General features: G+C 41.4%; 2 protein-coding genes across 3 annotated transcripts; one reads left to right on the top strand and one right to left on the bottom strand.

Annotated features, from left to right (window-relative positions):
• Positions 1–16,741: 16,741 nt before the first annotated feature.
• PROSER1 (proline and serine rich 1) lies at positions 16,742–43,619 on the bottom strand. 2 transcript variants are annotated; one of them, XM_068984599.1, is made up of 13 exons: positions 43,518–43,619; positions 40,407–40,472; positions 38,080–38,148; positions 35,423–35,517; positions 34,339–34,432; positions 32,872–32,982; positions 31,270–31,353; positions 29,737–29,815; positions 29,020–29,115; positions 24,097–24,141; positions 18,909–20,574; positions 18,088–18,238; positions 16,742–17,496 (listed from the first exon to the last, which is right to left on the bottom strand). In XM_068984599.1, the coding sequence occupies exons 1-13, from the start codon at positions 43,560–43,562 to the stop codon at positions 17,374–17,376; spliced, it is 2,724 nt and encodes a 907-aa protein (XP_068840700.1). In that variant the 5' UTR covers positions 43,563–43,619; the 3' UTR covers positions 16,742–17,373. The 2 variants fall into 2 exon arrangements, with proteins under 2 accessions (XP_068840700.1, XP_068840701.1); XM_068984600.1 differs by lacking the exon at positions 40,407–40,472 and having other exon boundaries at positions 43,518–43,562.
• Positions 43,620–44,925: 1,306 nt separating this feature from the next.
• NHLRC3 (NHL repeat containing 3) lies at positions 44,926–55,718 on the top strand. Its single transcript, XM_068984441.1, has 8 exons — positions 44,926–45,009; positions 45,410–45,568; positions 45,855–46,002; positions 48,428–48,628; positions 49,330–49,421; positions 50,552–50,664; positions 51,629–51,856; positions 52,294–55,718. The coding sequence occupies exons 1-8, from the start codon at positions 44,926–44,928 to the stop codon at positions 52,322–52,324; spliced, it is 1,056 nt and encodes a 351-aa protein (XP_068840542.1). The 3' UTR covers positions 52,325–55,718.
• The last annotated feature ends 8,222 nt before the right edge of the window (positions 55,719–63,940 follow it).

The raw sequence follows: 63,940 nt of genomic DNA, 5'->3' as shown, positions 1-63,940 counted from the left end.
TTCCTGGAGCTTAGATGTAGCCCATAGCACCAGAGGAGACTTAAATACCCTCAGGACTAAGTGTAAACACTCAAGGCAAGATTTTAACTCCTATGAGGCTAGGAAGTAGGGAAGGAATATTCTAGATCACTAACCCCACTTAGATGGCATTAAAAGTAGAAACAAATTTTAGGAAATCAAATAGTTTAGATGACTTGCTTGCTTATTTTCCAATTTTGTCTTGATCAACAGTATCTAAATATTAGATCAGTACTTTATACAATTCAAGCCCACAAATCTGTGTTACTATACAATAGTCATTTCCTCTCTAAGCAGAAATAGCCATTTAGGTAATGACATTGTTTAAAAGCACCAAAACAATGATGTACCGCATACATCAGAGAAATGAAAACCAACATTAGATAATAATACATAGCTTCCAGAATGGCAAACAACTAAAGACTGATAACGCCACATTTTATCAAGGTTGTGGGGCAGTCGGAGGTCTCATAGACGCAAATTGATAAAATCACCTTGAAAAACTATTTGGAAGTACCTATTAAAGCCAAACACACACTTACTTTATGACTCAGTATTCAACTTCTAAGTGATATCTCAGTGAAATGAAGGCTTTTTATGGAGAAAAGCATATTCATGAATGTTGATTACAATTTTATTCATAAAATCCAAGAAACAAAGAACCACCCAGACCCAGCAACAGTAGAATGAACAAAGTCGTGTTATGTTCATATAAAAGATTACTCAGGAAAAAATACAAAAGCTATACTCCTATAGCATTCAAATTATGAATTCAAAACATTCAAAATATGAATGAATCTCATAGACAAAATATTGGGCAAAATAAGCTAGACATAAGAGTACATCCTTTCTGATTCCATGTATAAGAATACATGAGCTTCCCTGGTGGTTCAGAGGTAAAGAATCTGCCTGCCAAGGCAGGATGTGCAGGTTTGATCCCTGGGTCAGGAAGATTCTCTGGAGAAGGAAATGGCAACCCACTCCAGTATTCTTGCCTGGGAAATCCCATGGACAGAGGAGCCTGGCAGGCTACAGTCCATGGGGTCTCAAAGGAGTCAGACGGGACTTAGCAACTAAACAACAGCATAAGAATACAGACTGCATGATCTCGTATTGTATCATTTAATTCAAGAAGAGGCAAAACTAATCTATTATGTTTGAGGTCAGAGTAGACTGTCTCTGGGTAGTGGAGTTTGGGTAGTTGGGTATTATCTGGGAAGAGATGAGAGAGCTTTTCAGGGTGCTGGAAATGTTCCATATCTTGATCTGGGTGGTGATTACATAGACTTACACATAGACATCTATTTCTGCTTTACTGACTGTGCCAAAGCCTTTGACTGTGTGGATCACAATAAACTGTGGAAAATTCTTGAAGAGATGGGAATACCAGACCACCTGACCTGCCTCTTGAGAAATCTGTATGCAGGTCAGGAAGCAACAGTTAGAACTGGACATGGAACAACAGACTGCTTCCAAATAGGAAAAGGAGTACGTCAAGGCTGTATATTGTCACCCTGCTTATTTAACTTCTATGCAGAGTACATCATGAGAAACGCTGGGCTGGAAGAAGCACAAGCTGGAATCAAGATTGCCGGGAGAAATATCAATAACCTCAGATATGCAGATGACACCACCCTTATGGCAGAAAGTGAAGAGGAACTAAAGAGCCTCTTGATGAAAGTGAAAGAGGAGAGTGAAAAAGTTGGCTTAAAGCTCAACATTCAGAAAACGAAGATCATGGCATCTGGTCCCATCACTCCATGGGAAATAGATGGGAAAACAGTGGAAACAGGGTCAGACTTTATTTTTTTGGGCTCCTAAATCACTGCAGATGGTGACTGCAGCCATGAAATTAAAAGACACTTACTCCTTGGAAGAAAAGTTATGACCAACCTAGATAGCATATTGAAAAGCAGAGATATAACTTTGCCAACAAAAGTCCGTCTAGTCAAGGCTATGGTTTTCCCTGTGGTCATGTATGGATGCGAGAGTTGGACTGTGAAGAAAGCTGAGAGCTGAAGAATTGATGCTTTTGAAGTGTGGTGTTGGAGAAGACTCTTGAGAGTCCCTTGGACTGCAAGGAGATCCAACTAGTCCATTCTAAAGGAGATCAGCCCTGGGTGTTCTTTGGAAGGAATGATGCTAAAGCTGAAACTCCAGTACTTTGGCCACCTCATGAGAAGAGTTGACTCATTGGAAAAGATTCTGTTGCTGGGAGGGATTGGGGGCAGGAGGAGAAGGGGACAACAGAGGATGAGATGGCTGGATAGCATCACCGACTTGATGGAGGTGAGTGTGAGTGAACTCTGGGAGGTGGTGATGGACAGGGAGGCCTGGCGTGCTGCGATTCATGGGGTCGCAAAGAGTCGGACACGACTAAGAAACTGAACTGAACTGAACTGAACACATATTGAGCCTGTGGGAATAAAAACCAGCCAGCAAAGAGAAAAGCAAAGGCTATTTATTCAGAATTTGCTATCATAAAAGAGTCAATTTCTATCATTAGCATTTTGGCAGAGACTCAAAGGTAGGCAGAAGAATGGGAAAGCTTTATATTGGGAAAAAATGGAAGGCTCCAGGTGTGCCTTGATTGGAGGCTGTCACCCTGGCGAAGCTACAGGTGGACAAACTAGAGGCAGAGCCTCCTATGTGATGATCTAGGAGAGCCATCACAGGGCAGTGCCGTGTGGTTTTCTTCCGTGGATCCTAAGTTGCAATCAGAGACACAAAGCAAGAGAGATGTCAGTTATTAATCAAGCCCTGGCCACTGGGGGTTGATTGTTACAGAAGTAATTGTTCAGCTTCCTGAATTGTTGTCAGAGATAACAATCTGACTCCCTGCAAATCTGCCATCTAGCAGGCTGGCTTCCCGGGTTGGTTATTATAGATAAAGCCTTGGTTTTCTGGGCTGGTTGCTGCAGGTTGGTGGTCAGAGTCCTATGTTTAGATATGGTCCAGGCTTTCGTCTGCTCGTGTATTCAGTCTCTCAAGCCAAGACCTTAAGACTTATGCACTGTATTGTATGTATCTCATACCACATGAAAAATGATTCACATAGAGACCAGAGGATACCCATGGGCAGGGTAGTACTGAGGATGGAAAGCTCACTGCTTGCTCTGCAAACTCAGAAAAAAAGAGGATGGAGAGAATGGAAGAGCTTTAGCACAGCCAGCCTGTGGACAGCGCTTACAGGGATGGAAACTGTAGGTCCCAGGTCCTGTGACCCTGCGTTCTAATTGAGACATTGCCACATGAAAGCTAGATGATGCCTTCCAAGTTACTCAGCCTGTTGGGGTCTCAGTTTCCTTCTCTGTTAGCACAATAATAGCTAGCCTTGAGGATTAAATAAATTACATGTAAAGGGATTAATAGGGCTTCCCCAGTGGCTTAGTGGTAAATGATCTGCCTGGAGTTAAGGAGACACAGGAGATGTGGCTTCGACCCCTGGGTTAGGAAGATGCCCTGGAGGAGGGCTTGGCAACCCACTCCAGTATTCTTGCCTGAAAAATCCCATGGACAGAGGAGCCTGGCAGGCTCTAGTCCATGGGGTTGCAAAGTTGGACACCACTGAAGTGATGGAGTGCACACACACACACAAAGAAATTATTAACCTCATTAGGAAGCCCCCTAGTGAGCTAGGCCACTGCCTAGGAATTTCCTCGAGTTCTGAACATTTCCTTAAGCTTGATGAACCTTTAAAGAGATTCTTCTTGACTCAAGGCCCCTGATTTCCCTTTTCCATGAGCACTTCCTTTAGAACATTGATCTTTGTAAATTCTTCCTCTGCCCCTTTGAGATGTAAGCCTTTTTCAAAACCTCTTGCCAGTTTTTACAATCTGGGACTATCTTTCTCAAGGACCTGGGAGACCTTCTCTTGAAAGGCAATCACTAAGAAGACAGCACCCCTCGCTCCCAGTCTCTGTGGGCGGTAGGAGACTGACTTCAGTAGACACCGTGCTGCAAGTTGTAAAATATACCTCCTGTCATAAAGATGTGGGAGGTTTATCAGCAAACCAAACCCAGATGGTCTATGACCACCCTGAAAGTCTTCCATACTTTTCCACTAGTGCACTGCAGCCTTTAAAAACCTCACACACAGGGGAATTTCCCAGTGGTCTAGTGGATAGGACTGGGCAATGTCACTTCCCAGGCCTGAGTTCCATCTGTGCTTGGGGAACTAAGATTCTGCAAGCCAAACAACAACAACCAAAGTTTTATAAAAACAAACAAGAAAAACCCTACACCTCTTCGTTTCAGTGGTGCTAGTTTAGATTGAGTGTTGACCTCTCTCCTTGACAGCAATAGGCTTGAGTAAGGTTTTCCTTTTTTGCCTATTTAATTTTGTCCAGGTCAGTGTGAGCTTTGACAACTGACATTTGTTGCTTTCTTCTTTTTCTTCCTCCAAACTTTAAACTTTTTATTTTGTATTGGGGTATAGTCATCTAACAATGTTGTGGTAGTTTCAGGCAAACAGTGACAGGACTCAGCCATCCATAAACATGTATCCACGTTTTTCTTAATCTATTTATTTTTACCATAGAATTCTATATATCTGCTGTGGATATTCTGGCCCATCCAATGGATGGCTCCTCTCCACGTGCAAAAACTATATTTTTAAAGAGAACAAACAATAGAACCCTAACTGCTGCAGGTTTCTACCTCCTAAAGTGGCTTGGTCACTGACTTTATAAGTTCTTTCATATCACTTTTAGAACCTTAAAAAAGAGAGGGAGAGAGAGACAGAGAGACACTGAGAGAGACAACCAGATCTTTGCTGTAAAACTACCAAATCAGTGTATGTGATGATTTTATCATCATCGCTAGTCCTAGGGCTACAAAATTCCATAAGCCCAAGAGTTTTCCAAACGGAGATTTACATCTCAACTACAGACACGAACTTCATGATACATTTATATTAATACTGAGCTTCTTTTTAACCATTTGGTCTTTTAAAGAAAGAGTTAAGATATATTTTGAAATGGAATGTTCAAAAAGGTGTAAAAATAATGTTTTTAGTACTGTGCATGCTCCCTTTCAGCCCAAGAATGTAAGCGTCGCCAACACAAAGCCCCGCTCACGTGCCCCTCTTTATATGACCTTCTCCTACCCAGGGGCAGCTTGGCCCACAGCCTCCAGTGGGACTCCATCCATCGCCATCGGTCAAACGCAGTAGCCATGCCCACGCCTGCCATTCAGAGACCAGGCTTGACACATGCGTTCTTAAAGCATCTTCGATCCAGTTTTTCAAGTGGCAGTGCCTTCTTTTCTCACTTCTGCTGTTTCTCTTTTGGGGGAGGGAGTTGTTTGTTTTTTGGTTTTTGTTTGTTTCAGTTTTGTGAACTTGCTGCACAACACGTGGGCTTTCAGTTCCTGGATGAGGGATCGAACCCAAGCCCCTTGCATTAGAAGCACAGAGTCTTAACCACTGGATCTCCAGGGAACTCCCAGTCTCTCACTTCTGGATCTAGGTGACTAGATCACACACTGACAGCACATAAACATCCCCTTTAGTAGAGAAAACACCGAAGTCCTCACGCGTTCTTGTGCTTTATGTGGCCTTCTGTGTTCCCTAGACCCCCTGCACACCCTACGTTCTCCTTTCTCTCGCTTTCTTTTCTAGGAAGACTTTCCAATCTTACACCTCCAGGGGCTCCTCTTCTGAGTTTCTACAACACCCTCTACCATCACTTTTCATAGTACATTGTAATTTTTAGTTGACTTTCTTGTGGATTTTTACTGCTCTGAGAGCAGTTATTTTATTTTGACATCTCCATCTCCTGAAACACAGTGGCTTCTGGGTTCATTCATTGAATGAATGAAGTGGGCAGTGCTCTCAACACTTTGGACTATCAAAAACGATGCTCAGCAACAGGACGGATAGATGTAGTGATACGTTTGAAGCTTCTTGTTTGGAAATAATGATCCATCAGAGGAGATTCTGTTTGCTCTCAAGAGAGTCAATTAACCTGAGAAGCACATGTCCTTAAGTTTTCTCCTTCATAGGTGTTATCTCTCAACTCCCACCATTATAGGAAGAAAATGAAGAGAAAACAATTTCCTTAAAATCATTCTCATCTCTCCCTTTCCTTTTTCTGTCTGAAATAACTACCCATAATAAGTACAAATACTTTGTCCTTAAGATTTATGCCCAAACATTCTCATAATAGTGTTATTTATAAGAGCAGTAAATCAAAACACCTTGAAAATACAATGGAGGGATAATTAAGTGAACCATGACATATCGCCACAAAACCATAAAAATTTTTTGTTACAAAAACATGAAAAAATTGCTATATGTGTAAGTCACTCAGTGGTGTCAGACTCTGCAACCCCATGGACTATAGCCTGCCAGACTCCTCTGTCCATGGAATTCTCCAGGCAAGAATACTGGACTGGGTTGCCATTCCCTTCTCCAGGGGATCTTCACAACCCGGGAATGGAACCGGAGTCTCCGGCATTTCAGGCAGACTCTTTATCATCTGAGCCACCAGGGAAGCTGAAAATTGCTGTGGTATATTGTTGAAAGAAAAAAATAGTAAGACGTAAAATTATATGGACAGTATAATCCTTCTTAGTAAAACAGTATGCTTAGAAAAAATATTGGATGGGGACTTCCTGGTGGTCCAGTGGTTAAAACTTCACCTTCCAATGCTGGGAGCCAGGAGAGCTAAAATCCCACATGTCTTGTTGGCAAAAAAACCAAAACATAGAACAGAAGCAGTATTGTAACAAAATCAATACAAGTTTTTTAAATGGTCCATATTAAGTAAAAAAGAAAACAACCATATCAGATGAAAATTAACCAAAATATTGCTACTACTGCTACTGTTAACTCACTTCAGTCGTGTCCGACTCTGTGCAACCCCATAAACGGCAGCCCACCAGGCTCCCCTGTCCCTGGAATTCTCCAGGCAAGAACACTGGAGTGGGTTGCCATTTCCTTCTCCAATGCATGAAAGTGAAAAGTGAAAGGGAAGTCGCTCAGTTGTATCTGACTCTTAGCGACCCCATGGACTGCAGCCCACCAGGCTCCTCCATCCATGGGATTCTCCAGGCAAGAGTGCTGGAGTGGGGTGCCACTGTTTTCTCCGAAATATTAACAGTGGTTAATTCTGAGTGATGGAAGTATGGCTAGTTTATACTGCTCAGAATTTTCTTATTTTTTGCTACCATTATAATTTTTAGAAGCACTTTAAAAATAAAAATCTACCCATCTGCATGGTCTCTTCAGTCGTATCTGACTATGTGCAACCCTATGGACTGTAGCCCTCCAGGTTCCTCTGTCCATGGGACTCTCTATGCAAAAAAACTACTCAAGTCAAGTGAAAAAAAGTCCTTTGTGTTTTCAGAGCAGGAAAGACCAGATGCTTCTTGCTGGGCAGGGAATAAAAACAATCACTTTCTCTGAGCCAGGCAAAGAGTGTCACAAATTCTTTCCCCTTTTCTGTTTGCTTCTGATCCTGGGGAGATATAGCCAGTAAAACAGAGTCTCAGCAACTTCCTGGTCCTTTCTCTAGTGAAACAAGGATCTTAAGTACCGAACATAAAATCTAAAGCAAAACCCAACAGGTAAACATTATCTTTTCATCACCTGCAATTTGTCTGTCCTCCTCCCTTTTTCTCTCAAATATGCACACAGATTGTATCTAGAGCTTTTTTTTTTCTTACGGAAAAATGCAGAATTGCTAAATTTAAGACACTAAATTTAAATTAAATCACTCAAAGTGTGATCTTAATCTGGCAACCTCACTAGTTTAGGAATTTACTTGGAGGCAAACTTCTAATTCCATCTCAGACTCAGAAGGTCTGAGAAGGATGAAAACTTGTAGAGGTGAGGACTAGATCTGTGTTTTAAAAACAACCCCCAAGAAGATTCTTTCGCACACTGACGTTGAGAAGAATTTCTAGGATGGAGATGATCGAGATGCCAACTAACTTCACTTTACCTCTTAAAGAAAACAAGAAAGAAAAAAAGGAAGGGGGAGGGTTTTCTGTCCAAGGCTAATGAGAAGTCTAATGAGGTCCCTGGGTGGGGAGGGAAAGCCCTAATTTATAGCATTCTGTACATTCTGATTTATCCTTGTGACGTCACGGAACTTGAAGTCGGGAAGAAATGTACCCTTGGGGCTTTCGAAATTTGGGACAAGCCTGAGACACATTCTGCAGAGAGCTTCTACTGGGGGTGATAACTAGGACTCAGTTATTAATTTAATACTTTCAACATTGTGTGTGGAATTTCCTATACAGCTTGAAAAACCAAATGGTGTTGTTTTGTCAGTGTGTCCAAGATGGAGGACATATCCCACACATCTCAGAGAAGGACCGACACTGTACCTCGTAAACTGCCTACAGCACATGAAATCAGAAGTTGTAGTGTATAAGCCCTACTTCTGTTTGTTCTGTGATAGGGCAGGTTGTTCCTTGTAGTCAAAAATCAAAACCAAGTAGACCCACGAACGCTTTAAAATATTTCATTGGTGATACAGATTCAGCCGTGCCCTTTATCCAGTTGATGTCTTAACCTGTTAAGTGGAAGCTAAAAAGTCTCATGAAACTTCTTGCTTAAGAAAATAATCAAGGGTTCACTGGAAGAGTCCTCCCACGTGCACCTTCCAAATGATGTCCATGGTCTTCAACATAGCTGCGTTGTTAGGTCTACTTCAAGAGAAAAGTCTCTTTTCCAATTCAGGTAGGTATCTCTAAACGTATATTTTCTTTTTTACAAACTGATCATACCAAATGTGTCCAGCATTTCTAACTGGTGTTATGGAGCACAGGTTACTTGTATAGAGCACAGGTTAGGACTCACACACACACACTCACACACACACACACACACACACACACACACACACACATATATACCAACATCATCGCCATTATCACCATCACCACTTTCTGGACCTCCAAGTTTTCAAACTCTCGAAGGCTCAGTTTTCTCCACCATAAAATGAAGTTATAAAATGATCTACTTTAGAAATATCCTAAGATCTAAAATAATGCAAGCAGAATGCTCTGCAGTACAGAAGAACATTAGTATTCAAGCTACACTTCATATTTACAGGCTGTTCTATTTTCCTCAACTTGAGAGATCAGTATATCAAACATAGTGCAGTTCAAACCAACTTTTCTATTTAATCAAAGCATCATCAAATGATATTTGAGAATGAATAAATTTTAGCCTGCTCAACCTAACTTTGCTAGCTAATGCCAAAAAATGAATATAAAGATAAACACAAATTCTATCTAATACTTAAGAAAAAGGGCAAGTCATAGACTGGTCTTCACGAAGCAAATAAAAACCACAATATGCCATGACTTCAAAATTCTGGGCTCTAAATGAAATTGAAGCCAATTTCAGTATGCATTAATTCACCTCGTGCTCACTCTCTGCAATGATACACCTCCCATTTTGTGTAATATACATAAAATAAACTTAAGGCAGGAAAAATGAACTTACCCACTAAGTTCTCTTTATCCAGCTTCTCTGGAGAGGACGCCCCGGGATCCATCTCATTCTTGAGAAGCTTTTATACTTGGCAAGTTTTCATGGGTGTGGAGCCAGACCTGGGCTCCAGGAAGCACCCAGATGTGCTTGGGAGAAGAAAGAGCAGAGAGGCAGAGTGAGAGAGTGAGAGAAGTTCCTCTTCTTTCATGAGCACCCTGAGGATTAGTTACCCTGGTGAAGGAAGTCTGTTCACATAAACAAAACGATCTCCTTCCTGAGTTCAGACTGCCACTGTTCATACAGAAAATTCAAAGCTATGTGTAGGACCTTCTGCCTGTGGTGCTTCTTGCAGACTATCCCCGTGTAGCTGTCTGTATCGCTGATATCTTATAAAACACATCTATACCACATGTAATTTGCTTATCATTATGAACTGTCCAATCCACAGGGCACGTATCTCCACCCTTAAGTTTCCGATGAGGAATTTCATCCAATGCGTTGTACACACTGCAGTGAGTGATCTTCTGAGACTCGAATCTGGTATCTCAATCCTGCTTAAAATAATCCAATGATTGCCAATGGTTAGTATGTAAAGATGAAAATCGTTATGTGCCCTAAAAGAACTGCTGGTCTGTCTCTCCCTCCTTTTCCAGGCGCACTCACATGATCTGTCCCTCACTCATTTAGCAATTGCCCCATTGGCCTTGATCAACCTTACTAAACTAAACCCTACTAAAACCCTACTAAACCCATGTGTCCTCTGTGCCACAGGGCCTTTGCACATGTGACCATACATATAATTATTTGGCTAATGTTTGTTTCTTCCTCTAGATCAGGAGTTGGCTAATTGCAATCAGCTGGGCAATTGCCCTACCACTGATTTTTTTGTAAATAAACTGTTACTGGAACATGGCCATGTCTTTTTGTTTCTATGTTGTTTCTGGTCACTCTTGGGCTTCCCTGGTGGCTCAGTGGTAAAGAATCCACCTATCAGTGCAGGAGACAAGGGTTCAAGCCCCAGGTCAGGAAGATCCCCTGGAGAAGGAATGGCAACCTACTGTAGAATTCTAGCCTGGGAAATTCCATGGACAGAGGAGCCTGTGGGCTACAGTCCATGGGGTTGCAAAAGAGCTGGACGTGACTTAGCGACTAAACAGCCATGGCATAGTTGAGTGGTTGCTTTTTAGAGACTGTATAGCCTGCACAATCTAACATATTTACTGTTTATCCCTTTACAGAAAATGTTGACTCCTGACCTGTAGACTGTAACTTCTGTGAGGGAATAACTGAATTTTTTTTTTTTTCTGCCATGGCACCTCTATCATTTAGAACAATGCAGACACATAGCTATCATACAACAGACACTTGTATGAATGAATAAGTAATTTATTAAAGACAGTGGTAGTTTAGTTGCTAAGACATGTCCGATTCTTACAACCCCATGGACTGTAGCCTGCCATGTTCCTCTGTCTGTGGGATTTCCCAGGCAAGAATACTAAAGTTGGTTGCCATTTCCTTCTCCAGGGGATCTTCCTTAACCAGGGATTGAACCCATCTGTCCTGCATTGCAGGTGGATTCTCTACCACTAAGCCATCAAGGAGCCCTTATCAAAGATAACAACTCCTAAATTGTAAAGGTCTTTCTCAAATCCAGATCCCCGGGCTCCTACCCCAGGAGTCCTTCTTTCATCATATGGCTTGGAAACAAGGGCAATTTTGTACTCATTCCAATACCGAAAACACTAATCTTCTAATTTTCTGATGTTCATCTTTCTCATACCAATATTCCAAATCATATTTTGTTTGTGGAAACAAAATAATACAAAACAACTTCAGAGATTTCCCAGCCCATCTCAACTTTCTTGGTCTTTTTTCTTCCCAAACATGTAGTTATTTTCTTCTTAGCAACTTCATCTGAAAAAAACCTCCCAGATTGTGGGTTACTTTTGTCAATTGCTTGATAACCATAATTGCCTTCTCCACAAACTCAGATTACAGTAATAACCAGGCAGGGCTGTCATCCACAGATTGTAATGATAAGAATTAATATGGAACATTAGAACTTAAGAAAAGGCGGCTGGGGACCAGAAACAGATCAAAATGGACACACAAGCCCACGCACAGTCAGAGACATTCTGCTTTAGACTCCTGTCCTCTGCGTGCTCCTCATACACCCTGGGTTATGGCTTGATATGCAAATGATGCTCCAGTCATAGTAGGTTAAGAAATAGGCTCTGCGCCCATGTTGCCTAGATTTAAAGAAATCCTGGTTCTACCATGAACTAACTGTGTGACCCTGGGTAACTTTACCCCTTCGTGTTTTTCTCCCCCATCTGTAAAGTAGGCATGCAGATTGTCTTTACCAGGGTCATCTCTGTGAGAAATGTATGAAATAGTGCATGAAGAATACTCAGAATAGGGATTTCCCTGGCAGTCGACTGGTTAGGATTCCATGCTTCCACTGCAGGAACATGGGTTTGATCCCTGGTTGGGGAACAGGTTGGGGAACTAAGATCCCACATGATTCACAGACCAAAACAAACAAACAAACAAATTCAGAATAATAACTGGCATTAATACATGATAACTATTATTCCCATGAGTGGGAACTGAGCTGTATTTCTCGGGACTCAGCTGTCTTCTTTCTAAAATGGGAATTTGGGGTTAATTTTCACAGCATTGTCCGGATAGAAGATTGCTGAGTCATTGATTGCCATGCCGTGCTCAGTCGTGTTCAACTTTCTGTGGCCCCCTGGACTGTAGCCCACCAGGCTCCTCTGTCCACGGGATTTCCCAGGCAAGAGTTCTGGAGAGGGTTGCCATTTCCTACTTCCTTCCTCATCCAGAGACAGAATCACTTTGCTTCTTCTGCATTGCCAGGTGGATTCTTTACCACTAGTGCCGCCTGGGAAGCCTTTGACTGATAGGTGTGTTCAAACATTTATCACTTCTCTTCTTGTCTAATGCTTTTCCAGTTTGCTGCACATTTGAAAACTCCACGTCCATTCCTCCTATACCATCCATCTGTAGATTCCACTGTTTCCTCCTGGCCTCTACTTGATCACTATGTCACTTCCACTTTGGGACTAACCTCTGATGTTAAGAGCAACAGGAAAACTTCCTGTTTCCATCATTTCTTGAGACTAGGTCATAGACAGTCTTCGTCTGGAATAGGAAGCCACTTTCCCTCCAAATGGGATGCCCCTTCACAGTCATGAAAACAATGTGTTTTGCAAGTGCCGGGTTGCTGCTGCTGCTGCTGCTAAGTCGCTTCAGTAGTGTCTAACTCTGTGCGACCCCACAGACGGCAGCCCACCAGGCTCCCCCGTCCCTGGGATTCTCCAGGCAAGAACACTGGAGTGGGTTGCCATTTCCTTCTCCAAACTATTTTCCTTAATATTGGCCAAATAGCACTTACGCCAGCACCGCCGGTCACTGAGGTGCAAGGTTCCAAACAACTGTAACAATAATTATTCCCTGGTGGGAGCTGTAGCGAGCCTCCAGAGTACTTAGGGCAAACACATTGCCCTTGGAAGATGACTAAGCAACTGTTTTTCTTCTTCCTGCAAAATGTTTCCAATATCTCAGGAAAGCAAGAATGATTTTAACAACTAAGAAACATTTTGGACAAGCTGAGTCCCTAACCAAGAGTCTCAGGAAAGGAATGAAACATAAGACTATTTGCAATGTTTCCTCTTCCTTTGCTTAAAATAGAAACCATTGTGTGCCAGTTCATGAAATTTTCTCTCCTTCAGATTAAGAATTGCAGTAACATACTTCTGATGAAGATTTTTCTGTGGTTCTAAACTTTCATTCTGTCAGTTCCTCAGCTAGGGAAAGTCCTGAAATGAGAACAGCTATTTTTTTTTAATTAAAGAAATTTTGATTGCTAATAAAATTTTTTAAAGTTACTTCCCATTTATAATTATTATAAAAATTGGCACTATTTCACATGTAGCACAGCTATATACTTCACTCTTTTAATTAAAAATTTTAAATTTATATACAATCTTTAAAGGCTACTTTCACATTTACATTTATTTCAAAATATTGGCAATATTCCCCGCATAGGACAGCTAAGTTTTTAAGTCTAATTTCTACTCATACTTTTGACAGACAGGATAATGTATCCTGAAGCACTAAATTTTATTTTCCTTGGAGCACAAAAGGGATCTACCTGAACACCCAGCCCACAGAATAGTCTACCCATTAGAAACTATTTTATTGGATAGACATTTTAATTATGCAAATGTTATGATGCATGTGAAATAATACATACAGTATTATTACAATAATATATACAATTATATATCATGCATGTATGTGTATATTTATTGAATAAAATGACCAATGAGTATACCATACAACCTTAGAACAAGAACATTACCAACACCATAAGCTATTTGAATATTCTTTCCTAACTCTCACCCTACCTCCCTATAACCACAATCTGTAATTGTGTTCTCTCGCTTTTAAAGCTTTTAAAATAATATACATATAGGACTTCTTTGGAGATCCAGTGATTTTCTGCTGTTGCTCATATTCGAAACTGCGATTGACTTTTGAATATAACAATCTGTAAATCTCAGTAAGCAATATATTTCTTTCCAATAATTATACCTTTTACTTCTTTTTCTGTACCTTCCTACCAGGATGCTAGTAAAATGAGGAAATGCATTTTACTTATCAGTCTCTGATTGTAAAAGGATATTTCTAAATTGCATAATTAAAAATAGTGTGTGTTATACTTTTATAATTCCTTTACCTGATAGTCTCCTCCTTTTTCTAGTTTGCTGTGTGTATGTGAAACATTATGGTGATTAAGTTTTATCAGATTTTTTTTTTAAGAGAAACTGAGAAAATTTTTTCTCTACTTGCTAATGTGTTGAATTGCACGTTTACATTTCTTTTTTAAAATATTTATTTGGCTGCCCCAGGTCTAAGCTGTAGCCCTTGGGGTTGTCAGTCTTCATTGAGACACACCAGATCTTTAGTTGTGGCATCTGGGATCTAGTTCCCTGACCAGGGACCAAACCCGCCCCTGCATTGGGAGTGTGGAGTCTTAGCCACTAACCACCAGGAAGGCTCACACTTTTAGACTATGTTCCTTTATCCTTGCACTCCTCATGTAAATGCAACTTGTTGTGGTGTATCATATTGCTTAAGAATAACGCTCTGTATATGTAGCACATGGGGCTTTCCTGCTGGCTCAGATGGTAAAGAGTCTGCCTGCAATGTGGGAGACTTGGGTTCAATTCCTGGGTCCAGAAGATCCCCTGGAGAAGGAAATGGCACCCCACTCCAGATTCTTGCCTGGGAGATCCCATGGACGCAGGAGCCTGGCGGGCTACAGTCCACGGGGTCACTGAGAGTCGGACATGACCAAGCGACTTCACTTTCTTTTCCATATGTAGCACATATTTTGATGTTTTACTCTTTACTTGAAAAAGGTTGACTTACATTTTTCTTTCATACTATTCTAGCCTCAGTTTTTGTTTCAAGGTTATAATGGTCTACAAGAATGTGTTGAGGAGTGTTTTTCTCTTTTCTTGGAAGAGTCTGTTCAGCTGAACCTGCCTGTAAAACCATCTGAGCCTGATTCTTCCTTTTGTCTCCACTGTTCTGAAACCAACACATAGGCAATCAGAGCTAACACCTTACTGTGTGCTTATTTCTTCCACTTTTCCGTGCTTTCTTTCTGGATGATTTTTTCTTATTCTGTTTTCTCCTCCTCACCAATTAGGAGTTGAAAACACAACTTTTAACCCTTATCATAAAATTTTATTGGGCATAAAGTTTAAAAGTTAAAAATTTATCATAAAGTCCCTCCTGAGTACAAGGACCCTGGGGATATATTTAACTTTGATCTTTTTTCTCAACTTACCTAATAGTGTCCATTATTTCCCATGTTAACTGAACCTACTATTCTGTCACCTTTAAAAACAAAAAAGGCTCATTAAACTTGATTTGGTGTTAAGTCTTTCCTAAAATTCTGGGACACTACTTTATAAATGCAGAGGAGACCCATCTAGCAAGCCAAGTGTAAACCTTAAGATTAAACTTCATCAGTTATATGAGGGTTTCCCAGTGGCGCTGTGGTAAAGAATCTGCTTGCCAATGCAGGACACACAAGTTTGATCCTTGGGTTGGGAAGATCCCCTGGAGGAAGAAATGGCAATCCATTCCAGTACTCTTGTCTGGAAAATCCCATGGACAGAGGAGCCTGGCGGGCTACAGTGCATGGGGTTACCAAGAGTCAGACACTACTGAGTGACTGAGCATGCGTGTGTGCACACACAAGCACGCGCACACACACACACGTGCACACACACACACACAAAGTGTAGACTCAAAAAGAACAAATCGTAACTTCTAGTCTGTCCTGGAAGATAATTAAAGCCATAAACAGCCTGTTTCAAGTGTTAGTTGTGTGTTTCAACTTTCACATGAGGTGTTAAGTGAGCATCAGTAGTAGACACTGACTTCCAACTAAATTCAGACAAATATGTCCTATATATTAGCTCCAAGACAAAAACTTAAAATACTTATCCAAGCGCTGAATAAAACACATAAAATATGTTGTATCCATAAAGTTTATTTTAAAAAATTATTAAAAACTGACCACACAGGAATATTTATTAATATACTTAAAAAGTTTGTTCCCCATGTTGAAGGAAAATACATTAGCAACATCTTCTAGACACCGTTTTTATAAAAGTAAAACTTCTAGATGCTGAAATGTACTACAGTAGATTCTATAGTTTATACTTTTAATCACAGGATTGGAAATCATTCTTGCTACTCCCCCGATCCCCCTTAATGTGGCAGTTATTTTACTTAAATTAATGACATTCAATCATGTTATACTACCACAGGCCCTTAAATAGAGTACACACTGCATATTTACTAACAGAGCAAAATCTTCTCTATCTGTTGCCACATCATTATTTTAGATAAGCATTTGATTCTAAGTACAAATAGAAATACTACATCCCATGATTGTAAACATTCACCAAGAGCTTCCAGAGTACAATGAGTAATAGAGGTGGCCCAAGGGTCAGTCCAATGTTCCTCACTCACATTTGGATACTGCTGAGATTAAGAAATATGTTTTGAAGGCAAATTATCACAGGCCTTACTTGTATTTCTGTAAGAAAGTAGTTCTGGATATATATATATATTTTTTTTTTTTTTAGAAAACATATATATATATATGTTTTTAGTTGAGAACACCTGAAAGTCATTCTAAGGACTATATGAAGCACCATTTTCACTTACCTGAAATACATTGGGTTAAATTCAGCAGTACATGTATGTTTGTTAATGTCAGGGGTTAAAAATAATGGTGGGTCTCAAGTTCCCTTTTGTGGATATATCTGGAGTATGGATACTGAGTTCCAGCGATGCTAATAGGAACCACTCAAGCGTATCAAGGGGGGTAACTCCCCCAGGGCCACATGCAACCCGTAAGTCTGAGGCACGACCATTACTTCTGTCAGTGGGTGCTGTACAGGCAGAGTTAAGGCTGTATTCGGCTATAAAGAGTTTGACATCCTCTTTAGTAGTCCCCCTACACCACTCATGTACACCGTTCAAAATGTCATAGGGTGCAGGTGAAAAGTCCCCAAACACTTTTTAAAATACTATTCTCTGTACAATTTGTCATCAATATATTTACATAGGGGAGTGTTCACACTTAAAAACATTTTTAAAGAATGCAACCGTGTGTTGTTTTTTTTTTAAACTCTTATCACAGTTTCCCCAGGATCATCCTTAGCCTCATTTCCTGACTTCTGGCCAACTTCACATTTGTTAGACACTTCACTGCAGTCCTTGGGCAAGTCTGGGGTCCTTGGGCAATTCTGACGTTGACGTTGCTCTTCAGGATGATATGCGTTAAAATATATTCACTGCCACCCACTCTGAGACAGGCCTGGCTGCAGAGAAAATGGTGTCCCTGGTGCTGAAGGGTAACTAGGAAACCCATCGGGCTGAGCTGGGTAGCTTTCCAGAGCCGACGCCGAGTGGACCTGATGGAAAGAAGAACGCACAGGTGAGCAGACTGCCAAATTCCACCAGGCCTGTGCTTGCTTTTGCCAGTCCCACTTTTTTCTTTTTAAAGAAAAAACAAAATGCTGGGGCAAGGTAAGTCTGTTCAGTCTCCTGAAATTTTTAAGAAACATTCAGACTAGTTCAGATGGTAGAGGTGCATAGAAATGCCTTTAAAATGTTTAACATCCTTTAAAAAAAGAACAGGTTTTCTGGAGAAAATTTGCCTCAACGGTCCACTACTTTAGCTTTAACTAAAGACGACAAGCTAAAATTTAACTGTTACATCTAAAGATTCTGTATGTAAAAATCTCCAGACTGAGATTTAAAAGTCTCTAAGCAGAAAAAACACACAGATGAATCTATTCTACCACCTTTGTTACTCTCCTGAGGGAAAACAAGGATAATTTGTAGATTTGGGGGAGGGAATTAGTCATCAAATCTCCAGACATTCTGCTAAGAGCCACTTTGGGTCAGCGCTGGAATATCACTATCTGTATTGCAAGGTTATCACTACAGAAGCTATGTTACACCTGTTGCCATCCTTATTTGCTCCAGGCAGGGCTGCTCACCTGCTGTAACAATGCTGACTGTGCAGCTGCATTATGCTGCAATTCCTGCAGGGATGACTGTGAGGGATTCTGGGAAAATCCCGGGATGCCTGGGAGGGACAAGAGGCCTGGAAAAACTGAACTGCCTGCAGCTTGAAGTCCAGATGATAAGCTGAAACACAGAGAGAATGGGTCAACATGCAAGACAGACATAAAAGCTGTTGCTTCTACATCTGTCAAATACTATCTTAAGATGTTAAAAAACACCCTAGAAATTCTCTATTGTAGGGAACTATAAATAGGTTTCACGCACTGATGTAAAACCTACTTTCCATTATTAAGGCTATTCTGAATTCAGTGAGTTTACGTTTTGCTGTTTTGTCAACTTTAAATCACCAAATGCAAATCTTAAAGTTATCTGAAAGAAAGTGAAAGTGAAGTCACTCAGTCCTGTCCGACTCTTTGTGACCCATGTACTGTACTGGGCCAGGCTCCTCTGTCCATGGGATTCTCCAGGCAAGAATACTGGAGGGGGTTGACATTTCCTTCTCCAGGGGATCTGCCTGACCCAGGGATAGAACCTGGGTCTCCCGCATTACACTCTTTACTGTCTGAGCCATCAGGGAACCCCTGCTGATTATCTGAGCAGGCATTGATAGTTTATACATTTATCTCAAAAAGAAACATGTTAGGAGAAACATTTCAAGCCCCTTTAAGTGTCGGCCCAGAAAAAGATAATTTTGCGCCAACAATTCGCTTCTGACTCATTTGAACGACTTCAAGATCATGCACGATCTGTTGTGTGAAGAACCATCTCCCGTCTCTCCAGACCATGCACGTACCCGGCCTGCGCAACCAGAGCAGAGTTGAAATTGGAACTAAAGGCAGAGGCGAAGCCCGGGAGGACGGGCGCTGGCGACGGGGCGGTGGCGGCACCAGTGGCGGGCGGCTGTAGCCCCGGGAAGGCGGGCAGTGCGGGGGCCCCAGGGGCGCTGGAGACGGAGAAGCCGGGGTAGGAGGGTGCCGAGGCCGGCAGGGGGCCCTGGGCCACAGAGAAGAGTGAGGGCACGGCGGCCGGCAGGCTGAGGGGGAAGGCCGCGGCCGCAGAGGCGGGCGCTGGGGCTGAGAGTCCGGGGAGCGCTGGCACCGCGGATCCGGAGCCGGGGTGCGGGGGCGCCGCCGAGGTGGAGGCGGCGGGGGCAGCGGGCGCGGAGGCCGGGGGGTTGAGGGCTGGGGTGGCGGCCAGAGGGAAGCTGCTGGTCAGGGACGTGAACGGAGGCAGGGCGGTGAAGACTGGGGTGATGGGTGTGGAGGAGCCGTGCGGGGCCAGGGGCAGGGCGGGCAGGGCGCTCGAGCCCGTCAGGGGCGCGCTCAGCCCCGGGAGGCCCGGCAGCGCGGGGTTAAGGCAGGACGGCAGGCTGATGGGCACCGAGGCCGCGGGGTACGCCCGGCCCAGCGCCCCGGAAAGGCCCAGCGCGCCCGCGGCGGCCGGGCCCTTGAAGGCCGAGGGCGTGGGGCTGGTGGGCTCCGTCTTGACCACCACGGGCAGGGTGGTGACGGCGGGGGTCGCGGGGCCGTGCGGGTGGGCGGCCGAGGAGCCGCAGCTCGCCGCGGCCGGCCCCGAGGAGGCCGAGGAGGGGGCGGCGGGCGCGGGCAGGGCGGGCGGCGTGGAGGCCGCCGCGCTGGCCGCGGGCGAGGGCAGCCCGGGGAACAGCGCCAGGCCCGGCGTGGGCGCCTGCGGTGGCCCGTAGCCCTTGTTAGGGGCCGAGCCCGGGGCGTCGGCGCCCTGGTTGGCCAGGGAGGACAGCGAGGCCAGCCCGCTGGTCACCGCGGAGGGCAGGGCGGAGGAGCTGATGAGGCTGGTATCGCTGGACGTCAGGAAGCCTTTCAGGGCGGACAGGAGGGGGCTGTTCACACCCAGGGGACAGGCGACACCGGGCGCTGAGCCCCCGGCGATGACGGAGGGGGTCTGGTTGGACACGCCTTGGGACACCGGCGTCAGGGTCAAGGGCAGCCCTGCGAAAACCGACGACAGCGAGGCGGAGTTGAGGTTGTTGGCGGCGGCGGCAGCGGTAGAGGCGGCGGGGAAGGGGAGGCTGGTGAACGTTTCACTGGAAGCCGGGGTGGCCCGAGGCGCAGCCGTGGCCTGCGGGGCCGGGGCCGGGAGGGCGGGAGGCCCCGGCAGGGGAACGAGGCCAGAAAACACGGAAGGAACGGGCGTGGCCGTGGTGCTGTGGACAGAGGTCACTGCGGCGGCCGGCAGCGAAGGCGTCCTGATCACTGTGGGATTCGGCGTCATCGGCTGGGGCGGGTGAACGGCGGAGACCTGCCCCGGGAACACAGGAAGGACGGTATTCGCCAAGTTCATCCCTGGGAGGCTGGCGGTGGCCGACGCTGACGGATGAGTTCCTGCCTTGACCGGGGAAGCGGTAGGAACTGGAGTTGCAGCGGGTGTCGAGGGATTGGAGCCATGCGGGGCAAAGAGTTGACTGGCCGGGGTGGAGAATGCTGCGGTGGGAGGGGAGGAGAGGCAAGAGGTGATCGTCACGGCTGAGAGTTCAAATGTGAACTCAAAAGAAAATGGATAAAAGTTTATGTGATATTTAACAGATGTCAAAGAAAAATCAATGACAGGTTTTAAGAGGCTACTGAAGTGTACACATTGCTGGATTCCATTTTCACCAGGCAGCCTCGGTTAGATCCTGCAGAGTTCTGGACTCTGATCAGCACCACCTTCCCTTTCACATTGAGGAAGCCTTGACAGTGAGCAAATAAAACTTTCCTTTCATAGCTTCCCAATTTAAAAAAAATTCAAAGAATTTATTTTGTGATTAGTGTTGGTGTGCTCATTCTCTCAGGCTACTTGTCCAGGGTAGTATGACAAGTCATTCCCTCTCTTAAGAGCTGTCAGGACATCGCCCCCTCTAGAGGCACCCAAGGTCACCGAGTATACTCAGGCCATCTCTGTAGCATTCTTGGTTGCCACGGTGTGAGTTAATTACCAATCTCTACAGATTTTCCCCCAAGCACTTTCTCATACTGACTTCTTTTAACCTCTATAACTTTACTTGGCTTGTCCTAGGCTTTAGGGGCAAAAGCCATATCAAGTTCCTCTTTAGTCTTCACACCTAGCCCAGTGCCTGGCATTTACGTGTTTAGTAAGTGTTTGCTGCACTGGATACCTCACAATTACTTCAGCTACAGTTCTCAAACCCACCCAAGGACTTAGTCTCAACACTTCTAGAGTTTGCTACAGTACTTTTATTGTGATAAACTCTACAAATAATACAGGCATTTTGGGAATGCCTGGGATTCCCTCCTGAATCAATTAATGAAAACCTTAGCTTCTGATCTTGTTGGTGCCAAACGGAATGCAAGACTTAGGTAGGTGATGTCATGATGACAACTACCGTCCATGCTATATTCACACTGAAGTCTGTTTGAGTTGTAAACAGGGAATGTCCCCTTTGCAGTGCTAATCAACTGAAAGACCTTTTCGTGGACTAAGACTTCACTTTTTAAATCTATGCATGATAAGGACTCTGGACATAAGGAAGCTGACATGGTCCATAAAGTGACGCACTGTGTTAATCACGGATAGAGAAGGGACCACAGGAAAAGAATAGAGGAAGCCCACACCCACATAATACGTTTGTGCTCAGTGATGGCCAAAGGGTGCTACATGGGGCTGAACAAATTTTACAGCTGTTTTAGATAATCAATATGGGAGGAGAACTGACAGATAGTAAAACATAAATATATAAACATTAAACTCAAAAGATCTGTGGGTGAGTGAGTGAGTGAAGTCACTCAGTTGTGTCCGACTCTTTGGGACCCCATGGACTGTAGCCTACCAGGCTTCTCTGTCCATGGGATTTTCCAGGCAAGGGTACTGGAGTGGGTTGCCATTGCCTTCTCCACACAAGATCTTAGTTCATACCATATTCATATCATGAGCAGTTCATACCATATTCATATCATGATAGTTTCAAGAAAATCACTATCATTTTAAATTGAGAGTACATATGAAAATAGGTTTGTAGCTCTGTATTCCATTTGTTTTATAAGAACTAGAAGCACAAGGAATATATGCCTAGTTTTGTGTTTGTAAATAACATGCCAAAAAATGATTTAGGTTAACATTGGTTGGGAAACATCTGGTGGGGAAAACATTTGAGAATTCCCTGTCTTATTTAACTTCATGCTGAGGACCATGTAGTTAATGACAGATGGCAAGGGAAAGCCAAGCTGTCCCACAGTGTTCTTTATAGCAACCTCTGTTGGAGATCTTTACGTATAATGACACAAAAGCCATGCACTATTAATCACAGTGCCTGCAGTCAAAATGGAATGAAACCAAAGTGGACCCCCCCCGCCCCCCAAAACCACACCATGGGAATCCATGTTCCTGCCATCTAATGTGGTTGTAACCACGAAACATGGCGTGTTAGGTCCTGTGCTAACTACTTTACGCCCGTCATTTCATTTGTCCTCAGAGAACCCTGACAGGCACTAACACCCCCATTTTATAGATGGGCAGTCTCAGGCTTAGCGTGATTAAGTAATTTGTTAAAAGATCATGCAGCTATTGAATGCTGTTCCAAAGGACATAAAGTTTCAGTTATGCAAGATGAGTGAGTTCTAGAAATTGGCTGTACAACACCATGCCTCCAGTTAACAATACTATACTGTGTACTTAAAAATTGGTTACAAGGGTAGATCTCAATAAGAGATCTCACCACAGTGATAACAATGATGATGATGAAAAGGTCATGCAGCTATGAAGTGACAGAACCAAGACTTCAGCAAGGTCTGTCATACTTGTGTGCTTAAGCACTATACTTGTTTGTTTCTTAATATGGTTCAAAAAGGAAAAACAATCTTAAGCATGCTAACATAACACAGCAAGGGAAAAGCAAAGTGTGCTCTTCCTAACAAAGGTGCTGATGGTTTATTCTCTTCAAAAACGGATCTATTAACAAAGCTGAGCATAAAGGCTGAGGTTTCCTTCATCCCCCTTTGCTAGAAGCTAAATCGGCTGCTTAAGGTGACAAAGCCAGGTGGCACCAGAGATCACACACTGTTATGTCCTGACTTCTCACTTAGGCTCCTTTCCTCCCTGCTATGCTACTGCCTTAGAAATTACCAGCTAAAAAGCACTGTTTCCACACATTCTCGGGGAATGGAATTCTCCCACCAAGATTCCTACCTGAGCACTGTGATGATCAGATTCATGTGCTACTCTGCTACGTAAGAACTGGTCCCAGGTTTTGTCTCACAGCAGACAGCACCTCTTTCCTGAGCACACATATCCTCCATTACGGGGAGGGGAAAATGTCACAGAACCACTGCCACGTGGAGGCCTCGCCTCACCCTCACCTGCTGACTGCGCTGCCTGCTCTGCTGCCCCTTCTTCAACTCTTTCTTCTTTCCTTACGTTAAATTACACTACTCCGAATACTTATTGAAATAATTAAGTCTAAAAAAATCTATCTCTTCTTTCCTTACGTTAAATTACACTACTCCGAATACGTATTGAAATAATTAAGTCTAAAAAAATCTATCTGACACAGCATTTGTCAAAAAAGGGATTTTATCAAAAAGAAATGTTGTTTATATATTTTAAAGAATCAGGCTTCGAATATCATATAATGTAAAGTGAATGCAGATACAATGTCACATAGCACTGAGACGGCTTCAAAGTTTTACAAACAACACACAGAGACATGTTATTTTTAAATCCAGTTAACATGGATTTAAAAGCTTTCTTAGATGATTCTATAAGATAGACATTTTATAGACTATATTTTATATACTGCATGCTATGCGTATAAGATGTAGCACCATTAAAATTTTATTTTTAAATAAAATGTATCACTCTTCAGTCACTTTTAGCAAGCATCGATTAATTAAATTTTTTAACCAGGAACTTTCCCTAAAGCATAAAGATTTCAAATACACTCAAACTCAAATTGATCTCAGTGAAAAACAGAGCAGGCAGCCAGAACAGACATCAAATTTGGTGTTTACCTTGATTCTGTGTAGGTTTTGACTGACTGGAGAGGTCTTCATTTTCTATGAGAAAATAAATAAATAAAAGTTGATTTCTGGCTTTAATCAAATTATTTACCATCATAATAATCAGAGACTGGGGTAAAAGAAAAACAATCCAGAATATGTATGTATACTGTGTTAGGAAAAACAACATATGCCTATTAAAAAAAAGGAAATAAACAAAAATCATAGTAGTAACTATACAAAGACTGCAAGGATTATGAGCAATTGTCCCCACCACTTCTCCATATTGGGCTTTAAGGAAACACTGTTGTTTCACAGATTCATTTAAGAAGGCTTTTAGGAAAGATGGTGGAAGGCCTCGTGTGCCTCTAGGAGGGAGTGCAGTAGGAGTGCAGACAGGAGGCTAAGCGGACAAGCACTGCTGGGCACCGCTGCCTACAATGCAGGGGAGACCTGGAAGGGGAAGGTGAACGCTGAGGGCAGAATCCATTGCCGCCCAAGGGGCCAATCTCACAAGGTGGGTGCGTCACCAAGCAAATGGAGAGAAAGTGGCTCTGTCCACTGCTGTACTCACTTCTAGAAAAGGCCCCATGCCAGGAGATGTCAAGGGGAACTGCCCGAGCTGAGGCTGACTTGAAGCCCATGAGACCAACAGCCTAAAGCACACCCTCTCCAGCCCCATGGGAAAGGACCCCTCTTACTAAGCCATTAGTCAGAGATACAGGGGCAAGCAAATGACCTTTCATGGCTTGACAGTTTAACTGCCCAAGAAAGCATCAGTATGACAGGTGTAAAGTGCAGAAAGGGAACCCACAAGCCCTGACATAGAGAATAAAAAAGATCAAGCTTGTTTAAGGGACTTGAGTACAAATAAACTTAAGACAGTGTCTATCCAGAGATTTAATGAAAGAAAAAGAACTTTAAAATCCGTAATGCTAATGATATATACTCACATAATATTGTAAGAAAATGAGCAGAGAAGCTGAAGACTTTCGATATAAAAATCTACTCCAAGTTAATAAATGCAAAGAATGGTGAAGATCAGAAATAACACTACTGAAAGCTAAATTACATAGTTGAAATTAAAAGTTCCATTTAAAATGGCAAAGAAAAATTTTTTAAGGTACTGAATGATTAGCTAAGAGACTCAGAACAAATACACTGAAAAATAAGAGTACTAGAAGGAGAAAAAAAGAGATTAAATATCAATAATTAAAGAGACAAAATTTTCCAAAGCTTTAAAGACTTGAGTTTTCACATCTAAAGGGCTTACAGAGTTCTAGGAAGGATTAACCATAAGATCCACACCTAAATATCCTGGTGAAATATCTGAACTCCAAGACTAAAGACATTTGTGAACTCTAAAGATAAGGAATGTCTTCCTTGTAAGTTTATAGAAAGAGACTAAGGTTCTAATAAAATTAGTGAGAAATGGGTTTCTCATCTACATCTTACACCTCTACCCTTTCTGAAAAAGCTGATTAGAGAAATTTTCTACTAGAAGAAAATTAGAATGAGTATATGAGGACAGGGCATCAAAGAGAAGCCACAAAGTTAAGAAGCCATGAGTCAGAGGCATAGAAAGAAAAATGTATTCCATCAAGAGACACAAACTGATGATCAAGGAGAGGGAGTAGGGAAGTCAATGGTGGGATGCAGGACAGCTGTTTTTACTTTCTGTACACTGACAACCACTAAGAATATGAAGATGATCACTAGTGATATTTAAAGATAGAAATTCTAAGTTTGAGTAGGAGCAAGAAAAGAAAAGTTGTTAAAAAATTTTAAAGTAATTTGAATGAATCCAAATAAACAAAAATAAGAAAAATGAAAAACTGGGATAAAAGAATAATAATGAGCATAAAAATAAAATGGAAGGACTAAGAACAAATATGCAATTTTTATGATTGTCTGAAACCCCTATTCGAAGAGTTGACTCATTGGAAAAGACTTTGATGCTGGGACAGATTGGGGGCAGGAGGAGAAGGGGACAACAGAGGATGAGATGGCTGGATGGCATCACTGACTAGATGGACGTGAGTCTGCGTGAACTCCAGGAGTTGGTGATGGACAGGGAGGCCTGGCGTGCTGCAATTCATGGGGTCGCAAAGAGTCGGACACGACTGAGCGACTGAACTGAACTGAAACCCCTATAAAGTCTCTTTCCCACTGGTTTACAAAAATCAGATTCTAGTATATATAATTTACAAAACAACTAACTTACCAAATAAACAAAACCCTAAAAAAATATTATAAATAAAGATACAAGCAAAAGACTTCTGAAAAATGACAACAAAAAAGTGTGGACCCAATAAGGGTCAATACCCAATAAGGCTGGGGTGGGTTGTGGGGGTGGGGGTGGGCGGAGGGCAGGCGGATTACTTATACTCAGTAAAGTATAAGTCAGCTGACATTTTATACCCAGAATAAGAGACTTTCAAAGGAAAAAAACACTAAAATAGGAAATCAGTAACAAGCACCTACAAATGAAATATCCATTTATAACTGTAACCAAAAAACTCCTCTAAAATTCCTAGATACAAATCTAAGGCAAAAAACCTATATGAAGAAAACTACAAAATCTTCTTGAATGAAGCAGAAATTAAGACATTGTAAATCAGCTATAACTTAAATAAACCTCCCCCACCCCAAAAAAACACTTACTGCAAGCAATAACATAAAGCCTGGAAAAACACTACCACCTGCCATGATTTAAAGACATACATATATAATTAAATGGTAAAATTTAATATAAAAAAAGTCATCTCTCCAAATTACTATGTAACTATAAATACATAAATTCAATTCTTTTCTAATTGCATAAGGTGATCTTAAAAGTTCACATGGAAGAATCAATTTCCAAAAGTGGATAAGAAAGATATGAAAATACAGTGAGAGAAAGCTAGCCTTATCAGATGTCAGAATACACTGTAAATCTGCTAATTAAATCAATATGGTATCATCGCAACATAAAGTAACTAGATTGGAACAGAATAAAGAGCCCAGAATTAGAGCCAGGTGTGTAAATGAAAACTTAAAATAAACGTATTATTTCAAAGCAGCAGGGAAAACAGATTAGTTAATAAAGAGTGCTGGCATGGACGAACTGACTACTGTCTGGAAAAAAAATTAAGATAACCCTCTACTTCACCCCACATGAAAATGAATTCCAGACGGAGTAGGAATCTTAAAAGACTCAGACTACCTGGCCTAACTATTTAGGGTTAAGAATGCCTGAACTAAGGTAACATCTGACTCACTGCGACCCCATGGATTGTAGCTGGCCAGTCTCCTCTGTCCATGGAATTCTCCAGGCAAGGATACTGGAAAGTGAAAGTGAAGTCGCTCAGTCGTGTCCGACTCTTTGAGACCCCATGGACTGCAGCCTATCAGGCTCCTCCGTCCATGAGATTTTCCAGGCAAGAGTGCTGGAGTGGATTGCCATTTCCTTCTCCAGGGGATCTTCCCAACCCAGGAATTGAACCTGGGTCTCCCGCATTGCAGGCAGATGCTTTTACCATCTGAGCCACCAGAGAAGGTAACATGGTTCTAGCTTTTCTTTCACAACCTCTGTCTGTCTACACAAAAATGTAAAACCCTTAGGTTAAAACATACTGTGAATAAGGGCAAGAAATAAAATGACAGATTTTAGAAAAAAGATTTTGCAACTTTAATCAGAGTACTCAGCAGCAAACACCAGAGCCATTCTGACTAGAAAAAAAGAATTTATTAAACATTAGTAAGTAACTCTGAATCTTGGGGAAGGGCAAAAGTAAATTAAGACAGAATTTAACTTCAGTTCTAGCCCTACCCTACACACGTACAGAAATAAATGGCAAGTAAATGAAAAGCTATACACTTAAAAACAATCATTAAAATAGTAATTAGAGAATACAGATCTTGCTGCACTGCTGGGTTGGGGAAGGGTTTCCTAAACAAGACAAAATTCAGGAGAGTCAAATAGCTGAATGAAATAAACTTTTATAAAAGACAGACAAAAGAAGTTATCAGCCAAATCAGTGTATCAGATTGGCAAAAGTAAAACAAAAAGCCTGTTTTCATTCCATTGAAAGGGTGTGAAGAAATGGTATGCTCATATACCCTCACTGGCTGGTATAAACAGGTGCAGTCTTTTGGGGGAAGAATTTGACAAGATAGAAAAAAACATTTACACTTCGTATCCTGAGTTCCCAATGGGCCCAAAGGAAAGGCTGGCCTGGAAAGCGTGTGGGCAGGCTCAGCGCTTCTGAGCACCTCCTAACAAGCCTTTCCTGCCCACGGCAGACACAAGGGGCCCTAACAGCGACACTCGCTGAGTCAGCGATGCTCTTCCACTGCCTGTCAGTGTCCTACTCAGGAGAAACGGTTCCCGTTTCTACGGCCTGCTCGTGTTCACACTTACCTCAGCATAATAATAAAGGCCATATGCTACAAACCTACAGCTAACCTCATACTCCATGGTGAAAAGCTGAAACCATTTCCTCTAAGATCAGGAACAAGACGAGGATGCCCACTCTCTCCACTTCTATTCAACATAGTTTTGGAAATCCTGGCCATGGCAATCAGAGAAGAAAACGGAGTAAAGGGAATCCCAATTGGAAAAGAAGCTGTTAAACTGTCACTGATTGCAGATGACATGATACTTACTATACACAGAAGACCCTAAATAGATGCTGATCCTAAAGATGCTACCAGAAGACTACCAGAACTCATCGATGGATTTGGTAAAGCTGCAGGCTACAAAACTAACACACAGAAATCCTGCCTGTGGGCCAAGGATCGCTCTAGTGGAGCCTGGATGTCACACTCGGCTCCATCAGCAGGCTCGGGGGCTGTGCTCCCCGTTAGGACACCACCACACCACACATCTGTCCCCTCTGAATGCAAGGTGAGAAAGGTATTGGCTTTTAACACCCCAAAACAACCTGATTTTACCTGCTGCTACTGGATTAGGAGTATATGGAGGTGGCGGGGGCACTCCTGGAGCTATGACGTTGGCCAACGGTACCAGACCTGCATTGTTATAAGCACCTAAAACAAAAATACAATACTAAAAAAAAGTTCAATTTAGCATCATTCCGAGTTCAAGCTGTATTGGCACAGCCAACTACTTTATTTCTGAAACTGTGTTATCTAGTACAGTTGCGTCTTACACGGAGGCTTGGGTGAAGAGTGAGATCGAATGAGATAAGCAGAGACTTCTATTTCCCAGTGCAGGCACATTCCAGGCCTAACTCACTGAAGGGCACAGTGGGCAGAACCTGCCAGACTTGTATGATTTGCCTTTTATGTCAAGCACACACACTTGACCCTTTCAAGTTAAATGCACTAATGATGTCTTTGAATACCAACTATCAAAAAAGGGATTCAAGATGATTTACCCATAAGCAAAAGCTTATATAAATAATTAACAATGAAAAAAAACCCTACAATTAATTTATCAAAAGGAAAATATCCTAAATGAGACTCTTAGTCTTCTGCACTGTTGTAGACCAACACCCTAGAGTAAACAACTGTGGGCAAAGGAAAGCTCAGCATAGCATATTTCATGAGTGCTCCAGATTTCCAGAGTATATATACCAACCTTTACTTTCAACTTAATAAATAAAGAGCAAAAAGGAAAAAAAAAAGAACTCTGAAAGAGCTCCTTACTTGGTGCAATAGTTGCGTGTGGTCGGCATGGAGGTATCGGGTAAGGAACAGGCTTATGTGGATTGTATGTTGAAGGAGGCTAGAATGAGAGGGGAAAGTACAGCAGTCAGCAGAACATCAAGGAAGCAGTCTCCTGCCAAAACAAAATACAACTTGTCTTTCAAAACATTTAGGTCTAAGAGGACAAAAATGCCCCAGCATATCCATTGCCACTGCACTAACAAATGGCACAAAGGGGGGAAATTTCTTTGCTTTAATAAATGTGGCTCCTATTAAAGTCCAAAGAGAGGTCCTGCCAAAGACTGCGGTTGCTGTTGCTCAGTCGCGTGCAGCTCGTTGCGACCCCATGGACTGCGACCCGCCAGGCTTCCAATCTCCTGGAGTTTGCTCAAACTCAACTCCATTTGGTCTGCTCCAGAGGTGTTAATTTTTTCATTTCAGTTGAAGATCATCTCCAACAAAAGGCCCAAGCTCATCCTGAACAGCAGATTCTTCTCTGACCCAGTCTAGGTTAATCCAAGGAACACAAGAAACCCACCAGGTTTTGGAGTCTCGGCTACCCAAGAACTTCCCACATCCTCCTGGAAAGTCATCGTCTTGTTCTTACCCCCTTTTCTCTTTTTGAAAGAAACAAGCACTATTTCCTTTGGCCTTTGGCATTCTGACAACTCTTGTAGAATGCAGACTGGAATTATGAATTCAGTAGCTTAGTCTTTTTACCTTTTGAAATCCACAAATCTTCCATTTTAGAGTTTACAGGACTTAGGTATGAAAGAACATTCAAAGAGCTGGTCTCCAGAGGACCAGAGGTAAGCAAAGCTAGGCCACATGCTGCAACTGTAACTACAGAGATGGAGAGGATGAGAGATCACACACACCCTCTCGAGGGGGCTGGCACCCACATCTTGGGGCAGACGGGATGCCCTGGAGTGACGAACCTATACTCTCTCCAGCACTCTTAATGGCAGCCCTGGATAATGTGCTAGTTCTGTGCAAGGACGATGGTCTGTAATTGTTCTACTGTAAACAACAGCCACCCAAGTTCTTGTCAGGTGGGCAGTCAGGACTGCAAGGCGGCTGAGTGTTGGCCTCTTGTAGTACAATCCTTCAATTCCTGAGGTTGTCTTCTCTGCTCAGTTTATATTCCAATCACTCCCTGGAAAATACACTCCACCTCCTGGCTCCATCCTCACTTCACTAATACTAACACTAATCCAGCCATCACACCTCAACCTTAGTTAAAGTGAACTCTCCACTCTCCACATCTCCAAGCAAACTGCTGAATATGGCTGCAGAAAAAAAAACAGTAATAGCAGTTCAACTGGTCTACCTTTAACATACGCCATTCATCCTCAAAGGGGCCTTTAACACTGTTAACTAATTGTAGTGTATTTCCCTAGGAACCCATTCACTTTCCTAGAGTTTCTACTGCACTTTAGACTGCCCAACAAAACATGAAATTTATGCTTTGAATAGACAGAAAACCAGATATAAGCATCAAGACTTGTCCTGTCACTTATTTTCTAAACATACTGGTTTGGATGGTCCGAGAATCCGTGCGGCTATTCCTTTGCCTTCATTGGTACAGTCCTCGCCATCTTTCTTCAAAGGGGTTCCCTATTTCAAAAAAAAAAAAAGAAAAAGAAGGAAAGATAATTGAGATCAAAACAAAACAAAACCCATACAAACCCCAAAGCAAAAACAAAACAAAACAAATCCAGACCCTTGCTGTGCTACCCTGAAGAAAGGACATAACTTGGCAGGAGTGTAAGGAGGGACCACAGCCCCAGTCCTGCGCTGGCTCATGATCCTGATGCAGTCCTCATAATATGTGCAGAGGTTCAAGGCAACACACAATACACATGGGGAGACAGAGGAGGAGAAAGTATGTTCTAATTTTTTCACTGCACAGTAGGAGCAGCCAGAGACAGCTCCAGTGCTATAGTATCTGATGCTCAAAGAATCAAAAACAGTACTTATATTACAGTTGAAAATAAGTAACAAGAAATGGTGTTCTCTGTAAGTATTAAGTGTGACCACTTATATTGACCTCACTCGAGACTGCTCTAATTAACAGATGAAAATAAGCTGACGCCCTATTACACTGTGTCCTGCTAATTGTTTGTGTTCTAAGTGGTACATACTAGTTTGGAGCTAGTTTCCAAGGTGGCCCCCAGTGATCCTCGCTCCTGTGTGTCCCTGTGCAGCCCCTGACATGAACAGGACTGACCCATGTAACAAACAGGATGTTCCAGAACTGAGGGCATTTGACTCCCAAGGCTGAGCCATAACAGACAACATGGCCTTGGCTGGCCGTCTCCAGGACTATCTGCTCTGGTGGAAGTCAGCTGCCGTGTCAAGAGGTGTTCGAGCAGCACTACGGAAATGTCCTTATGCCGAAGAACAAAGACCCCCCCCGGCCTGCCAGCCTCAACACTAACTTGCTAGGTTCGTGACTCACCTTGGAAGCTCAGGCTCACGCTCCAATCAAGCGATCAGATGACTGCAGCCTCATGAGAAACCCTGAGCCAGAACCAAACAAAGCTATTCCTAGATTCCTGGTCCAGAGAAGCTGCATGAGACGCTAAATGTTTATTGTTTCAATCCAGTAAGTTTTGAGGCTATTTGTCACATTGCCATTAAAAATACACCATTCTTTGAAAAAATTATTTCACAAAGAAAGCTGACTGAAACACTGGGTGACATAAAAATAAGTGTCTTTCTTGTGGGACTTCTCAGAGCCTTTATTTTGCAATGTGATTCTTCAAAAGAGACACTGCATGCAGGATTTCCCAAACACACTTAAGTGTGTGAAACTGTTTGAAGAATACTGAGAATCTGAGAAATAGTCCTTTATTATATGTAAATCAGTGCTTCTAAAATACTTGCCAAAACAAGTCAAAACCAAATTACTCTCTTTTCTGTGGCTTGTTGTTCTATATATTTTATAGAAATATTTTAATATAGCTTATGTATGAGCTTTCATTCAGTGGTGAATCTATGAATTATGCTGCTGACATAGTAAAATTCCTTTACTTTGTAGAAGCATCATCAACTGGCATTTTCTTTACATACCATAACTGTGTTCAATTTTATACAAAGAAGTTGCACATGTAGCCACACAAGTATGCTTACTGGGAAAATTCCATTGATGCGACTAGGTTTTCCCTTGGGATATGGATTTCCTGGGATTGTTCCACAAGAAGATATCATCGCATGAGGAGCTTTGCAACCCCCTTTGAAAGCCTGAAACATAACAAAGAGGAGGACTGTTTAAAAAAATAAACTCACAAAAGGCAATGGCACCCCACTCCAGTACTCCTGCCTGGAAACTCCCAAGGACGGAGGAGCCTGGTAGGCTGCAGTCCATGGGGTCGCTAAGAGTCGGATGCGACTGAGTGACTTCACTTTCACTTTTCACTTTCATGCATTGTAGAAGGAAATGGCCACCCACTCCAGTGTTCTTGCCTGGAGAATCCCAGGGACAGGGGAGCCTGGTGGGCTGCCGTCTATGGGGTCACACAGAGTCGGACACGACTGACGTGACTTAGCAGCAGCAGCAGCACGAAATTTAGTATGCTGGATATTGGGAAGCCCTGCTAAATAGGATGGATTAAGGAAGAACATCACATTCAATCTGTTCATACATCAGTCAGCACGTCCACTGGTGAACATGACTAAAATTAGTAAGTAAAATCACTTCACTTAAATGGAATTATTTAAATGGTAACAATGTTTTTATCGTCGCAACTAGTAGACTCCTACCCAAAGATCTCTTCACGACGGATTCTGTAAATTGTGTGCAAGGACTAAATACAACTGGGCTGCAGCTCCTAGGGGAACAGTCCATGCCCTCCTCGAGCAGGTTTCTAACCACTAATCCAGTTGCCACCTGTCAAAATCCTAAGAAATAACTACCTTGAATGACGAATCAAGTTTTCTAGACTTGGACAAGTACAACTTCTCTCACTATTAGAGATTTTAAAAGAACAAACTGGAATTTAGTCTTATAATTATTCGTAAGTTTGATGAAAATAAGCCTGATGACAAATAAGTCACGTTCCTGGAGGTGGTTTAGTTGAAGTGGTGTCTGACTCTTGTGACCCCATGGACGGTAGCCTGCCAGGCTCCTCTGTCCATGGGATTTTTCCAGGCAAGAATACTGGAATGGGTTTGCCATTTCCTTCTCCAGGGGATCTTCCCGACCCAAAGATTGAACCCAGGTCTCCTGCACTCCAGGCAGATTCTTTACAGTCTGAGTCAGTTCCTCCTGAACACATAAAGACAAAAGCTTGGAGACACGGCAGAGCTACCAAGGGACTGAGAATAAACACCCCATGAGGCTCATACTGAGGCGCCACTGGCTTCTCACTCTCAAGCCATCTCTTCATACCCCAGTGTCCCCCTAAAAGCTCTAGTTCCCCGCCACAGACTGCAGGGCTGTCATTATTAACCCATCACAGAATAGCAATCAGGTTATTCATCAAAAGTTAGCATAGTAAACAAAAAAAAAGTTAGCATAGTAATAAGATTGGTACTGTTTTCTTCATCAGCATTCAGGAAAACCATGTGCCATTTATATAGCAATCTTGAGGAAATTACCTGTTCAAGCACCCTCTTACACCGTTTCTTCTCAGACATATTTATCCTGAACAAATCTTCAATGGGTCGAGAATTCTGTGCATCAACAATGTTTCTACCAAGGAAATACAATTTAGCTTTTCATTTAAGAACCTGGACACACACATTTAATACACAGATATATCTGAGTAAGCTTTTTTCCATGATGTAATAAGAAGAGTATGATTATTCAGTTTTGATTAATGAGTGTAATTAACATGTTTATATAAATATGGTAAATATAGTAACTCAATGATGTTTATCTGGCTACTTGAAACTAACAAAGTAATATTTCAAATTAAAAAAAAATCACTATTTTGAGATTCATGCAAAGCTACCCTGTCTGTGTCAGGAGAGCTAATGGCAATAAAACAAACCCCTATGCTAAATGGATAAAAATCAAGGTTGATCTAAAAATGAAGTTATGTTTAATTTTAAATTTGTGTTCTGTGGTCGTTTACAAATATATTAGGGACTTAAAAACTGCATGTGCTGGAAATAAATAGCAATTTATAGACTCTCATAAATACATTATAGGAGAGTAGGTTTCTTTTCTCTAACATTCATTTCTCAAATTTATTTCACAATCATTTCTCAAATGCTGTGCCGAGTGTTTTAAATCTTATAGTATTAAAAATCTGCATCCCTACCACATAGATAAGATCCTTATTTTCACAATTGAGGAAAACAAGATCCACAGAGAATAAGTGTATGTGAAGCAAAAAAATATATACTGTCAGAATGTGGAAAACCCATCTAACCATCAGTCCTCTGGATTTGTCAACATGCCTTTCAAGTTATTCTGAGTGGGAAGGCAAAGCAAGTCACTGATATGCAGCCAAATCAAAAGAATGAAAATCAATAAGCCCACTAATTTTACAAGTTTATAATCATGTGTAATGAGCACACTAGCTACTTAGATATAAGAATTCAGCTCTATGCTTTCATACATTTTATTAGTTCCATTTACCAATATAATTCTGACACATTAACATACACTAATGAGTTAAAAGATGTTTGAAAAGTTTTCCAAATTTTTCTCTGAGTAAAAAGAAGAAATACTTACGAAGCTAACAGTTCAAGAGCAACCAGTTTGTCTTTACTGAAGGTGAAACAGTTGAGTATATTGACCACTTCTCCTGGGTGAACAGCCACCATTTTCTAGTAATAAAAAAATAATTTTACTTTCAACATGAGAAATTTTCATGCCAGAATCTGCCTTTTGGGGGTGGGGGGTAGTGTAATTAAATGTTCTTAATATAAATATGTGAGATGAAAGCTGCTTCATCAAAAGTAAGCCCTAACAACTATGTGGATTAAAACTAGGCTTTTTTAATGTAACTACTTTAATTGAAGAACTAAGTTCTCCTATGTGCTGTTTCTTATCCACATCTCTCAATATGTTCATCTATAAAAAAAAAAATTACATATTCTACTTTCCTCAGAAAGGCTATATAAAAAGAGGCTACTTACAAATAAGGGAGACACATTGCTCGAAAAGTTAGAAAAAAATTGTAATTCGGAGTGCTAGGTTATGTCACAATCAGCAGTTCTAGTGAAGTCCATGGTGCTGAATAGTGTTATTAAAAAAAGGTACTCCAATCACATGATTAGGGGAAAGATGGGTTAAATATTAACAGGTTCTTTTACTGCAGAACTTCTAAGAAAGTTAATGTGCACTGTGACACGAGGTGAGAGCTGGACTGTGAAGAAGGCTGAGCGCCGAAGAATTGATGTTTTTGAACTGTGGTGTTGGAGAAGACTCTTGAGAGTCCCTTGGACTGCAAGGAGATCCAACCAGTCCATTCTGAAGGAGATCAGCCCTGGGATTTCTTTGGAAGGAATGATGCTAAAGCTGAAGCTCCACTACTTTGGCCACCTCATGCAGAGTTGACCCATTGGAAAAGACTCTGATGCTGGGAGGGATTAGGGGCAGGAGGAGAAGGGGATGACCGAGGATGAGATGGCTGGATGGGATCACTGATTCGATGGACACGAGTTTGAGTGAACTCCGGGAGTTGGTGATGGACAGGGAGGCCTGGCGTGCTGTGATTCATGGGGTCGCAAAGAGTCGGACAGGACTGAGCGACTGAACTGAACTGAACATACTTGAATATTTGTCTAGGATACCTATGTTTTTGAAAAGCAGGTCAATTTATATATTTATGTTAGCAGTGGAGGAAATTCAAAATCAAAGTCAATATAAGGAGATCAGTTAGAATCAACTGAAGTTGTTTTTAAACACTATTAACCTGTATCACCAAAAGAACTGGTAAAACTGCATACCCCCTTACGTGTTTGTAAACGGACATCTAGAAGTTTTATTGGAAGGTTACATATCTGCAAAAGATTGATTTCCTTATATGTAAGTTTATTATATATTTCTGAAGACCTTGGATCTACTGCTCTAGCTCATTTATGAAAATGTCCAGAACGTAACCTAATCGTCAAAGTCAGTCTTCAGTATGAACACAGTCAAATCAGATTTATTTTGTCTCTTTAGTGCATGAAGGGGTGCCTGTGCAGCCTTCCCACTTATGAGTCTTAATTCTAAGGTAGGTGGGTAGGCAAGCTGGCTTCAGAGCTTTGTCATGAGTTTGCTGTTCTGATAAAATAAGCCAAGGTCCCCAACAGTATTTTTTATAGAAGCTCTCTGCCTTGCTCTCCTTTTCTTTGGTCCTTAGAGAAAGATTTTTCAACCCCTGCTGATGGGTGAACAAGTGAGACAATCTTTTCTTTTTTTTAAATAAAGCAGGAAAAACACCAATTGTTACAGAGAAGAAGCACTAACAGACCCAGACACTTTCTTAATCAAATTAGTTTAGGAAGATGAGAATCTGTATGTGCTGTGTGCAGGCTTAGTTGTGCTGACTTTTTGCAACCCCATGGACTGTAGCCCTCCAGGCCCTTCTGTCCATGGGATTTTCCAGGCAAAAATACTAGAGTGGGTTGCCATGCCCTCCTCCAGGGAATCTTTCAACCCAGGAATCAAACCAGCTTCTCCTGCACTGGCATGCGGAATCTTTACCACTAAGCCACTGGGAAGCCCTCAAGATCAGCAGATTTCTTTAAAGCTATCAGTGCCTGATATTGCCAGGAAAATGCTCTATACAGTCAGACCCCATTTGACTTCAGAGCCTTTGAAAATCTAGGCTCTAGCACTGTGCCACCCATATGGTAGCCACTAGACATGTTGCCTGCTTACATTAAAATCAAACAACACCTTAAAAATACCATTCCTCAGACAGATGACACATTTTAAGTGCACAAAAACCACATGTAACCATATTGGATAGAGCAGATACAAAACATTTGTATTGTCACTGAAATGTCATTTGGACAGCACTGGTCTAAAAAAATGCAGGCATAGATCAGTCTGACTATTCTTCTAAGACTAAATACAGGAAGGTGAAGACACACAAAAATGGAAGTAAATAAAAATACTTAGAATTTGAATCCTATGTTTTGCTTGCCCATAAATATTTTCTACTCCAGTCTGCCAATTAGAACTCTGTACAATTTAACAGTATAGTACATATGATTGAAATTTACAAATTGGGAAGCTTTAATGTTTTTAACATAGTTATTTTTGAATAAAGTATAATGGAATTTAGTGTCTGCAACTACAGCAAACAAATTGCAACTTGAGATGAATTACAGAAAACGAGGGGAGAATTCAAAATACTTAAAATTCTACATTCTAAGGAAAAGTAAATTACTTACGTGCTGTAATGCTTTCATTGCCTTCAACTGAGGCTCTGCCCAGGAGAAATATCTCAGTAAATCAACCACCTGAAAAGCAAAGAACTAATTTAGCTCTACCGACAACGTGTTTGCAAACATTTCTACAAGATGTATTCCCGTACTCTGAATCACTATTCAAAGTGTGCTGCTGGGGCCCAGATGACGAGGCATAAGCATGACACCAGAGTTTAGACTGTGAGACAGAGCAGCCACGCGCAGCTACTTATATTTAAATCAACTGAAACTAAATCAAAGAGAAAACTCAGTTCCCTACTGGCATAAGCCACGTGGTAAGGCAGGGCTCAACAGCCGTGTGAAGCTACCACTGTGGTTAGTGCAGACAGACAGCATTTCCACAATTACACAGTCTTGGACAGCACTGGTCTAGAAATAAAGGAATGCATAAGGTAGGGAAAGAAGAGAGTACCCGGAGAAAAAGAAAGTTGGAAAAGTGCTAGATGGACCTAAAATGTGCACTTAGGCATATAAAGATATAGTATGAATGGAAAGCTTTAAAACATTTAGTGGGGAATTACAGTTTTAGTCATAGAAAAAGGTCTTCAGTGGTGTGGTTTAGTGGTGGTCCACTAACTTCTACTCTCTAACTCAGATGTGGAGCGCACACTATTCTGACTTGGACCACAGATCTATTCTCTAAAAAGGTGAGAACTACCCTGAATCACGCCAGCAGCTTCTAAATAGTAAGTCCCTTTGGGAGCACAGCCAGCCAGGCTCTTGTGCTACCACCAGCCAAGTTCAAGTGCATGAGGGAGACACTGTGCCATGGGCAGCCAGAGGTGCGCAGAAACCACAGCACTGCAGTCTCCGGGTTCACCGCCTCCAAGGACACCCCAAAAGGAACAACAACAAAGACTCAGGATGAGAGGATAATGAAATCTGGGTTAACGAATTATTTTACCCTGAGTTCCTCACAATGCTACGGGTGCAGTTATTCCACAAAGCAAAGTTAACACTAGAAAATGGGGTGGTATGTAAAGAAGAGTAAAAATACTTCTCACTCCTCACTGAGAGATACATAAGTAGCAAACAGTTACTGTGTGTACTTTCTGTACAACTTGGTAAGAGTATGTCCTTACTTTTATGGGAATAATGTTTTTACTATACACAGTGAATGCTACCTGGGACTACACCAACCATAAAATTTTATAAACTATCCTGTATGATATAGGATGGGAGATATTCATTATAATAAGTAGGCTTATAAGATCACACTTAGGAAATAGCTTGATAAAATTTTTAATGACTGCAGCAAAGTCATTAAATTTCTACTATGGGAAGTTTTCTACAAAATTTCACATGTATACACAGAAACACATACAAGAGAAGGAAAGAAAAGCTATCAGCTATGTGAAATTACAAATCTTCCTGAAACATTCAAGTTTTTAAAAAAAGGCACTGTGAAAAGTTATGGGACATCTGGAAACCACTCATTAAACAGGCAGCAACATGTGCAAATCACAGAGTAGCTCTCAGGAATTTAGGAGGCAGAACTACCGGCTTAATGTTATTCCAGTTTTGAAAGTCTTGAGAAAGAGATGAAAAGTTGGGGCATTTACCTACTAAGTCAATCTACAGTTTCATCCATTGTCTACCTTACTCCTGTTCCCACCATTTCCCAGAACTCTTCTCCAGATGTACACCTATTTCTGCTTCATATCTCTACCGAGTACTTTCCAAGTATTCCTTGGAAATCCAGCTGTCTCTGCATGTGTGTATATACACACAAACTTATTTTTCAAAATCAGCAAACTCCTAAAGTTGGGTGAAAGTTTCCACTAAACAATCCCACTAATAATATCAGTCTTCTGGAAGATACAGGAACTACTTATGAGACACTATTTTTTTTCTTATTCGTGGCTTCACATAAGAACATATATCACCATTTGTTCCAAGTTGTATAAATTGTAGTGAATTCTGCAATTACTGACTCATAAACACTGTACAAATTTGGGTATGTTAACTATTAGAAGTTTACAGACATAGGATACTGTGCTCAGAATATAAACACTTTGAACTGTGTTTTTCAGACACTGCATTTTAAAATCATTTTAGCATATGATATCATGATGAAAGTGGGTATGCTTATAAAATATGCCAACTAGAAATTATGTCAAGTTTTCTGTTAAAACCGAAAGCTTCTAAAGTTCCTGAATAAACAGAGCAACAAAGTAAAAGCAATTCTGAACTTGATCAGTAGGTAAATAAGTAAAGGCACTAATCAGAACATCACTGTTAAAAAAATATATATTTTAAAAAAGGTTTTGCTTAAATAAACAAAAGAATACCTGTTCACTAGAGAAATATCCGTGTACGTATTCAATCGCTTTTAATTTGTACTCTGTCAGAACAGCCTAAAAACACAGAAAAACAGAATAAATATATGTAAGCAGAGCAGCAATATACATACATGAAAGTTGCCTATGCAACTCAAACAGCAGCAGACCTTCTGCAGCCCAGAGACAAGGAGGCTGACAAAGCCACCATGGTGATGTGACATTCTACCTTTGGGGTTCCATGCTGTTAGGGATACAATTAGACACCAGGAAAACCCCTGGCCTGCCTACTCACTCCTACAAAGGAAGGGAATAGAATTGTAACAGATAAGATTCTACATTAATAGAAATTAAGTATTCCTGTAAAAGTGACTGCAGTTTTAAATCACCCCAAATTCAACCAAACCATCATTTTTAAGGTTAAATGTACTAGGCATTACTCATTCAGCAGATAATTATTTACTGCACACCTATATGCACTAACTGATAGAGAAACAGGGGTAAAACAAGGTCTAGTCCAGGCTCTCAGTGTTTTCTACTGAGACAGGAACCCAGAAGCCAAGCCTTGCGCCTGCCACTAACTGGCAGTGTGGTCTCTGGGAGGTATTTTAATTGCCCCAAGAGCCTCTTCACTCACAAAAGGGAACACCAATCACTACCCACCTCAGGATTAAAACAGTCAAGAGTAAATGTGACACAAGTTCAGAGAGAAGTTTGTGGCCTTGACCCAGCACCATCTAGAGCCACAGGAAATCATCTATGATTCTCCTGGCAACTACATGCTAAGCTTAGAGATGGAAATACCAGACTATCACAATCTGGTAACAACCACTCATTAAAAATCCACTAATCCCCTTTGTATGGTGCCAGAGCGTAACTAGATTTACTGTAGGGGTCACTTTCTAGTCTCTAGAAATATGGACAGTACCAGTATATAGTACTTTCTGGCATATGGAAATATGGTCAATCATACCCCTCCCCACCAAAAATGAATGAATCCCTTTGCATTCATTCCAGAACAATCGTAAGTGTACTTTCTACATGCGTCATGCTGCTAGAACGCCATGACAAGTCAACAAAGAAACATGCAGGGAGCTCAGTAGTTGAATTTTCATGGAAAAGGGAAGGGAATGGGATTCTGGATAATGTGCTCTTGGGGGTTTATTATTGCCATTATTGGACACAATCAAGAGAAAGTTTCCGGCCCAAATCCTGGACTGTGTTGATGCCAAGTCATGTCTTATTTCTTTTATCAGCACCTGAGAGGCTCAGCTGTATCCCCAGGCACAACACCATAGCTGGAGTCAGAACCCCTGACCTTGAACACTGAACCCCCTCCCTTATCAGCTGGGTAACTTTGAGCTGGCTAGTTAACCTCCAGAGACTAAACGTGCCATCTGTAAAATGAGGGGTATATAACTCACACCTAGAGAGCTATTTGGCAGATTAAATCAAATAAAGCATGGAGGAAGTGCTTGGAACAAGCACACTCACAAGTGCTCAATAACGAATATTATTATTAGCCTCTTCTTAGAAAGCAGATTACATATTGCTTTCCCCCCTCCCTTCTTCCTATTTCTTTTTCTAGTGTCTTCTTACATGCCTTTGTTTTTAAATGACAATAGTGACAGCTAGTATTACCTACAGACATAATGGTAACACTCAGGAAGCGATTACCTGGTTTAAACTGATTTACAAAGTCTGAGAGCAATTTTGAAAAGCCAACAGTAACTCTCATACTTGACACACTATATTTTTATTCTATTTTAATAACCTAGTACTATGTTGATGTATCTAATTATTCGGCACAGGCAGAAAAAGATACATCTTGATTTCAGACCAGAAATAAGGGACTTATGTTATGAATTTGACTTTAATCTCTAGAAAAGTTCCTATTCCTTTCATTAGTATTTACCATGTCATCTTTCCACAATTTAGCAGGGAGAGAATATACAAACCGACACCCTAGAGCTTCCAAAAGAAATTGACTCCTCTCCCTGAACAAATTGTTTTCTCATAAACAGTAGTTTAACATCAGCTCATTAACAAATTGTGGCAAATTCTAAGTATGTACTCAGCAGGCTGACATTTTATTGCAGATTTTTATTGGGCAAATTGGATTTGGAAAAGAGGAAATTTTATTTTGATTCAAAAAAAGAATACTCAATAGCATTGCAAATGTAACCTAACATGCAAATTTGAAAAAAAAATTTACAAAGGATGAAGGAAAACAGCATTTTGCTTTATACAGAATGAAGAAAAACAGGCAATTTTATTAACAATTTTATAAGCTGAAATAAATAATAATCACCAGTGCACAAGGTAACAAGTCTTTCTGCCTCAATCAAGGGTCTTGAAAATATGAAAATGGCGAGGAAACAGCCCTGATATTCTAAGCAAAGGACCCTGTATTAACACATACGAATGGTTAGTATTTTCAGGTTTAATTTTGTAAAGGCTTAACTTTTTGCGCTTAAAATACTGTTAAGCCTCAAGGCTACATTCCAATTTTTTAGAATTTTTTGCTGTCTGGTGGGATGTAGGCTACCTAGAAATAGTCTCAAAATGAAGCAAAAACCTGGCAAGCAGAAGGAAAAAAAGTTTTGAAATGCGAATTATTGAAGCCCATTCCTAAGAATCTGCCTTTAAGCTTAATGCCACACTTTTTATTAGGATACTAACTTTGTCCCGCCGAAGCAACAAATACAGTCTGCTCACACTCAAACTTAAAAATCCTGTCATTATAACCACCATTAAAGAAACTTTCTACGTATTTCTAGTTTTCAGTCAGTCTTACTGAAGGATGAAGAAATCGGTTCAGAAATACGAAATCACTTATCCAAAAATACAGTGATTCAAGATTTGTAGGGCGGGCTTGGGAACCGAGGGCACTGAATATAAGCGCCGCAATACCGGTCTGATTCTCGAGCAGTTTGGAGTTAGCAAATCTCCGTTTCGTATCGTGAAATGTATCAAGATATAAACTCCTACACTAGACGTTAAAATTCCAACCAGTTTCGCAATCCTTAAATCCGTATTTTACACAATCTGCTCGCAGTCCCCCAGAGAAAACAAATCATGAGAATTCGTAACTCATAGATTGAAGGAATTAAGTGCAATTACCTTTCTAATTTCATCCAGCACCATTTCAAAGGACTTTTTGTCCATCTTGACTACTATCTCGACGAGGTTTTAACAGTTACAGTTTCAGTTACAAAACGATCATCCCCGGTCCGCTCCGAGAGTAAAAAATGTTTCCAGCTAAGGAAAAAGACTCAAGGAGCAGGAGGAAGGATGCGCAAGAGGTAGAGGACTTCAAAGTCTGCAAAAATTTCTAAAAATGGGGACTTACAAAAACTTTTTATTAAAAACAAAACAAAACCCGTCAGGCTTCCCCGGCTTCTTTACACAAAGCTTCAGGACCGCTCGGGGAAGAGCCGGGTCCTCTGAGTCCCGCAGAGAAAACCCGGCGTTTGGCGGCCCGAGGCAGAGCGTCTGTCCCCGCAACGCAAGGCCAGGCGCCGCCGGAGGAAGATCGGGGAAGCAGCCTTCCCGGGTGTAGCGGCCCGAGAAGCAGAGGCACCCGCGCCCCGAATCCTGCGGCCGGCGAGGAAGGAGGCACCGGCTTCTCGGCCCGCACCAGCGCCTCGGCTGCCCCTCACCGCCGCGAAGCTGGCCTCATGGCCCGGCTCTCACTCACTCCCCGCAGCTACCGCCGGACTCCTGGGGCCCGCAGCCCGGGCAGTGGCGGCCTGGCCGGCTCTTTGTTACCAGCTGCCACCGCTTCCGGGAGCGGGCCGGCGGCCGGCGAGCACCGGGAGCCGGGCGAAGGGGGTCACGGTCTCGGGTAGGGGGGCTCCCGAACACCGCAGCGCCAACAGCGCCGGGAGCGCTTCCTGGTTACCCCCACGGCTTCCCCCGGTTCGTAGGGGACCTTCGATGGAGCCCGTCGCGCCGGAGTCAACTCAACACTGCGCCGCCAGATTAGGCCCCTCTATCCTGAGAGCCCAAGAAGGGGTCCTGGTGTGGGAATGCAGGTGTCCCTGTCAGATGCCTGTATGTCTCGGAATTGGATGCCGTAGAAGTCCTTCCCAAAGCCTGAAAGTTATTTTTGGAGGGTCATGCCCTTAATTCGAGAGTTTGGTTGTGCTCGTTTTTGATTGGTAAGTCCGAATTTAAAAGAATGTACGTCGAGTGGTTAAGGCATATCCACCGGCACCCCGACTTGGTGGACAGGAAAGGTCCACAGCTTGGATGGGCGGAAGGGTGGTCACGTGGTAAGCCCGGGGCTTGTGACGGGGCAGCGGGGAGGGAACGCGCCGGGAATGCGGAATCCCAGTGGGGACTGTGGAATCCCAGTGGGGACTGTGTTTCGCTCTGGTGTCCGGTGCTTTTTGGTTCTGAAACCTCGGGCATCCAGGGTAGGCGCTTTGGAGATAAGAGTTCACTGCGGCGACGAACTGCCTGAGGCTGTCCTCCGGCCCCCAGGCGCCTGCCAGTCCTTCTCCCTCGCCAGTCTTCCCGTCCGGTCATGACGAGATTCTGGGTTTGCATAGCCGGCGCTGGCTTCTTTCTAGCGCTTCTGGTTTTGCATTCGCGGTTCTGTGCCTCTCGGGTGAGCTGGATGGTTAGGAAATTGCTTCTCGGGTAGCAGCATTCTTACGAGGTGGTCTTGGGATGGAGATGGAGCTGGTTCTCTCACTGGCTCGTCTCAAAACTGCATCTGAGGCCGAACCGCCGACGTGTCGCCCCTTAGCGTTAAAAAGTTTGTAATGTGGTGTGTGTGTTCGGTTGTGTCTCACTCTTTGCGACCTCATGGACTGTAGCCAGCTGGGCTCCTCCGTCCATGGGATCCTCCAGGCCAGAAAACTGGAGTGGGTTGCCATGTCCTCCTCCAGGGCATCTTCCCCACCCAGGGAGAGAACCCTGGTCTCCTGCATTGCAGGCAGATTCTTTACCGTCTGAGCCACCAGGGAAGTACACTGTCAGTTTCCTTATTTTCTCTTCCTCCCCAGCTCCCACCACATCTGCACTTGGCTTTTAAAATTTCCTGGAGAGCTGAGGAGATTCTTTACCGGCTAGATGTGGATTGGCCGAAGTATTCAGAATACTTCACCGGAGCAACATTTTGTGTTGCAGTTGACTCCCTCAACGGATTGGTTTATGTAGCCCAGGTAAGTAAAACTGGGATTTTTGTTTTCAAAGTTACGAACGCAAAGAAAACAGCTTTCCTGTGTTACTGTACTAAGTATCTATGTACGTTTATGTTACGCCAATTGTGGAATTTGTTTTTTTAAGTTAGTGTTTTGGTTTTGAGCTTGATAGAGGTTAATATTGTTTGGTTTTGTAAACATTACATCATTTCTTGGTTAACCTTTGACTTATGTTTCTCGTTGTGAAAATAATGATTGCTTCCTTAAAACTGATCCTATCTAAACAGTTATTTTTGTATACCTTCAGAGAGGGGATAACATCCCAAAGGTATTAGTGTTCACAGAGGATGGATATTTCCTACGATCCTGGAATTATACAGTTGACACACCTCATGGTATATTTGCAGCCAGTACACCACAGGAAAAATCCGTCTGGATCACGGATGTAGGAAGTGGTATGTGTAGTAATATCTCTTAAATTATCTTGCTAGAAACCTCCTCTTTGCCCATGTTCTTGCCTGTCCATTTTAAAATCAGAGTGGCCTAATCTATTTGTAATTTCTTCAGTGATTTGTGAAATCGCCTTTCTAAATTTTTATATCGTCGTTATGTATAATTGAGACATTTAACAAGGAAGCTATCATTGTGATCTTTCCTTTAATTTGTCACGGGACTTTTGCATGTTAAAATATCAGTTGCTCTTCTTAGATTACTTCTGTGAAGCCAAATAAAATGGTAGTCTCTAAAAGCTAATAAATGGGGTCTTTGCCTGTTGTTTTCCTTTACCACTTGTCTGAGAGATTTTGCTGAGAAACCAGAACTGCTTTCTTGCCCAGAGTGCAAGATTTGCAGAAACTGCTGGTGATGTGAATGCTTCTGAAGTCCTGCTGACTTTAGCATGTCTGAAACCTTTCCATTAAATAATTTTAGTAGGGTGTGCAGGCGGTGCTAGTGGTAAAGAACCCACCTGTCAATGCAGGAGACATGAGACTTGGGTTTGATCTGTAAGGTAGGAAGATCCCATGGGGGAGGGCATGGCAACCCACTCCAGTATTCTTGTCTGGAGAATCCCATGGACCAAGGAGCCTGGTCCATAGAGTTGCAGAGAGTCAGACATAATGGAAGTGACCTAGGACACACACATGCTGCCAAAGTAAGCACAGTTGAAGTTACAGCTGTGAGAATAGTGTTCAGAGATAGCTGTTGCCTGTGCTTGTGATTTAAGATAAGATGATTCAAGAGATAACCTGGTATTATTATTTCAGGATCTCAGGAAAGAAAGAGATCTTAAAGAAAATATTTCTAGTCTTGTGCCAGATAAGTTCATGGCTTGAAGGTCATTCTGTTTCCCCACTTTGGGTTAATTTAGATACCATTTTGGGATTAAAGAGGTCTCAGGTTTTGTGAACAGTGCACTAACCATATCTGTTCTCAGTACCCAGAAGATTTCTGAGCCTTAGTCCGTGAGTCCTTTATTTCAAGCTATATTTTGGATGGTAAGATTTTGGTTAAATCAGAAAATCTTGGTTACTTCTGAGCTCATTGTTAGACCTTACTGAAGTTTGACTGTTTTTGCTTCTTTTTTTTTTTTCCCTTTTCAGGATTCACGGTTAAAAGGAGGCCTTCACTTTTTACTTCCTTCCACTCATGTGATCCTTTTTCATAAAATACTTGACTGGTTCCCAGAAACAGAAAGAACACACATTTTGCTTTCATTCTTTCCATTATAGCTTGTTTTTCCATGCACAGATCTGAAGACAGTTTTTCTGTTTCTTCCTGTATTTCAAAGAATAAATGCTCTTTAGTTAAAACATGGCTGCATGTTAGCCATTAAAAAAAAACAAACCACTGTTTACTGGTATCCTTTTTCCAATTCCTTAGAGACTTTGAAGTTTGTTTTCTTTACTGTTTTGCTCTCAGTTATTAGAACAAAGTTTAGCTCAAGTCTCCAAAAGAAGTATAGTAATAAATTGTCAAGATAGGATGCAATGCAAGCTGATTCATACTGTTTCCAGTTTATCATTTGAATGCCTACCAGTTACTTGGTTTTGATATGCCTTCAAGTTGGTTTCTGTTAAATTGCTTTATCATTTTTCCTTTTTTATTAATATTCCAGTTTATGCTTTGCTTGTAATAATTTTAACTCTATGGAAAGATTTATTCCTTATTTAGAAAAGAAAAGCTAATGGGTTAAATTTTGTATTTGTTTCCACTTGGAGAAAATGTGGCTTAAAAAAAGTCAGTATTGTTATGAGCCAGTGTTCCTTCAATTAAAAAAAAAAAGCTTTAAAAAATTAACACGAAAATAGATATATGTGTCTGTATTATAAAGAACTTTTTCATTGAGCTACTGAAACTGAGATGTGCCCATGAGTAACTGAAATAACAGTTTTCAAATATGAGTTGTTCAAGTTCTTCTTGATTTTCTTTTGATTCCTTTTTCTTTTTAAATTTTACACCTGAGTATAGTTGATTAACAGTGTTCTGTTAGTTTCAGGTGTACAGCAAAGTGATTCAGTTATATGTATAGATGTAGCTTGATTTTGTTGTTCAAATAATGTTTATTGAAAGTCATAAGATAAAAAAAGAAAATGATGTGCCAATACTTTCACATCATGAGCCTTCTGTTTTAGGAGTCAGTTCTCTTTGGTTGTATAGATTTTATTTAGAATCTATTTTGGAGTACATGAGATTCTAGTCTGAATAGATTTGGCTATAACGAATGAAGCTTCATTGCTTGTCAGATATAATATATTTAATTATTAGTGTTTAAACTTTTTATTGCTGTCTAATTTTCTCAGATTTTTTGCTCTCAGCTTACTTGAAACATGTAAATGTGCAGTGGTTATATTTGTGAAATATGCATGTTTGTCTTTATAGGATTCTATGGTCATACTATTAAAAAATACAATTCCTTTGGTGACCTTGTTCAAGTTTTGGGGACCCCAGGCAAAAAAGGCACTGGTTTGAACCCCCTGCAGTTTGATAACCCTGCAGAATTACATGTAGATGACACAGGAGATATTTACATTGTGGATGGAGATGGAGGACTGAATAACAGGTTGATCAAATTGTCCCAAGGTACGTGGCTTAGTTTTGTGTGGTGTTCTAAGAGTATCACTCAGTTGGCTCTAATTTGTCTGACACTGAGCAGAACTTCAGTCAGCGCCTCTGTCTTCACATTGCCTTCTCTGTGTGCCACTGTGTCTTCACACCTCCTCCCCTTTCTCTTATCTGGGCACTGGTCATTGGGTCCACTCTAAACCCAGTAATCTCCACCTCAGGATCCTTAACTGTATCCGCAAAGGCCCGGTTTCCAATAAGGTCACATTCACAGCTTTGGAGATTTGAGACTTGGGCGTGTCTCTTTTTTGGGGGGGTGGGGGCGAGAGGGACATCTTCAGCACGATACAGGGGCATTAAAAATGGCCACCTACAAAATCGTAATTTGTAAGCTCAGAGACAAGGTAATACCAAATAACATATTGATTATGAGGGGGAACCAATTTGAAGAAGAGGTTGGCATGAACCCTAAACAATGATATTTGGGTTATGAAAAATTTAAGTGGAGAAAACCATTGAAGAAGCTGATTGCTTGAAACAGAGAAGGAATTTTTTTTTAAGCATATAGATTAGACAAATTTACATAAACAGAAAGCCAGGAAGGCATAATCAGCTCAGGGTGTAATTGAATAGTTTGTAACTCATGACATACAATATAACATGCTAATGCATAAGGCATTCTACATGTTGTACCGACCAGGTGTGTTTACCATTTATAGATTTTATGATCCTTTGGCTGCGTGGAGAAAATGGAACAGGGCCTGCTAAGTTCAACATACCCCACAGTGTTACAGTGGATTCCACTGGTCGGGTAAGTATATGGTCTGATCTGTGTGTTTGGACTGTCTGATTATATGGGGGTGGGGCATGTATCAATATATATGGATTTTGGTGTACATATGCCTGTCTGCACACCTGGATGTGTGTGTATGTTAGTGAATGTGTGTATCTCAGGGCGTTTGGGCTGTTCCTCCAGGACTGGGTATACCCACGTACTCTTCTACATACCTCTGCAGCCCTGGGCACATGTCATTAAAAACCATTTCACTGAGACTTCCCTGGCCATCCAGTCATTAACCCTCCATGCCTCCAATACAGGGGGTGCAGGTTTGATCCCTGGTTGGGGAACTGGGATCCTGCATGCTGTTCGGGGCAGCCAAAAGATGAAGAAGAAAACAAAACCAAAAAACAAAATCCATTTCACTGTATGTATGCCGTGGGTTGTATACATCAAACCCAGTACACCGAATGTCACTTAGAGCCAGTCTGCCTTCCTGTATTACAGTAACAGTTCCCTGAAGAACTCAAGACAGCCTGTCGCAAACCTAAATGAAACCTACTGTAAATCATGCTTTGTATGTCACTGAAATCTCTCAAGCTTCCTCTTTAAGTGCTTTAGCACTTTGGACAAACCCTCGTAAATAGGGTGGAAGTTTAAGGATGCGGTACGAGTGAACAGCTGGCTTCCCACTGGCCTCAGCCCCTAAGGATGTGGCCTGCTTTTCCACATCTTGGTCTTGTTGGCTGACCCAGGAACCGGGAGGTTGGAGGGACTCAGTGATAGCAGACGCTTGTTAGAGGAGTGAGTGAATGACTGCTTCTCAGTGTCTCCTGATTCCCTGCGTGACAGTGGAGTACTCCAGCTGTTTAGCTAGCCAGATGCTTAGCATAGCAGCCAGAACATGCTAGGCTTTGACTCAAACCCATGTGTGGCTTTCCCATCTATTGTAAGCTCACTCCAAACTATTTAACCTTTCTGTAGTTGAATTTCTTATCTGAAAATGGGGCTTTCACATGCTCTCCTTTGGGGTCCTCTAAGTCCTCGATGGGAGTGCTTATGAAACTACTGAAAATAAACAGTCATTCTCTCCCCTTCTTCTTTTTCCTTCCTTTTCATTATGATGTGGACATTCTCCAGTCTCCATCTTTCTGCGTTCGCAGGTGTGGGTGGCTGACCGAGGCAATAAAAGACTTCAGGTGTTTGATAAAGACACAGGGGATTGGTTGGGAGAGTGGAAGAACTGTTTCTTGGAAGAGGGGCCTTCTGCAGTCAGGTAATTGTTTCTTTTTTTGTCTTTAAATGCTTGTTTAATTTGGTTTTTGTTAGTTTCTCTGAAGAGCTAGCTGAAAGTTTAAAATATTTGTTGTGGATGTTAAGCAGGGTAAAGGGGGAAGGATAGAAGTACTCAGAGAACATGGAATCACGTTTCAGATTCAGGCAGAGTGCTCAGTTGCTTCAGTCGTGTCAGACTCTTTGTGACCCTACGGACTGTAGCCACCAGGCTCCTCTGTCCATGCAGGCAAGAATATAGGAGCGGGTTGCCATGCCCTCCTGCAGGGCATCTTCCTGACCCAGGGATAGAACCCTTGTCTCTGGCAGTTCCTGCATTGGCAGGCAGGTTCTTTACGACTAGCACCATCTAGGAACCGCACCCCGCACCCCCCTCCCCCGCCCCCCAGGCAGAGTGCAAGCGGTTAAACTCCCATGTGTTTGAGATAATAAAGGCTGGTCCTTCTTGCAGCCTCTGCCTTTGAGGTGTGGTGTATTTTTAAACATAGAATAAAAAGTAAAACCTGGAGTCTGTAGTTTCAGACCCAGCTTGACACCAATTCTCCAGTAGTTTATTTGTGTGTTATTTTTAATACTCTGCTCAGTGTTATGTGGCAACCTGGATGGAAGGGGAGTTTGGGGGAGAATGGATACATGGATATGAATGGCTGAATCCCTTCTCTGCCCACCTGAAACTACCACAACATTGTTAATCGGCTATACTTCAGTGTAAAATAAAAAGTTTAAAAAAAAAGTAGTAAGCTAATCATTTTTGGCTAAGTCTGTCATCACAAATCTCTTGTTCCCTCAGGGGCAGAGTCAGATCAATTTTAAATGTCCTTTAAAAGAACCCTTCAGCAGGTGGGTCCTTGTACAAGATGTAATATTGTAGGGATATGTACGTATATTGCAAAAATGAACATTTATGTTAGTTTTGCACGGCTGATGGTGTGACATCTCCTCCTCAGGTTTACTCCTGATGGTAAATACGTGGTCGTGGCCCAGCTGAATCTGAGCCGGCTCTTAATCCTGGCGGCGCCCCTGGTAGGAAACATCGGCGACTGCTCTCTGGTCAGCACGATCCAGCTGGCCGATCAAGTCTCCCCGCATCTCTTAGAAGTCAGCAGGGAGACCGGAGCAGTCTACGTAGCTGAAATTGGAGCAAAGCAAGTGCAAAAATACATCCCCGTGAATAGGTATTTCTCTTTATTCAGTTCATAACTGTTGGTTTTTGTTTTTGTTTTCTGGAGGTTTTTTAGTTGGAAGTTCAGATCCTCAGATTCTCGAATTTGCTGTTAGATACTCTCAACTGATGTTGAGGCACAAGGATTTGTTTCTTTATTTTTGCCTGACCCTGTTGTCAGAGAGATACATGTTTTTATATCATCATGAACCAGGTTGTGGGGCATTCTGGTGATTTAGTTCCACTTCAGTGTGCACAAGGATGTTTTAAAGAAATGTAACTAATGAAGAATAGGACGGGAAAGAGAGACTAGGGTAATAACCCAGTAATTTGCCCTCTAGACTCATTTTCCCTGGCGGGGAAGCAGAGAAATTAACATGGGTTTGCAGCATAATTTATTGAATTTCATATAAGTAGCACAAACTTTCTCTTTATTTGCTTCATAAACAGTGAAGTGCTTGAGAGATGGGATCTTGATTAACGAGAACCCACAGGGCGCCGGGCCCTGAAGATGCAGACGTGAAGAGGCAGGATTGTCTGCGTGCCTTTGAGTAGCTTACGGTCCACACGACGTGGTGACAGTAACACGTGCTATTGGACTTCTGGAAGAGGAGCGACAGGTCTGAGTTGAGGAGTCTTTGCAGGGGAATCAGTTTCAGCTCCAACTGGAAAAACTGAGGAGGAAAAAACCATGAGTTTCGGGTAGAGAAGTGATGAAAAATTGCACCCTTGCTGTGAACCTCAGCAGGCTTTCTTTTAATGGCCCAATTTGGCTTTGGTTGTTTAGCTCAGGGGTCCCCAGCCTTTGGGCTGTGGACAGGTTGGTACCGCCTGTCAGGTCAGCAGCAGCGTTAGATTAGAAATAAAGTGCACAAATGAACGTAATGCACTTGAATCACCCTGAAACCATCCTCCCCATCGCCTGGTCTGGGGAGAAACTGTCTTCCATGAAACTGGTCCCTGGTGCCAAAAAGGTTGGGGACCGCGGCTTTAGGTGTAAGATGCTTCATCTCAATCCTTAAACATAGAAATAAAGTGGCTGGTGTCTAAGCCCTTTAGCAAGGGATCTTAAAAATAACTAGAATGTTTTTAAAGGTAGCAAGAAAAATAGGTTCTCTTCTCGGTGCCTCTTTTCTTCCTTTTTCTTTTTTTTCACAGGGACTCTGTCCATACTAACTTTTGTCTGCCTCAAAGAAGTTTTAGATTTATTTATATAAGGGTGTGTGCCAAACACTTGGAGCTATTAAGATGAATAATTTCCTGCTTTTCTCTTTGTGTATCTTTTTTTAACCCATTTGTTCTGAATATTAGCCTCCCAATTAAGACCATTTTTTCAGTTTGTTCTAGTTTATTCTTGGGTTGAAAGGAAACTTGCCATGTTACAGTCTGTTTCACATCATTCTTTGCCTTTTTTCATATCAGTTCAGTTCGGTTCAGTCGCTCAGTTGTGTCCGACTCTTTGCAACCCCATGAAACACAGCACGCCAGGCCTCCTGTCCATCACCGTCTCCTGGAGTTCACTCAGACTCGCGTCCATTGAGTCCGTGATGCCATCCAACCATCTCATCCTCTGTCGTCCCCTTCTCCTCCTGCCCCCAATCACTCCCAGCATCACAGTCTTTTCCAGTGAGTCAACTCTTCGCATGAGGTGGCCAAAGTACTGGAGTTTCAGCTTCAGCATCATTCCTTCCAAAGAAACCCCAGGGCTGATCTTCAGAATGGACTGGTTGGATCTCCTTGCAGTCCAAGGGACTCTCAAGAGTCTTCTCCAACACCACACTTCAAAAGCATCAATTCTTCAGTGCTCAGCTTTCTTCACAGTCCAACTCTCGCATCCATACATGACCACTGGAAAAACCATAGCCTTGACTAGACGGACCTTTGTTGGCAAAGTAACGTCTCTGCTTTTTAATATGCTATCTAGGTTGGTCATAACTTTTCTTCCAAGAAGTAAGTGTCTTTTAATTTCATGGCTGCAGTCACCATCTGCAGTGATTTTGGAGCCCAGAAAGATAAAAGTCTGACACTGTTTCTACCGATTCCCCATCTATTTCCCATGAAGTGATGGGACCAGATGCCATGATCTTCATTTTCTGAATGTTGAGCTTTAAGCCAACTTTTTCATTTCTCTTTCACTTTCATCAATAGGCTTTTTAGTTCCTGTTCACTTTCTGCCATAAGGGTGGTGTCATCTGCATATCTGAGGTTATTGATATTTCTCCCGGCAATCTTGATTCCAGCTTGTGCTTCTTCCAGCCCAGCGTTTCTCATGATGTACTCTGCATAGAAGTTAAATAAGCAGGGTGACAATATACAGCCTTGACGTACTCCTTTTCCTATTTGGAAGCAGTCTGTTGTTCCATGTCCAGTTCTAACTGTTGCTTCCTGACCTGCATACAGATTTCTCAAGAGGCAGTTCAGGTGATCTGGTATTCCCATCTCTTTCAGAATTTTCCACAGTTTATTGCGATCCACACAGGCAAAGGCGTTGGCATAGTCAATAAAGCAGAAATAGATGTTTTTCTGAAACTCTCTTGCTTTTTCGATGATCCAGCGCAATTTGATCTCTGGTTCCTCTGCATTTTCTAAAACCCTCTTGAACATCTGGAAGTTCATGGTTCACGTATTGCTGAAACCTGGCTTGGAGAATTTTGAGCATTACTTTACTAGTGTGTGGGATGAGTGCAATTGTGCGGTAGTTTGAGCATTCTTTGGCATTGCCTTTCTTTGGGATTGGAATGAAAACGGACCTTTTCCAGTCCTGTGGCCACTGCTGAGTTTTCCAGATTTGCTGGCATATTGAGTGCAGCACTTTCACAGCATCATCTTTCAGGATTTGAAATAGCTCCACTGGAATTCCATCACCTCCACTAGCTTTGTTCATAGTGATGCTTTCTAAGGCCCACTTGACTTCACATTTCAGGATGTCTGGCTCTAGGTGAGTGATCACACCATCGTGATTATCTTGGTCGTGAAGCTCTTTTTTGTACAGTTCTTCTGTGTATTCTTACCACCTCTTCTTAATATCTTCTGCTTTTGTTAGGTCCATACCATTCATATGATTTCTCATATCAGCCTCCCTTTTCATCCTAATCATGTGTCATGTGTGTTAGTCACTCAGTCTTGTCCAACTCTTTGTGACCCCATGGACTGTAGCCCTCCAGGTTCCTCTGTCCATGGGATTTTCCAGGCAAGTTGCCATTCCCTTCTCCAGGGGATCTTCCTGACCCAGGGATTGAACCCAGGTCTCCTGCATTGCAGGCAGATTCTTCACTGTCTGAGCTGCCAGGGAAGCCTCTTTATCGCAGTGTTTATGGTAATCTACCAACGGAACTCTGTCCTGAGCTCCAAGGCGTGCTTGTGCCACTGATTAAGCTGTGTGACCTGAACGAGTCACCGTCATTTTCTCTTCTGTAAATTGGACTGTCATTGTGTTTCCTCCTTCAGGAAGGCTGTGAGGTTCACGTGTGCAATAGTGAGGTTCACGTGTGCAATAGGCACAGATGTGCCCTTTGAATTCTGTAGTTCCAAGTACATTGAAGGTGTCTTGTTAGAAAAGGTCCTTCTAAATGTGCTGTTTACCTGATACCAGCTATCAGTTTTGCCTTAATTTTGCATTTATCAAAATGCCATAAATTTATGCAGTTAGCCAAATATTAAATCTACTTGGATGAAAATAAATAGTTTGAGGTTTTGTTTGTTTTGCTTTCAAGTCAGATCAAGAAGTGCAAATGTCTCTTTGAAGGAATATAGGTTAGATTTTTGTCATTTCAAAAATGTTGTATTTAACTTTGTTTTATGCAAGATTCTTTTACAACTTGCCGAAAGTAATATTTGCATGGACCTTGCTAACGTGTTTATTAGCATACTTGTAATCATGGTATTTCACCTTTTTTCTCTGGATTAATTGGTTAAATTAATTGAGAAATGTGTTGTATTTTCTGTTAAATAAAAATTTTGCAAAGAAAATGCAGTATTGTCTGGTTTTCCAATTAACGTTTGATTTTGTTGTTATAAAAGCAGTATATAATTATGCCATTGAGTAATTTCAGCGATCACTGGTTGATACTAAGAGTATATCCTCCTCTTCATTCACATGTGAAGTGAGGGCTGAAGTGGGTAAATATTGGGAGAGGCTGTGACTTTAAGATGGTGGATGGGGTACAAATGATAGTGATAACTAACTAGTTTTGCATTAGAAATGGAATGTCTTTATGCCTCTACCATCTAGATCTGTTCTGGGAGAGAGGGATAGGGTGTTCTAACTTAGAAAACCAAGGCTAAAAAAAAGGAAATCAAGACTACAGGTAATCTTTCTTAACCTCCACTAAAGCATTGAGCCTTTAGACTGGAATGTTTATCCATCAAAGCATACATGCAATCTGATGAGAAGCTAAGGAGACCTATATACTTTGTAAAGCTCAGGCCATATTAAAGAACAACTTCAAACAATGAGGCTGCTAGGTCAAAAGCAATCAAGGCTCAACTTCCCTTTTGCCTTTGTTTATTTTAAACATTACTGGATTTTAAAATAGGATCGATTGGATAGCCAACATTAAAACAGGAAACTCAGGTTTTTTTGCTCCTCAGACTCAGGAGAGTAAATCCAAATCAAAGTCTTTCATAGAGAGTCAGAATAAACCAAGTTTATTTATTCAACAGAAATATTCAAAACAACGCACAAATGAAGACACTTAGGTGAGTATCATCTGCCCTAGCTCTTCAAGCTACCTAGTTTGGAAAACAAAGCAGGCTTGCTTTTCAGCTTTTCTGGAAGGGGACATTTGACACTTGTGTTACATTCTTGATACACAAGAGGGCAGCAGAGTCCTGCTTATGATAAGCATTTCTTGAACTCAAAGTGGGCATCTTTATACTTGACCTATACGTGACCTTCTTTGTATTTCTGATTTTTGAAAATCTGAGGCAGTAGTGTTAACCATACTTTTAATTTTCCTTCAGCTTGTTTGCATCTTGAGGAAATTGGTTTATAGGTGACATCTTCCAAGGGTTGTTGGAAATATTTACTGCTTTATTGGCGTTTCCATGCTTAAGAAAAAAAGGGTTAAATCTTTTCAGTAATTCAAACTAATATCTAGAAGTGAATAACTCATTTTAAACATTTAAAATTGTAACCTGAAGGCATGCTTAGTACAGTAGAAAATGTATCTGTTACCAGAGAGTTATTTTTCTTCCTACTAGCCTTGTTGTGTTTAACAATTTTGTCACGTGGTTGCTGACTCTTACCGATAAGAATGATGGATTATTTTATAGAGAGGCCCAGTGATTTATCCACTATGTACTTACCCATAGAATTCCTGAGTGTATTAAGTAAATCAATCCTCTGAACATTTAATGACATTTAATACAGATACTCTCTTTGTATGTAAGAACTGAGTGGCGTCTGAACAATGAAAAATAGCACTCTTTGGAACTTTTGTTTCTTCCATTGTAAGCAATGTAATGATACTGTTATGATTCAGTTCTGTTTCTGTGATATTTGTAAAGAAAATGTGTTACATGATGTAACACATGAAACAAGCATGTTTTGAAATGAGCATCTTGTTAAGTGGAATCTTTTGAATAAAATCTTTTAAAAGGTAGATTAAATTACCTTTGTAATGTGGTACAACAGTGTCATATCCCAAACTTGCTCCTCAGTTTTCAGCCACTTCATTCTCAAGAAAGAGAATCGTAGTAGCATGTTCCAAATCTCAGGTTTATTCTTTACCAGAATCAGTGTTAAAATCGATGTATTAAAATACTATAATGTGTTAAATTTTTCCCCATAGGACTTTTACATACAAATGGCCACAATCACCGAAGTTTATGTAACATTTTTCTTTAAATGTACAAGAGTATTTTAATGATTTGATGTTTACTGTATTTAAATACTAATTTTTAATTAAAGGGATATAGGAACTATGTATACATTTGGTTTGATCACTAATTTTAAAATTTTATCTAGTTTTTTTCTTTGTGTTTTCTGTGTGTGTGTGTCTGTTTAAATAAATATGTAAAGAGCATTATGCTCAGATAGGTCAAAACAACTGTATCAAAAAAATTAACCGCAAATTACCATGGTTAGTTATATACATTTAAAGACTCGGAGGAAAGCCTTATTTGGCAACAAATTGTCTAAAAAAGATTTGAAAGGTTTGTTGGCCAAAAGTATTACAAGCCTTGTTAGGAAACAATTTGTTGCAATCTCAGATAACAGTAGGTGTAAATATAATGGCAAGTTTATAAGACAGGATAGTCTGTGATCCTGGTAAACAAATCTGAGGTCTTGAAGTTTTCCTTTGGGATGCCACATTTTAAGGGAAAACCCCACAAATAGACTCCAGTCCCAAAACAGGTGACCAAGATAACACAATGTTAGGAAATAATTCTGAGACCTTGTAATGTGATCCTATAGTAGTAAACGACTCAGTGAGCTTTCCTCTAGAACTAAGACAATGAACAGAAATGGCAGAGTAGCCAATTGGCCCAGCCCAGTGAAAGAACCTTCTAGCAAAGAGCTGCAATGAAAGTGAAGTAAAAGTCCCTCTATTGTATTGGATTCTTTGCGACCCCATGGACTATATACAGTCCATGGAATTCTCCAGGCCAGAATACTGGAGTCGGTAGTCTTTCCCTTCTCCAGGGGATCTTCCCGACCCAGGGATCAAATCCAGGTCTACCCACATTGCAGGCAGATTCTTTACCAGCTGAGCCACAGGGTAGCCCAAGAATACTGGAGTGGGTAGCCTATCCCCTTTCCAGTAGATCTTCCCGACCCAGGAATTGAAAGGGGTTTCCTGCATTGCAGGCAGATTCTTTACCAACTGAGCTATGAGGGAAGCCCTTAGCAGTGCAATGGACTGTGTTAATACTGCAAGTGGTAAAGCTTATTGGTACAGAAACCTGGAGTTAGTTTGACCTGAGTTCTGATCTAGGCCCTGCCACTTACTGTATCATTTTGAGGCTCTCTGCTTCATTTTTCTGATTTGTGAAGATAATAGTATTTTCCTCATAGGATTCTCGTGAATACAAATAAGATCACGCTTGGAGAGCATTATACTTAGTCCCCAACACGCAGGAAGTACTTAACAAGCCTGGAGAGAGCCCCCTGCAGCATTTAAGCCAAAGGTGGGCAGCCATGCCACCTTGGACACTTAGACTGGGAAGAGGACCCTCCCTATTTATGACTCTTGTGTTTAGTCACAGTATTGAAAACTAAATGTATAGTTGTGATAGACTAAGGTACCTATCACACAGAAATGCTATTTTTTTTAAAAAAATACTTTTCAGTTTGCATTAACGCTATTTATCAAACCATCAGATACATACTTGCCAATTACCAGGAATCCAGTGATACACAGGGTAAATTTTCTGGAATTTACATTCTGCTTGGGGGGGACAGAACAGTTTGAGTGGAACAGTGAGACACTGATGAGAATTTGTGGTGCATGTTAACACTTGATTGGCTAAATAAACATCCATTTCCAATCTTCTTTACCTTTTACCACCTTAGATACTGGAAGAGCTAGGTGCTTGCTTCCTCAGCTTTGCGGCATCTAGAGGTAAACATATGATGTGGTATGGTCTGGCCAATGTGGCCCTGGGACTTCTGGAAGATCATCTGGTTTCTTTGACTTAGAAAAATGTATCTTTAGCACCATCTTCTCTCTTGAACTTACATGTGATGCCTGGAGTGACAGCAGCCCTTTTGGAACTATAAAGCAGCAGGCCAGCATTCTTAAGGAAGGCAGAAAGCTGGAAGGAGCCTGGATTTTTATGATTGGGAAACTACCGAACTGGTCTTCTAGTTCCTTTCTCCAGACTTATGATGTGAGATAATTAAATATTTTAGTTACTTAAGCCTCTGTTAGTTGAATATTTTCTTGCAGATTAAATTATTCCTAAGAAATTCAGTGTTGAATTAACCTGTATTAATTTGGGAAGGATGGATATTTTTTATGGTTTTAAGGGTCTGTATCTAAGAAAATAAGTCACTCTGCTTTTGTGTCTTATGTCCTTTCATAAGATTGTATTGGTGTTTTTTTAAAAAATACACATCCCAGGCCTTTCTTTTTAGACACATTTTGATTCTTGTGTCGAATTTATCCTGTGCATTTATTAATAGTAGTTACTATAGTAGGATTTTTGCCCCCCATTTCTAATTAGTTTTTGGTAATATAGAGAAAAAGTATCAATTCTTTTTATATATATCTACTCACTTTTATAAGTCTTACTCATCTTAATTAGTTATTGGAGATATTCAGATATTCTAGGTATACAACTCTGAAAGTAAGGGTGGGTATACATCTTTCAATATTTTTATTGCTTGTTTGATTTTTAAACTTTTATTGCATTAGGTACACTGTTCAAAACAATGTTGAATGATAGTCGTGATATAGAATATCCTTATTTCTGATTTTAATGGAAATGGTACTTCACCAATTTTTACAGTATTTTCTATTAAGTTTTGATAATTTTAATAATTAGGTTTTTCAATGTCTTGGATTTTTCTTTTGAGCGGGAGGGCATAGGATCTTAGTTTCCCCACCAGGGGTTGAACCTAGGCCACTGCAGTGAAAGTGCTGAGTCTTAACCGTTGGACCACCAGGGAATTCCCGTCTTGGAATTTTATTAAAAATACTTAGTTTTATAAAATGGTTTTGGGGATTGATGTTTGCAATATGTTAATTAAAGTTATAGTATTTTCCACATTTATTGTTAGAAAAAAATTTACTTGCTCATAATTTCTTGCTTGGGATTTTATTCTTGAAAAAAAGAGGGCAGTAGAGTTCCATTTATATACACTTCATTATATACACTTCCACCCATTTTCAAAAGGAATTTGAGTTTCTTCACAATAAAATGTTTTAAATATGTTAATATAATGTCAAAAATTGTGCGAGATGAGGAAAGTACATTTATTCAAAACCTAGATTAGTAATAGTTACAGCAGTTAAGCAGTAAGTTAATTCTAAACTTTCTTGTAGCCATAGTAAAGAAGGAAACATGAATATGTAATTTTCATCTGATACAAGGAAGTAGATCTGTTTTTAAGAAACAAAAACTTTTCCCCCAGCTTTTCTCATCATGAGAAGACTAAAAAGGGACACAGAGATGCGATAAAGGCATGAGCTACCCAGGTCATCCGTGTTCCCTCCTCCCCCATCAGGAGACTTCCAGAACCTGGAAGACTAGCCAGGGGATGAGTGAGCTGCTGGGCTTGGGTGTGAAACTTAAGGCTCATCAGAACACTCATCAAGATAAATGATATTTTAAGGCAGTATTTTAAAAATGCAAAAAAGTCTCTGATGAAGAAACTATCAGACTTTTAAATAAAGACAGGACTCAGCAAGATATGTATGAGGTTGAGGCAATGGAGGCCACATTATACAAGTGGAGGATTAGATCCTACTTTTTTTTTAAGTTTTTGGCCATGCCATGAAGCCTGTGGGATCCCAATTCCCCTACCAAGGATGGAATCCGTTCCCTCAGCAGTGAAAGCATAGTCTTTCACTAGGACCACTAGGTCCCTAGTTTATTTTTTTGTTGCACCTAGTTTATTTACTTTGTGTTGAACCCGATACCCCAGCAGTGAAAGCCCAGACCTCCAAGGAAGTCCCTAGATCCTACTTTAATTTAAAATGTTGATATTGTCTTCATTTTTTCCATTAGCTTTGAATTTTAGAATGTTGTATTAAAATATTACTTACCTTGATTACCATATTTTGGGCATCCCCTTAAATTTTGTGCCCAAGCAGAGGGCCTCACTTACCTCACCCTCATCTGAATTTTGGGAAGAAAAGAGACTGGCAAACCGATCGGAGCCTGAGGAATAGTCCTGGGGACTCACGAAAGAGGAAGCCTCTCTAAGAACATCCCAGACCAGACTCCTTTTCATGCATTATTTCATCTATAATTACTCCCCAAGGCAGCTATTAGCATAATGGTTTATCTAAGGAACCGAGTGTCAATATGGAAGAGTAGAAAGCAACCAAACCTGGTTTCACCCAAGATCTACGTGCCTCAAGAGCCTTGCTGTTCCCACTGTTGATACAGGTGCCTCATCGCTGCTCAGCACAATTCTTGACATTTGCTCCACCTTTCAGGTCAGAAGCTCTATTGTGTGAAGACAAAAATCACAATGAGAAATTTCACTTGAAGCTGCCTGAGATTTTAAACCCTAGCTTTTCTCTTCCTGATGCTCTCTAAAAAATAACTATTCTTCCTGAGTTGCTTGTATGTTCAAGTAAAAAGCTTCTGACAGAGTGGTGGTGGGATGCACCCTTCTTTGTATTGGTCTGCCATGTGCTGGGCCACAGCATTGCTGAGACAAAAGGTCGGTCAGTTAAGTGAATCCAGCGGCAGTGTACACTTGTGTTATAAATCTAGCCAGTTTCGGCAATTCATATTGGGTGCGGTGAGAAGAGAACTGTGTTTGGAGTCTGAAATGAAGTTGACTGCCAATACATGATTTTGAATCATTTATTCATTTCTCTAGGGTTTCAGATTCCTTTTGTATGGAATTTTTTCCATGAAAATATGATTGTGTGAAATCCTCCCTTCTTTTAAGCCCACCTGATCCATTGATGAAGAAAGTACATTGTGATTTCAACATTCACGTGGGGAACCTGGGCTCAGTCAATACTTCTGCCAATTCCTAAATGTAAATAAGGCATACAGCCTATCTTGATCAAACCTATCAATAAATGACTATGTATAGGGCTAGCTCCACTAATGACTTCATCACCGCTTTTTGTGGTAATCACTGGGACATCTATCAGGACTTGCCCTGTCATAAACAGAGGATTGCTGTGAATAAATGCGTTGTTTGTCTTATTTGTACAAGTTCTTTGGTGAACCATAACCATTACCTAAGAAATCATTTTTTGACTCCCAAAAACTAACATTTTAAGAATCAGACTGGACATAGTCTTTCAAGCAGAATTAATCAAATAGCTCTTTGCACCTTAAGAGTTGAAGCACAATTTGGTTGTATTTCTTTCACCTTTGTATACCCAAAGCCAGGAACAGTGCCTGGCTGATAGTGGGTTCCTCCGAAGACAAAACATAGATGTTTTTGCTCATTTATTCTATGCTTAGAAAAATAGACACTACAAACATTAGGCTTACAAGCCTCTCACCCAGATAAATATCTATGCTCTTTGGCAAATGACCCATGAAATAGAGCATTCACCTTGAAGAGGAAAGAGTTGGACCCAGAAAAACTGGTGGTTGATGTTAATCAAGTTTTGCCTTATTGGAGCTTATTTAGATCAAAGGCTAATCCTTGCTATTTAGCTCCATTTTCTAACATTTAAGTATTTAATCTTTTAGGAGGATTTTCTTTGGAGGAATTCATTCCTTCAACAAATATATTTTTTCAGATATACAGGGGCTTAAAAATGTCTCTCTCTCTTTAAGGATATCACAGAAGACTCTCTCTCTTTAAGGATATCACAGCCTAATGGATAATAGAAACATGTAAGGAAATAGTTAAATGCAGTTAAATGCAATTATAGGAATAAGTCCGTCTAGTCAAGGCTATGGTTTTTCCTGTGGTCATGTATGGATGTGAGAGTTGGACTGTGAAGAAGGCTGAGCGCTGAAGAATTGATGCTTTTGAACTGTGGTGTTGGAGAAGACTCTGGAGAGTCCCTTGGACTGCTAGGAGATCCAACTAGTCCATTCTGAAGGAGATCAGCCCTGGGATTTCTTTGGAAGGAATGATGCTAAAGCTGAAACTCCAGTACTTTGGCCACCTCATGTGAAGAGTTGACTCATTGGAAAAGACTGTGATGCTGGGAGGGATTGGGGGCAGGAGGAGAAGGGGATGACAGAGGATGAGATGGCTGGATGGCATCACTGACTCGATGGACATGAATCTGAGTGAACTCCGGGAGTTGATGATGGATGGGGAGGCCTGGCGTGCTGCGATTCATGGGGTCGCAAAGAGTCGGACATGACTGAGCGACTGAACTGAACTGATTCAAGCAGAATATGGGCATACATTGGCAATGTTTAACTCTAATTTCCTGAGTCTAGGGGAATTTAGTAAAGAAGCTTGAAATTGGTCTAAAGGATGAGTAGGAGTTCT

This window comes from Capricornis sumatraensis, chromosome 12, assembly GCF_032405125.1.
Source record: "Capricornis sumatraensis isolate serow.1 chromosome 12, serow.2, whole genome shotgun sequence".
Classification (NCBI taxonomy): domain Eukaryota; kingdom Metazoa; phylum Chordata; class Mammalia; order Artiodactyla; family Bovidae; genus Capricornis; species Capricornis sumatraensis.
This window is presented reverse-complemented; position numbering and strand designations above follow the sequence as displayed.

What these genes read in the sequence shown, in the direction of transcription:
- NHLRC3 (XM_068984441.1), top strand. Translation starts at nt 44,926, where the DNA reads ATGACGAGATTCTGGGTTTGCATAGCCGGCGCTGGCTTCTTTCTAGCG. An exon ending in CAGTGGATTCCACTGGTCGG is followed by an intron (nt 49,422 to 50,551) that starts GTAAGTATATGG and finishes CTGCGTTCGCAG; the next exon opens with GTGTGGGTGGCTGACCGAGG. An exon ending in AAATACATCCCCGTGAATAG is followed by an intron (nt 51,857 to 52,293) that starts GTATTTCTCTTT and finishes CTTCATAAACAG; the next exon opens with TGAAGTGCTTGAGAGATGGG.
- PROSER1 (XM_068984599.1), bottom strand. Translation starts at nt 43,562, where the DNA reads ATGGACAAAAAGTCCTTTGAAATGGTGCTGGATGAAATTAGAAAG. An exon ending in GCTCTTGAACTGTTAGCTTC is followed by an intron (nt 34,433 to 35,422) that starts GTAAGTATTTCT and finishes TTTCCTTGGTAG; the next exon opens with AAACATTGTTGATGCACAGA. An exon ending in ACACGCAACTATTGCACCAA is followed by an intron (nt 29,116 to 29,736) that starts GTAAGGAGCTCT and finishes TTTTTGTTTTAG; the next exon opens with GTGCTTATAACAATGCAGGT.